This window comes from Silene latifolia, chromosome 2 (assembly GCF_048544455.1).
Source record: "Silene latifolia isolate original U9 population chromosome 2, ASM4854445v1, whole genome shotgun sequence".
NCBI classification, from domain to species: Eukaryota; Viridiplantae; Streptophyta; class Magnoliopsida; order Caryophyllales; family Caryophyllaceae; genus Silene; species Silene latifolia.
The window spans coordinates 140,273,219-140,345,307 of record NC_133527.1 but is presented as its reverse complement, the minus strand read 5'-3'; the positions used below and the strand labels follow the sequence as shown (position 1 = coordinate 140,345,307).

At 39.6% G+C, this 72,089-nt stretch overlaps 4 protein-coding genes and 1 non-coding gene across 7 annotated transcripts; 1 reads left to right on the top strand and 4 right to left on the bottom strand.

Annotated features, from left to right (window-relative positions):
• Nucleotides 1-15,951: 15,951 nt before the first annotated feature.
• On the bottom strand, nucleotides 15,952-16,057 carry LOC141645257 (small nucleolar RNA R71). Its single transcript, XR_012544840.1, has one exon. It is a non-coding gene; the product is annotated as a small nucleolar RNA R71 (small nucleolar RNA).
• A 10,774-nt stretch (nucleotides 16,058-26,831) lies between these two features.
• On the top strand, nucleotides 26,832-34,586 carry LOC141643035 (auxin transporter-like protein 2). 2 transcript variants are annotated; one of them, XM_074452057.1, is made up of 9 exons: nucleotides 26,832-27,175; nucleotides 27,465-27,676; nucleotides 28,327-28,512; nucleotides 29,506-29,618; nucleotides 29,758-29,941; nucleotides 30,504-30,601; nucleotides 32,049-32,256; nucleotides 32,627-32,884; nucleotides 34,166-34,586. In XM_074452057.1, exons 2-9 carry the CDS (start codon nucleotides 27,482-27,484, stop codon nucleotides 34,376-34,378), a joined length of 1,455 nt encoding a protein of 484 aa, XP_074308158.1. In that variant the 5' UTR covers nucleotides 26,832-27,175; nucleotides 27,465-27,481; the 3' UTR covers nucleotides 34,379-34,586. The 2 variants fall into 2 exon arrangements, with proteins under 2 accessions (XP_074308158.1, XP_074308159.1); XM_074452058.1 differs by lacking the exon at nucleotides 26,832-27,175 and adding an exon at nucleotides 27,253-27,322.
• Nucleotides 34,587-34,849: 263 nt separating this feature from the next.
• On the bottom strand, nucleotides 34,850-37,616 carry LOC141643036 (uncharacterized). Of its 2 annotated transcripts, none has more exons than XM_074452059.1 (4): nucleotides 37,464-37,616; nucleotides 37,313-37,375; nucleotides 36,129-36,314; nucleotides 34,850-35,750 (listed from the first exon to the last, which is right to left on the bottom strand). In XM_074452059.1, the coding sequence occupies exons 1-4, from the start codon at nucleotides 37,534-37,536 to the stop codon at nucleotides 35,101-35,103; spliced, it is 972 nt and encodes a 323-aa protein (XP_074308160.1). In that variant the 5' UTR covers nucleotides 37,537-37,616; the 3' UTR covers nucleotides 34,850-35,100. The 2 variants fall into 2 exon arrangements, with proteins under 2 accessions (XP_074308160.1, XP_074308161.1); XM_074452060.1 differs by having other exon boundaries at nucleotides 36,129-36,299.
• A 3,137-nt stretch (nucleotides 37,617-40,753) lies between these two features.
• On the bottom strand, nucleotides 40,754-42,763 carry LOC141641388 (uncharacterized). The gene is made up of 2 exons (XM_074450051.1): nucleotides 42,113-42,763; nucleotides 40,754-41,605 (listed from the first exon to the last, which is right to left on the bottom strand). Exons 1-2 carry the CDS (start codon nucleotides 42,761-42,763, stop codon nucleotides 40,754-40,756), a joined length of 1,503 nt encoding a protein of 500 aa, XP_074306152.1.
• A 4,185-nt stretch (nucleotides 42,764-46,948) lies between these two features.
• Nucleotides 46,949-47,892, bottom strand: LOC141641387 (uncharacterized). The gene is made up of 4 exons (XM_074450050.1): nucleotides 47,814-47,892; nucleotides 47,622-47,706; nucleotides 47,329-47,540; nucleotides 46,949-47,145 (listed from the first exon to the last, which is right to left on the bottom strand). The coding sequence occupies exons 1-4, from the start codon at nucleotides 47,890-47,892 to the stop codon at nucleotides 46,949-46,951; spliced, it is 573 nt and encodes a 190-aa protein (XP_074306151.1).
• Nucleotides 47,893-72,089: the final 24,197 nt, after the last annotated feature.

The window sequence follows — 72,089 nt, the reverse complement described above, 5'->3', positions numbered from 1 at the left end:
AAACCAAAATTCCGAGATGGTAGAAAGTTTACCCATCATTCAAGGATCCCAAATATCAAATTTCATCACAAATGGGCAATCCTAAGGCTATTTTCGAAGCAATTTACGGTTTAGCTGTAAAACCGTCTCAAATTTCACTCGAAGGCTCAAAACTCAACAAAAATTCGAGACAAAACATGGTTATGTTCCTAATACTACCTACTATCCATTTCTAATGTCAATTTGACAAGGCAAATGCGTTTGGGGGAAAAGCCCCAAAATTTCGATCAAATGGGTCATAAACCCTAATTTTTTCGGCTCAAAATTGGACAAATATAGACGATTAATGCAAGAATGAGACACATACCTCGATTAGTCATGATTAATGCAAGCTTTTGGATCAAACCTTGGCGGAAATGGTGAAGATTTGAGAGAGAAATTGTGTGAATTATGTTTCGAACAAATGAACATAAACCTCTGATTTATCGCGTTTTTACGCAGAAAGAACACTTTGGGGAAAAGACGCAGCAGGCGCTGCGCCTCTTCCAAGAGACGCAGCTCTTGCTGCGCCTCTTCCCTGTGTTCCCTCCATACGGATTTTCAAAAATTCGTTATGAGTTCGTTATTTGTGGGCCCATCTTTGGTGCGCCTCTTCCCCGATGCTATTTTATTCTTTTGGTCCGTTTGACGATTTTCTTTCGTTCCGGCCCGCATTTTCCAAGCCAGAAGCAGACTGTCGCACGTTATTTATCCCTTCTAAGACCTTTTGCTTGTCACAACGAGCATTTATTCCTTCACAGAATTCGATACACCTTTACTATGTCTCCAGCGAGAGTAAGCGGATACACTTTCCCTCTCATGACAAGAAGAATAATGCCCAATCATGTCTCCAGCGAGAGTAAGCGGACGTACTGTCCCTCTCAAGACGTGAGGATTAACATCTACCTAAGCATATTTCCCCTCAGCAGTTCCCGCCTGTGTCCTGCTACTCACAATATTTCGTGTTTCCTCGCGGAGTTCGACAAAGGAGTCGTTCTCCAGAAGTTCCCAAACCAATAGAGTTCCTATACCCCTTTTCAGTTAAGTCTCCTTTCAGCCTTCCCTTTAAGGAGAATTATCCTTTCAGCCTTCCCTTTAGAGAGAACTATCCCTTCAGTCCTTCGCTTTAGAGAGAGATATCCTTCAGAGTTAGCCTTCATAAGTATTAAGAAGTTTCTTCATAATCCCTGTGACCCCTAATGCCTTCAGACACCAAGTTATCTTCAGACCAAAGAGTTTTGCCGAAGCGTCTTCAGTTCCGTTTCACCCAGGGGTATCTCAGGTATGATCTCTTCTTATGGCTGGCGAGCCTCCTTACGTAGTCTAATGGACTTTAAACGACCCTCCCTGGAAGTCGACAGACTCTAAAATGTTCCCGACGATAGGTCCTTGGTTCAGACCCCTTGAGCCGCCTGGCGTCGCCATAGTCGTCAGGTTGTAATCTTCGATTGACCTGATGGCTATACTTTGACTTTCGCCTTGTCCAAGCCTCAGTCAAAGTGGGGGCTCTGTAGATACCTCATTTCTGCACCTCTCGCAAACCACCCGGTGATGATTGGGCCGCATGTTTGGTACGCGGAACGATTTGTGATAGTTCGAAAGATTATCGTCAAGTGATTGCTCAAATATTAATATCTACCTCTTAGTTGTCATCTACGTCCCGATACGGTCGTTTTGACAGTAATTAGAGTACATTTGAGTCGGGCCTAAAACCGTCTCCATTTTTCGATAACCGTTAAATCCCGAGTCGAATGTTTGGAATGTTAGGATATTTCTATTCCATATTTCATAAATTTTATCTTTTGGCAAACAATTTCCCGTAATATTCACATAAGATATTAAGGAAAACCGAATTATTTCCGTCCTTCCATAACTCAAACACGGAAATCTTTCTTGGCAGAGGAAACCCCTTGGGAACAGAGACGCAGCAGAGTCTTTGCGCCTCTTCCAAGAGACGCAGTGGCTGCTGCGCCTCTTCCCAGGCCCTTTTCTGCGTATTTCTCGTATCTTTTTCATATCTTTCCGAGATTCACTTCCAAAGAGTCTCCGAAACCCTAATTCCTCACGCGAGTGTCCGCCCTTCTCTTCTCCCTTTGCATTCTAGACTTTGTTCTTACTTTTTGGCGTCTACGTGCTTGAACTTTCGACCACGTAAGCTCGGATCCTTCTGAGTACCAGCCTCCCCGTTTGCATGACCGACCAATTTGACCAACTCCACATCAATCAACTTAATTAACTTAATCGTTTTCCTCTTACGAGGGCACTTTCTTTGCACTCGCGTCGAGCATCACTAATCGATATCTTAGTCCTTCTCGTTTCGTCAACATGTAAGTCTGAGGGTGTAATCTCCTTTTATTTATTGTATTTTATTTATTGTATCACTAATGTAAGGTTTATGTCGAAAATACCATTAAAACCGATTTCTAAAACCATGCCTTAAAACCTCTTTTTACGGATTTCCAGTAGATAACCGTCGAGAAAGGACGCAGCAACAGCTGCGCCTCTTCGAAGGAGCGCAGTTCCTGCTGCGCCTCTTCGTGAGGCTGCCGCAGTTCCTGCTTCCTTTCTTCTTCGTTCGTCCTCTGTTATTCGTCGAGTTCTTTTATTTGTTTTCGTTTGTTTGTTAATTCTTCATCATGATAGCATATAATTCACATGTATATTTATTATTCATCTTTAACATGTTTTAATCATCACAAATCCGACTTAAATCCCTAATAATCCAATATTTGCGGGTTTTCATCATTAAATTCAATTCCGGGTTATAGAGATTCGATTCATCAATATTAGGTTTCTGGAATTCGTCTTTGATATAGTTGTCATCTGTCTTTTGTCATAGCCATCGTATATTCGTCATTAATCCATCGTATCTAAATTAATTGATTTAATTTGTTTAGCTTTTTAATATTTTTCACTCCTGTAATTAATCCATCTTATATTAATTCGTTTAATTCCGTCTCATCCATGTTTATTGCTTTTATGACCCATTCATATGTTAAATAACATGCTAATCACTTCCATCCGAGTAAATATCATCAATTGATCATTAAATCACCAATTAACATTAACGACTTGCAATTACGGCTTCACAGCCAGAACTGAGCCAAGGAACAGACGCAGTGTCTGCTGCGCCTCTTCCAAGGGACGCAGCTCTGCTGCGCCTGTTCCTGGCTGAGTTCTGTCCCTGAAATCCGTTTATGCCTTGACCTAGTTTAATTAGTTTACATATTAACTAACTATTAACCGTAATATCACGCTAATTCCTGTTCGTTAATTTATTTGACTCTTTCTTTTATTTCTTTTTCTCAAATTATCCGTTTTAAAGGTATTTTTGACATAAATCGCCTAATCCGTTGTAATTATTGTAATATTCATTATTGTAATTTATAATTATTGTATTTCTTTTATTGCTTGTATGTTTTCACATGTAATTGAGCATTAAATCCTACTTCGACCTTAATTGTTTGCTAATTACGTGTTTCACCGACTTAGCCTAATTTTCGCATGTTAGGATTAAAACTTGGATGTTGCATTGCATGCATATAGCCGACGATATATCGAGTATGAATAACTTCCCTAATCATTAGTAGAGGCCGCTATCGAGGCGGGCGGGATTAGGTGTTCGATCAAAAGAGCTTCCTAATACGTACCCTCACCCCTTACTCCAGATATCTGTGAACACCCGTGTTCATTGTCATCCACGAGAGTCATTCTAGATATAGAATGCTAAGGGTAACGATTGCTTAGTGTTCATGTCTTTACTTTGTGTCTTGACATGACACGAGGTATTCGAACGGTTCCAATTTCCCATAAAAATTGGTGGCGACTCCATACAAAAATGCAAACGCTTGTTTCTCTTTTCCTCCCAAGCGCCCCCGTGGGCCCCCGCTGTCCACACATTGGTGGTGTTACTTGGTTATTGAGGAGACGTAAGATGGTTGGAAGACCGTCTTATGCTTGAGTCGCCTCTTGGAGCTTCCCACACAAAGAGGCATGTGCACATTAATGGCTTGAGTTACGGAGGGACTCGTGTGATTGAGACACGACGTCTGGCAAGGAATCCGCGTTGCTTCCGGATCCGGTACGTCTGGGCGTGTCCCAGTACCTATTTGTGATTGTTGATATGTCCGGGCGTGTCCCGGTACCAGGGTAGTTATTGGTATATCTGGCCGTGTCCCGGTACCGTGGTGGTTGTGGGTACGTCTGGGCGTGTCCTGGTACTAGAGTGATTGTTGTTTGATAGCGTCTGTAACACCCCCATACTCCAAGTGCCTTACTAGGATCACCTAAAGCATGAGAATGCTACCATCTCGATTACCCGAGGCAATGAATATCAAATAGACCATAAAAGAACGTACTTTAATAAAATAGTTTAAGTGAATACATCAAAACCCAAAAACGGTTAAGTATGATACAACCGTTCCAAAACCAAAACTAACTAATATAAATACAATATTCGTCATAACAGTGGAAGACTTCTAATAGACTCGTGGTGACACATTCCCAGCTATCCCTTGCGCATTCAAATCATACCTGCTCAATAACTGCTCACCACCCCCGAATGGATCACCACAGTTTTCAAAACATTTAAACGGGGCCAGTTACGGATTAGACAAAACAATACAATAGAAACAGTACACAATCATCCAATTCTCCAACATAACTCCACACACTTGACTACACACTAAAGTGTGTAGTCCTGCTAGAATACCCATCGCAACAAGTATTCAACACCGCCAGTGGGGGACCCCAGCCGTTCCCACCTAAGACCCGCTCATCTCATCCGAGAGATAACCCGTGTTCCTAAATGTGCACATCTCCTCTGTGGCGGATTCCACAGAGAGCGAATCAAGGGCCTGAAGCCACTCCCGCAAGTGACTCCATTCAGCCGAGGATGCACCTCGCAAACCACAGACTAGCAATCACAACCAACCACAATATACAACAATAATTACTAATTACCGAATCCAATATGATATAAATCAACAACAAAGATCAACCATCAACAATACCATGTAAACAATAACCGAGTAGGGAAACCCTACCTGGAAAAGCAATCACCAAGATCGTCACAATCAGCTAATCATAATCGTTATTCAACGAAAACACCTCCTGTAATCACACAATCATACGATCACAATCTAACATCAACAATACTCCCCAAAACCCCCAACTTACCCAATTAGGGTTTCAACTAAAACCAATGAAACGATATAAAAATCATACTAGAAGCTTACCCACAATGTGACGGTCTCAACGGCGTAAAGAACTCAACGATCCATGACTCTAGCCCTTAGGATTTGATAGCAATGCGAAAGAGGAGAATAACGTAACTTGTTTTTGTTTTTTATGAAACTTAGAATAGGGTAAAATGACAAGAAACTGACGAAAGATGCTTTTATATCCTTCTCGTGTTACTATCAAAACCCGGCAAAATAACCCGTAATACTCACTTACTCAATCGAGTACCCAACAGGCAGACTACTCCCCCAACTATGCCTACCTCCACAACATGACTCACGATATCATATCCACCACATTATAGTCTGTCGACACTAACTTCATACACTTCCAAATACCATCCACCAACGTCGCTAGCTTCGTCTCACTACATATTATCCACTAGAAAATCCAATATCAAGACACTTATACACATCGAACGGAATGTTACATTCTACCACCCTTAAAAGGAACTTCGTCCTCGAAGTTTACTCCCACTCATAACATCAGCATCCAACTGTCAACACTATCGAACTCAAAAACATCCTCACCCAACTGTCAACACTATCGAAGTATTCTCCCAATCCTAAACATCGCAGTACTTACAAGCACGGCCATGTTTTTTAACAATATCAACCACAATACAAATCCATTTTTTATTCGTCATCAACACTCAAACTTCCAAATCTACTAAAACATGTACAACCATTAAACTCTCTTTGTCGCGTCCTACTCCTCTTAAGATAAAGGTTACGTCCTCGTAACCCATTAATACTAAATCCTTAGTTGTATCTTCTCATCACCACCACATGTGAATGATAACCGCCTATAAACTCAACACTTACAACCATTCCTATATCTAAGGCTCTCTTACTTTAATAGTTTCCACACCTCAATTCATTCGGTACACCACTTAACCTATACCGCAAAATCCGTAGCATAACCAATACTCCAACTCTTCCACATTACCGCAAAATGACTTACCTCTCTATATAAAGCACCTATCCCAAAAGCATACTCACGATCCAAACTTGTTACACACACTCACACTAAGTTCTTTTCTTTTATTATCATAAAACTTATCCATAACTTAACATGATACTAATTCCCAACACTCTATACTCACTGTCTCAATAAAAGATTATGAACCATCTGCATCTTCCAGATCAGTACAACACATGTTCCACAAATCACTTTCCATTACTATGTCCACCAATGCCTCATCCAAAACAAGGACAAAAGTACTGTAATAACCTCTCACAACTGTGTCCCATCAACAAGATATCACTATACCATGACAACAACGGAAACATATACAGCTCTGTTTCATATCATACTCTACCCTCACTCCCAAGCTGAAACTAGCAAGAAACATCAATAAACAAAATAACAATCTATATGTCCAAACAAAACTCACAAGAAACAGCAGTAAACAAAACGACAATTTATATAACTGGTATACTCTTTCGAAAACGTAATCATCCCATCTACTACACCACAACCGATGACGGCATCGCAACACCGTCACCAACAGCCGCACCACAGCGCGAAATTACCCGCATCACAACATGAAGTACTGTACCCGGATCACCACCCGAGGCACAACAACCTCATCGATAGACATCACAACTTATACAATTCCCATAAACACTAACTCAGGATAACTTCTCGGACAAGAAAACTTACTTAAAACCGCTTTACTAGATCACAACGCAACATATTACACGGAATAAACAGATAAGAACCTCATGAACATCATCCATACAATTTCACGGAATAAACATGTATCATGAATGCACATACAATTATAACTAGCCATGCTAGATCACCCAAACTATCACTTTTAAATATCATTCCAATAGGTTACCGTACCCAACATATATTACAGAATATTCAAATTACAACTTTATAACTATCACATCATACCACTTATCGTGAGGTCAGAACCACACACAAACATTTATACATATCATAGACCCGTAATCACATCCAACTAGTCAATCCTGATCACGTAAGTTACCACCTGATAAATGTTACCTATCGCCCGAGCTTAACTCGTATGCCCCTCATAAGATATTCTCCCATTCGCATAACCATCACCCCCTGCCAAATATAACCATACAGCTAATACACAACTACTATCAACCGCCTCCTAAGACCACGTCTTATATATCCTCACAACCTTACATATCAATCCGGCCTCTACAAAATCAACCTGTTTAGAATTGCTATCTTTCTTATCTATCATCACCCTTAACCACTAGTGACAACACCACAATACCACCACTGCTCGTATAACAAATCTCTTACACTCACCTCTAAATATAACATTTCATTTCCTATTTTCGGTTAGCATTCCAAATAACGAACATCAAATCCACCAACAAAATTTACCTCGACATTTTTCCCAATACTATTCTTAATTGTATCGTCATCTAACTCTCCACCAAAATCTCATATCGTGCATATACTCTACCAACTCCTTACTCCCTTAATTCCTCGAAACTCGTGACTAATCATGTTGTCCTGAAACTCCTTTAATTAACTCACATCCTCATGATAGTATCATACATCTCGACGATTCCTTACTTCTATATCACATAACTCCGGTCAACATTTTTCTCAGCTTACTTTTATCCTTCTTTTCTCTTTACACTCAACAATACCAATTAATAGTTCATCTCCTTACTCCTTGTACCTAACTCTCTAGTAATCCAGTTACCTTTTCATTGCTCCAAAACTCAAATTCCATTATTTCATATCAGTACCATCTCAATTTTTCTTACCATGGATCTTCTCTCATTATGTTATCACTCACTAACCAAAACTCTTTTCATACCGTTAATTTCCCAAGAAAAGCACACCTAGTTTTACCTCTTAATAAATCGAATCTCCTAAACTCACTCACTATCTACAAATCTACATCGTGACATGTCTCCATCTAAGTTCACTATATACCAATCGTTTCCATACCTCTATAACGACCTTTCATCAATTATAACCTTAACCAACACAATCCTAACCATCTCCCTCCACAAATCCTCACACATCCCAATTTGCCACTATTTTCATCCCTTATTTCAATCTTTTCATTCTCATGTTCCATAAACTTACATCACTCCTTGCTCATATACACTTACCTTTACATTACTCAAATTCGCAATTATATCACTCACCATGTCTCACAAAACTTGCACCATGCCTCAATAAGCCTTACCAATCTCCCTTTTCTTTTTCCATTATCTATCACAACCACATATAACTCATGTCCTCCCCACCGAACTCATACTCACCATAAGGTGCCACTCACTACATCGTAAGATTGGGTAACTTACGCATCAAGACTAACACATATGTAAAACAATGCATAAAGAAGCAAAATGACACCTTTGAATTACACATAATATGCAACGAAGTCAGAAAATAAGCATATGACCCAAAACATGGGTCACTAGATCGAGTGCAGCCTACTCGATCGAGTAGGTGAAGGTCAGAAGCACGTATAAGAAATTACCAGGGCTACTCGATCGAGTAAGGGTTACTCGATCGAGTAACAAGAAGTGCACTCAATCGAGTAAGGGCCACTCGATTGAGTACCCTACGCAGTTCTCAGCACTGTCCAATTTTCATAAAACGGTCATATCTCACTCGTTTCTTGGTCATTTTAGGCGTGTGACCTATCATTAGAATCGTAAAAGAACAAGCTATCACCTCCAATTAGAATCACATCAAAACCATATATACATCTCAAGTTATAACAGTTTAAAGACCACTTCGCTGTAAACGGACAACATAACTATTTGATTTTTACTTCCAAACACCTTTTAAACAACAACAAAGTAAACAAAAACAACTCAATACTCATAAAACCAGTATCCCTAACCACATATTATTATCTACAAAAGCGAAGCAACAACATCCATCATGCACTACCCACATGCTTTTATTCTATAACCTTTCGTAAAACCAAAATATACTTGTACATTACAATTCCTATTCCCATGTGACTAATACAACAATATTACAAACCACTTCGTCACCTAAACATATTCTTAATCCGAAATTCATATTCTCATGCAATTGCCACTCCATCTTTTCCAATTAATTCATCCATTTCAACCACATACTTCATCTAATAAGTGCATACAATACACCAGTAGACAAGCATATAAACTTATTATATAACTTTACGCAAACAAAATATACGTATACGACACAACATTTCTATTCACATGTTACTATTATGCCACATTATAAATCATCCATCGTACAACTGCATTATTCATCACATATTATCATATATGAACTACTTCCTTTTTCCACCACATCATTCATCCTTCACATATACTTTTCCAATAATTCCAAACAACATATCATCCATCATATACATTAGAACATTAGTAAACACATAACGATCCCATGACACCCCATAGTGACCGGTTTAAAGTTGTAGGGCGAGTTCGCGACTTTAGGACGTCTCCCAAGTCTTTGCATTAGCTCCTAACAACTCCTATCCAGGTTCATTTTAATTTGACTCTCTATATTCATTGGGCTCACTAGTTACAGGTTCTAAAATCGTCGCTCTGATACCACTTTGTAACACCCCCATACTCCAAGTGCCTTACCAGGACCACCTAAAGTATAAGAATGCTGCCATCTCGGTTACCCGAGGCAATGAATATCAAATAGACCATAAAAGAATGTACTTTAATAAAACAGTTTAAGTGAATACATCAAAACCCGAAAACTGTAAAGTATGATACAACCGTTCCAAAACCAAAACTAACTAATGTAAATACAATATTCGTCATAACAGCGGAAGACTTCTAATAGACTCGTAGTGACACATGCCCAACTATCCCTTGTGCATCCAAATCATACCTACTCAATAACTACTCACCACCCCCGAATGGATCACCACAATTTTCAAAACATTTAAACGGGGTCAGTTACTGATTACACAAAACAATACAACAGAAACAGTACACAATCATCCAATTCTCCAACATAACTCCACACACCTAACTACACACTAAAGTGTGTAGTCCTGCCAGAATACCCGTCGAAACAAGTATTCCACACCGCCAGTGGGGGACCGCAGCCGTTCCCACCTAAGCCCCGCTCATCTCATCCGAGCGATAACCCATGTTCCTAAATGTGCACATCTCCTCTGTGGCGGGTTCCATAGAGGGCGAATCAAGGACGTGAAGTCACTCCCGCAAGTGACTCCATTCAGCCGAGGACGCACCTCGCAAACCACAGATTAGCAATCACAACCAACCACAATATACAACAATAATTACCAATTACCGAATCCAATATGATATAAATCAACAAAAAAGATCAACCTCCAACAATACCATGTAAACAATAACCGAGTAGGGAAATCCTACATGGAAAAGCAATCACCAAGATCGTCACAATCATCTAATCATAATCGTTCTTCAACGAAATTACCTCCTATAATCACACAATCATACAATCACAATCTAACATCAACAATATGTTGGGAAATGTGTCCTCAACAATAGTGCGATCACATGATTTAAATATCATTATTAAATCTCATTTTAAGAATACATGTGGGATGTAATATTTTACAGTCAACTGGTCCACACATATCGGTAATGATTGGCTGACTAGAGTTTGACATTCTTTGTCGTGCGGACGGTGGTGATCAGTTGATCCCCTTAGGTCATACCTATAGGGAAATACTCTTAATTGATTATTTAATTGATCGTATACCGATACGAGTTAATTAAATTGCTTAAAATTGACGGATGATTTTGTGAGTATAATTTACGTATCTTATTGTAAATATGATTAAATAAGACACGGTCTAAGTAATCGAATTATTTTATTACTTGGATGAAATTATTGTTTACAGAAACAATTGAAACAGAATGAATAAATTATTATAAATACAGAATGTTGTAGTTTATAATTTGGAAACATTTTTGGTACAAGTAATTACGAATTACTAGTCGATTTTGTAAATGACATATTTTACGAGTATGTTGATTTTTAATATGTTAAAAAAAATACATTACATTGTGACATGTCATGTAACATGTTACATGTGACAAATTTGACAAATGACAAAAATAAAATGGATTCTCCATTTTATGCCCAAAACCGAAAATAAGGGGGTGTGTACATAGTTTATATTGTGTTGTTTATTTTTAAATGAAAACACAATCATAACACTAGGTAGTAGGCTTGCATGCCTAGTCTCTTGTGAAGAGCACAAATGAAAAGTGTTGGGCATCCTACCCAAGCACATTTTCGGCCACTCCAAAGAAAAGAGAGAAGAGCTTTTCTCATACATTATCATTATTCATTCCTCCTATCTAATTTTCTAGTGTAAGAAAATTGATATGCTCTCTACATCTTATGAGATTTCTAGAGAAATAAAACACACAAAACACTACCTCTTGACCGAAATTTTCAAGAGTAAAATACAATTTATTTTGTGTCAATTTTATAGTAAAACTAATATTATTACTAGATCTAAATAATATTGGTTATTATGAGTTTTCCTTGGGTATATGCTTTTGGGAGGGATTCTATACTTGAATCCTTGTTCTTCCATTTGGAGAGCTCAAGAACAAGTGAGTAGGTGAACTCACTTGTGCCCATAAATCCGAAAATCACAATGTAAGATGATGGTTTCTTCTTTATATTGTTTTAATGTTTGCATGCATAAGTTCCACCATTTAATTTTATGACAAATTAAATTAAAACATATATGAGTATGTTAGTATATAGATCTACATTTCCTTCACAATACTCCCCAAAACTCCCAACTTACCCAATTAGGGTTTCAACTAAAATCAATGAAATGATATAAAAATCATACTAGAAACTTACCCACAATGCGACGGTCTCAACGGCGTAAAGAACTCAATAATCCGACGACTATAGCCCTTAGGAATTGATAGCAAAGCGAAAGAGGAGAGTAACGTAACTTGTTTTTATTTCTTATGAAACTTAGAATAGGGTAAAATGACAAGAAAATGACGAAAGATGCTTTTATATCCTTCTCGCGTTACTATCAAAACCCGGCAAAATAACCCGTAAGACTCACTTACTCGATCGAGTAAGTGACTTACTCGATTGAGTGTCACACGTACTCGATCAAGTACCCAACATGCAGACTGCTGTTTTGCGTACAAACATACTTACTCGACAGAGTAAGCCCCACTCGATAGAGTACCCACAGACATAGAAAACCGTAGTATTACAGCATCTCATTCATGTTTTTGATATGTTTCATACTCACACACTTTGAGTTGAGTCACACTGTCTTCGTTTATTGAAACTGGCGTTTGTGTGTCTGTGTAATTGTCACCTATTTTCGGGGTGGCCTGTGTCGATCAATATGATGTTTCCAATCATATGGGGAGCAGGTTGAGTACAGGTGTCCTTGTTGACGTGATCGGGATTAAGGTCGCGCCTTGGACTTGGAGTCGAGTAGCATAACATAGATGACATAGATGGTAGTCAACTTATAATTTGTATAGTTTACATTTATTTATTTGTTTATGGGTTGTAATCACTAAACTTGTTATTTATAATATATGTTTCTTAATTGTAACTTCGATTCACCGCCTCGGAAAACCGAGATGGTAACAGCTCCCAATTACTTTCGCCGGGTAAGAAGGGGGTGTTACATTTCATCGTCGGTCGTCTGGTGGGTCGTCTTGAGAGCGAATGTTATGTGGTGATTATGGTTAGTGGTCTCCCTCTCTCTTTCTTTAGTTTTGTTTGTGGATAGAAATGCAAGGGGTAAACTCGGAATAATTGGTAAAAATGCGCGGGATTTAGCACATCCCTCTTTTTTCTTTTTTTTTTTGGTGAAGAGGGAACCTATAGCCGCTACCTTTGATGCGCACTGGGTAAACCCTTGGGTATATGTGATAGCCTGCAAACCACGTATATCAGGTAAGCCACTCGATGGTGACAGACTCGAAGTCTATAAGGCATTGACTCAGGCCAAGAATGCTGCACAAGATTTTGCTTTCGGGGAGGCTTGAACCTGGGTCTCCTGGGGATTTCACCCAAGTTTTAACCACTAGATTCCACCCTCGCGGGCTCATCTCTTTTTTATTACGTCATCCTTTTTTGTTCATTAGGCAAAGCAACGTATTTGATGATATGAGTGAAAATGATTAAGATGAAAAAGATTAACTGATATCAAATTATTTGATCCATTTTATTTTTATGATAAAATCAACGGACCTACCTATAAACCCCAGAAAACCCCAAAAATCCCCACCGCGTTCCACCCTCGTCGGCGGCCTCACCGCACCTTTCTTGGTCGCCGGCGAGGATCTACTTTTTCGGCATCCTCTTTTATCGGAGTTTCTTCCACTCCTTTTGAATTTGTATGTTTTTTTCAGAGGGGTCAGGCTCCTTTTCTTTTCTTATAATCTGGTGGATGAGCTGTGACGGTTCTCTACATCTTAGTATAAGTTGCAGGAAAATGACGTTGTAATACAAGGAACACTCTTTCTCTGTAATAACTTTTATTTCAATTTGATGCGTGCATTTTATATAGTCTTTTTAGCCTATTTTAGCACGTATTTATATGCACTTTCACACTGTTTATACTGCATTTTGCCCCCGAATTGGCTACTTTGGTTCGTTTTGTCCGTTTTGTAGAAATGAACGCGAAAGTAGTGGAATCGTACCATTTTTCGTCCTTTTTGCATGCATTTTGAGGAGACGGGATTCTTCGGAGTGAGCCTGCATTAGGAAGCGTGAAGTCATGATTTACGAGGCAGTCGGGTACGAGATTGGGCTGATTTGAAGGAAGAATACTCGTCGAGTGGTTTTATTACTCGGTCGAGTGGTTTTTATAGCCTTGGTTGATCGATCGAGTGGATTATTACTCGATCAAGAAGTGCTGGAAAGTGGAGTTACTCGATCGAGTAACATTTATGTTCGATCGAGTAACTTATCTGGAGTTTTACTCGATCGAGTAGCTTCAAACTACTCGATCAAGTGATTTTTGGTTTCGTGGGTTTTAATTAGCCCCGAGAACTTATTTTAGCTTTTGGACTTAGTTTATTTTCTATTTAAGCTTACGTCAACTAGGTCATTAGCTATCTATTCATTATTATCGACACTTTACTTTTCAGTTTTTCATCTATCATTTTCATACTTCACTGTAACTTTATTTTTGGGGGTATTTCGCTCGGATTTTGTCGTTCTTTGCGCCGGATTCTCACGATTGTAATCTCTTTCTCCTTTATTAATAATAATCTCTCTTTCATTTACTTTAATTACTTGTTTTGCTTCATTTAATTTCTGCCCTGATTACCTTTTTAAGAAATTTACTTATCGTTTTAATATGTTGAATGCTGGTTATTTATCTGCTGTTAGTTTTGATAGTATTAATAGCGATATGAGTAGCTAAATTTGTTTCATGTTGGGATTAGGGGATCTACGGTAGAATTGTGACGATGTAGTGAATAAGTTAGATGAATTAATTGTGAGATTCTGTCACCATAGCAATATAACTGTATTTACCGACTTAGTTGAGTGCACGCTTCTGAGTCACCTTTTTAATCTGGTTAAATTTAATCCTGGATCGGAAGATTGAACTAAATAGACCTGCTATGAACAGTAGACTACCCTGACGAGGACGGAAGTTAAGTTAGTGGAAATTTAGGATAGAAAGTGGACCAGAAGGACTTTTCCATATCCGTCTCGCAGTAATTTATCTAAGTTGTTTACAGTTGAGTCACTGGACTACCATAGTGAACCGAAATCCTGACATGTCCCCTCTCTATTGATAGTTTATCATCTTTTTCTGCCTTTATTGCTCTTTTCTCTGCTTCTCTTCCTTTAAACCTTTTAGTTTAGAAACCCAATTTAAACACCCCCCCATTTTGTGACCAAATAGACGGACTCTTACAGATATCTTGCCTCCCTGAGGAGATCGACCTGCCTTCCCTAGCTATATAGTTAGTTTAGTTAGTTATGTTTGATAGGTATACGACAACCCTGTCAAATTTTGGCGCCGTTGCCGGGGAGGCAATTGCCCTATCTGTCTTTGTTTCGTTTATTTTATCCGTCTCATGGAATTTTCATTCCTTGAGGCAGTTCTTATTTATTTTCTTTCAGTGTTGTGTATGCCCAGGTCAGACAGGTTTGAGTTAGTTGCAGTTGATTCAGAGCCAGAGAGACTATTTAGGCATAGACTCCGTCTGCAAAGAGAATCACGAAAGGAAGTCTTGAGTACTTTCGAACCAGAGCTTCAGCATTTCCTTTTTACAAAAAATCCATCTTTTGAAGAAGATACTTCTAGTTCTGTAAGCCAACCAGTAAAGATGCCGAACATTGCTAGTCACTCGGAGCCTAAAGCAGCATCAATTCCAAAGGGTTTCAATCTCCAGATCGAGGATGGGAATACATTTGACATCCGTCCTTCCTATATCAATCTGGTGGAGAGAAATCTCTATAGAGGTGTGGCAGGTGAAGACCCGAGGAAGCACATGGAGGTCTTTACGGACTACGTTCTACTATCCCCGCCACAAAAGGGGGTAACTCAAGACAAGATTAAGGAGGTTCTGTTCCCTTTTTCTTTGACTGACTCAGCCAGGGAGTGGCTGACTGATTTGGACCACGCGGCCGCAGGGGTTACTAACTGGGAGACCCTTGCTCTTGCTTTTTACAAGAGATATTTCCCTCCACAGCGCACCAATCAGCTGAGGGCAAAGATCACAAGTTTCAAGCAAGTACCTGATGAAACTTTATATGAAGCGTGGTCTCGTTTCAAGAAGTTGGTGAGGTCTATTCCTCACCATGGTTTTGATCCGTAGTTTCTGTCTAACCAGTTCTACAATAGGCTATATGATGATCACAGAGCCATACTTGATGCGTCATCTAACAGAAGATTCCAAGAGAACACTGACGATGATAAGGGATGGGCCCTTATTGAAGAGATGGTGAATCACTGTGCTGAGTATGGAAACCCGAGGGATAGTATTAGAATAGTTCATGCAGTCGATAAGCAGGTTGTGGCTCAGCTGGAAGCCATGAATGCTAGGTTTAATAAGTTGAAGCTGCATTCTGCTGGGGAGCCTAAGACGGTTCATCTGCTTACTAGAGAGGAGACTGTTACATGTGAGAGATGTGGGAGCAATGACGGTCACACTGTTGTTGGCTGTCTCACGGAGAAGGAACATGTCCTTGCTTTCCAATAATACAGGCAAGGAGGGGGTTCCTATTATAATAACCAAGGGGCAGTCCATCCCAACTTGAGGTGGACTAGTCAAAATGTGCTCAATCCTACCCATCCTCCGCAGCAACAGCAGCCGTATGTCCCTCCACATAAGACTCAACAAGGCTTTCAGAAGCCTCCTTCCTTTCCTACACCTAATCAGGGTGCATCGTCTTCTGGTGGGGTAAGTGAGATAGGTGAGTTGAAGACGATGTTGCAGTCTTTGACAAAGCAGTGGAAGTTAAGCGATCAATAAAGAGATGCATCTATAAAGGCACTTGAAACTCAAGTTGCCCAGTTAGCCGCGAACCAGTCCACAAGGAAACCGGGTCATTTACCGTCACAAGCTGACAAAAATCCACATGAGACGGTAAATTTAATTAATTTGAGAAGCGGTCGTTCATATGAGGGACCGGAAGTGTTGAAATCATACCCGAGGAAGGAAAATATTGCTGATGAACAGTGTTCTGTCGAAGAAAAGGAGCTGACGGCAAAGAAAGTGCTCGATCGACTAGTTTCTGGAGGTCGATCGAGTAAAAATGCTGAAGAAAGTACTCGATCGAGTGGAATTTCTACTCGATCGAGTGAACAGAAAAAAGGAACTGCTCGATCGAGTGAAATTTCTGCTCGATCGAGTGACTCTGTTGAAGAAACTACTCGATCGAATGGGATTTTTGGTCGATCGAGTAGTATCGATAAGGAACAGCTTGATCGAGAGCCTGCTAGTGCTTGATCGAGTGAGAAATCACCTGAAAGACCTCGTTCAAGAGGAAAGAAGCGTCCGAAGGATTTGGAGCTTGGTCCGGCTGACACGCTGGAAGAGAGGAACAAGGGACTCGAGATACCCATCACAGTGCCCTTCCCGAGGCGTTTGAAAAGTACTAAAGCTAATCAACAATTCGACAAATTTGCCGAAATCCTGAGAAGCTTGCAGGTCACTGTGTCATTCGCCGAACTGCTGACACAGGTACCCTCTTACCTTAAATTTATGAAAGAAATTTTATCGCGTAAGAGGCACATTAATGATCATAAGACGGTAGCTTTGACCGAGGTAGGGACGGCCCTAGTTCAGAATAAGTTACCTCCCAAACAGTCAGACCCGGGTAGTTTTTCGATTCCGTGTCATATTGGTACCCACTTGATTGATAACGCGTTATGCGATCTTAGCGCTAGCGTGAGTGTCTTACCGTTGTCTCTGGCTAAGAGACTTGGTTTGACAAAGTTTAATTGCACAAACATGACTGTTCAGATGGCCGACCATAGCATATCACGGCCACTAGGTGTAATAGAAGACATACCTGTTAAGATCGGGAGGTTCTTTATTCCCGTTGACTTTGTTGTACTTGACATCCCCGAAGATGCCCATACCCCTATTATTTTAGGGAGACCATTTTTGTTTGCTGCTCGTGCAGTAATAGACGTCGGGGGCAAGACATTGACTTTTCAGGTTGGGGACGAGGAGCTGATATTCCATCAGTATAAGTTCAGAAGGGCTCCCATGCAAGCTCAGCCTTGCAATGCCCTCTCTTCTGTTAACCCTATTATTGACACTTCAAATGAAAATTTGGAGCATTGTGCTGCTATTGTGACCCGTCCGCCTCAGGTTGAGAGCAAAAAGGAGGAAAGTTCGTCTGTTTTCCTTGCTACAGGTACAGATGAAAATAATGTAGGAGCTGTCAAGGGGTGTTGTGCAATTAATGTCAGTCAAGGTGGGAGTGACAATGTTAAAGCCGGTGAGAAAGGAGCAAGGATGAGAAAAGTTCGCGCATATGTGGATGTCAACTATTCTCCTCCTAATGATTCATGTTCAAGCTCATGGAAACTGAAGAGGACAATCAATGTTGCTGAGATGACGTCCTCCAGTCAGGAGCCCTCCAAGGGGCTACTGAATTGCCTTGGGAAGTGAGCGGGGAAATGCCTCGTGTACCAACTTGTAAAAACAATTTTTAATTTTCCGTTGAACTTTATTTATTGCTTTTAATTAGGACAATTAGAATTTAGACAATCTTTAGCATAGATTAGAGACTATAGACTGTTAATTTGCGTATTTGGTATTTTGGGATACTTTTGCGAGTGTTTCTATGCAGGTTTGGGGAATTTTACGCAAATTCAAAGGAAGAATGACGAATTCAAGAGCTTACACGAGGAAAAGAGCTCGATCGAGTACTTTTTGTACTCGATCGAGTGAAATATGTTCGATCGAGTGATTCCATTTTAGTCGATCGAGTAAAGCTGAAAAGGGGAGTTCTCGATCGAGTAAATTTTTACTCGATCGAGTAGATGGATCCATAAAGTCCTCGATCGAGCAGTTCTAAACCACTCGATCGAGTGAAATGGGAAAAGACACGCAGGGAGTCTCCTTTAACTCCTTTCTTTTTCATTGTTATTTCATTTAACCCAATTTTTTCGACAACCCTTCCCTTTTGCGATCAAAAATACCCCAAATACCTCATATTTCTTGCCCATTTGCCAAATCCGTCACCTACATTTTGTTACCTGCTAATTAATCGTCAAAAGCCCTCTACTTTCTTTCTGGTTTTCGCTATTTTACTTGGTCTATTGAGGATTTTAGGGTTTGCGGTTTTTCGATCAAAAAATCGCCATTTCTGCTTGTTGTTTGTCGATTAATTGCAATTTGTAGGTTCATTCTCATCAAGTAAGTGTCTCCTACACCTCTTTGCATTTTAATTTCACTAATTTTGCATTTTTATTAGGTGAATTAGGATTAGGGTTCGAAATCCCTTATTTAGTCGAGTTTTTCGACTTTGACTGTACTTGTTTGCCCTATTTAGCTTACTTGATGCTTAATCCCGTATCCTCATTGATATTTACTTGCCTAGTTCGGATTTTGCGCGAAATTTGCGATAACGGTGATTTTCAGTCGAAATTTTCGACTGTCAACTGGGTTTTCATGCTGTCATATGCTTAATTTACTTCATTTGTTGCTCAATTGCTGCTATTGATGCCTGCTACCCCGCCCCTATCGCTGTTTATCCATTGTAATTCGAGTTTTTGAGGAAAGTTGGGAATTTTTGTTCTGTAAGTCGAAAATTTCGACTGTTTAGGGGAGTTTTCTGTTGTTTTCAGGCTGATTACCATGCTGCTTTCATGCTTTTTCTTATCAAATTACCCTGCCCTTTTTATTCAGGATGGATTCTAGCTCTTTGCCCTCGACTAGCTCGACTTCTAGTCCATCCTTGCCTGGGACGGTGGCCCCTGCTGTTGCCACCGCCTCCACTTCTGTTAGTACCGCAACCCCTGTGTTCTTAGTCTCTCGCTTTCTTTGGTACAGTTTTTACACTGCTAGCACACTGCTGCTAGCCCTGTTCCGGCTGCCACTTGATCCACGACCACCACCATTGCTAGCACCGCTTTGCTAGTCTTTCTTCCTCGGTGGTGGTTACAGCAGACCACAACCTCTACTTGACCACGGTGAGCACACTGTGGCGGACTCACCAGCGATTGCAGTTTGCTTTTGGCGGCTCTAGTTCCTCGTACCGTCACTGGATGGGCTTCTACTTCGGGTTCTAGAGGCCGGGGCCGAGGTTGTGGACGTGCCCGTTCTACGCCAGCTCCTAGTACTTCTACTTCTGCAGCTCCTTCCGGCACGGTCACTGTCCGAGGGGACAACTCCCTCGACTCTCACCCCGAGTACCCGCAGGTAATTTTCGTTAACGGTGTACATCGTAAGAGGTTTTATCACTTAGTTGGCTGTGAGTTTTTCCCTACCCGGTTCTTAGACCGACCAGCACTTGAGAGACTCGGCTTCTACGAGTCAGTTTGTGAGCTTTTACGGGGCACGGGGATGGCCGGACTCATCAATATGAGTGGCCACACCTTTCTGGAGCTGAGTCTTGAGTTCCTCAGCTCCTTCACCTTCTCCTCCGGGGCACACGACGCTGCCCCCACTAGTCCTTCCGTGTCATTCCGGTTGTTCAACCGGACCTTTTCGATGACTTTGGAGGAGTTTGGTACCAGACTCGACCTTTCCTTTACGGGCGACACTACTGCCCCGAGGAAGGTCATTCATCAGCTTTGGCGGACCTTGGCCCAGACCACCTTTCCCGAGCAAAAGCTCGCACAGGTCCATCTCCCCCCTGCCCGTTACTTTCTTTTACTGATGGGGAGCACCATTTTTGGCCGTAGGGAGCCAAACAACATCAACAACAACGAGCTCTCCATCTTAGGCGGTTACCTGAACATTGACTGTGAGGGTCCTTGTACCCTCAATATTGCCTATCTGACCGCCCAGTAATTCCAGGCCTAGGGGGAGAAGGTCACGGGATCAATTGTCTGCGGTGGCATAGCCACCATTCTTGCCCGTTCCCTTTTCCCTGTCTGGCCTCGTGACTTACCGTACCTCCCGGGAGAGAGGTATCTGAGCCTAGATGCCATGCATTCTCAGCATTGGCTGACTACAGACTTCCGGACTTGGAAGATAGACGGTTCCTTGTCCGTGGACTTACCTTGCACCACTCTACCCCGTCTAGCCCCTTTGCCTACTGTCGCACGGGGCACCCGACTTCCACCACTGTCTGACTACCACCTCCACGTCCGCCCACCTACCACTTTACCCGCCGTTAAGAAGCGGCGTAGACTTGAGACCGGAGAGGGGTCCACATCTTCTGGGAGCGGCCAGCCTTCCACGGTCACTTCTACACCTACCCCGATCCCTACCTCCACTCCTACTTCCGCACCCGCCGACCAGACATAGACACAACCGGTTCTACCGGCTAACTTTGTACCTCCACCACCCTTTGAGGCGTCCTCGGTCATGGACCAAGGGCGTCGTGACGGTTTGTTAGTTGAGATTGCAGAGAGACATACTCGTATGGAGATGGACTTAGCTTTGACTTTGTTCCCTCTATACGAGTACCACTTGAGTCGACACCGTCCGATCCCAGAGGGTTGGCCACACCCTTTCTTTTACCGGTACCCAGCTGAGGGGTACCCGAAGTCTTTTGAGGAGGAGGAGGAGAAGGAGGTAGAGGACCCGGCGGCGGCGGCGGAGAGAGCTCGAGCTGAGCAGAGGAGGAGGAGAGCGCAAGAGGTAGACCCGAACTTCAGGGTGACGGTGGAGGACGTGCGTGACAGCGACGAGGAGGCTGACGAGTAGCTACTGGTCTACTCACTTCCCCAGTTTTCTGGCTGGTTTGGGGAAGTTCGTGTTTTGTATATACATCTTACTCTTTTATTTTTGTCTCCTTTTTATTTTATTTTTATTCCTTATTGGTTGTATATTCCCGTTCCCCTGTATATATCTGCTGGTGTATGATGGAGGACAACAAGGGCGTTGTCCGTTTTGGTTTGGGGAGGGTATTGCATCCTTTTGAGTATGCATTTGAATTTATTTTGCATTCACGTTTATTTATTTCAGCTTGCATCGTTTATTTATTTCATTAAAAATCAAAAAAACCAAAAAAAAACTAGAAAAATTTCAAAAAATTAGAAAAAATTTCACGTTTATTTTTGCATATAGGTTGAGTCGGAACGGTATATTTCCATGATGAAACTGCACTATAACTTGTCATTTTTTACTTGAGCCTTGCACTTCTGTTGATAGTTATTAGCTTTGTCATACGCATAGTCTACGAGTTTCTGTTCAAATATAGCTGACTGTTTAGACTTGACCTGACAAATTGGCAACCTACTTTACAATTTCTGAGGTTTAGAGCCCATAACTGGTGTCATTCATGACCTGTTCATTAGGAATTGAGAGTAGTACTCCTTGCATAGTATGTTCATCATTTTTGCACTTTTATGACATTCGATTTCTTGTCAAATGCACGCATTCGGGTTTGTGGTCGGTGTCACATGCAGGGAGGTGCTTGCAAATTTTCCCTTTTCCTTATATTTTTCACCCATTTAGCTCCACTTAAGCCAAAACTTGCCTTTTTGACCCATTAGCTACATCCCAAACTGAGCTTGCCTAGTCAAGCTAGTTTAGTATGTCTTTTGTGGTATGATTTTCCGTCTGCAGTTTGGCCCGTGTTTATATGATTGGAGTTGGTGGAAATTAGAGAAAGGAGAAAAAGAAAAGAAAAAAAGAATTGAAAAAAAAGAAGAAAAACGTGAAACAGAAAAGAAAAAGAAAAAAAAAAAAGAAAAAAAAAGAGTTGTGTTTCACGTGAAAGAAAGAAAAAAAAAGAAGTTTGAAAATAATTGATTTGTTTTAGTCAATTCTTTTAGACGGTGTTAATTTGTGACCGTCTAACTCCTTCATTCTTATTCCATATTTTTGAGGAGATTGTGTATGAGATTAGTGAGATGTGTGCCAAATGAAGGGCACTTGTACTTTATTTTTCAGTCATTTGAGATTCGGATGGTTTTATATGGTTCTGTTAGGAACTAGCTTGACGCTTTTACCTCCACATTACCATAACTTGTTTTGCCTTTTCTCACCTGAACCTCACTTTTCCCATATTATTTGTAAGCCCTCGGTTGTGACGGACATTATTGGTTGGAGTTTGTGCATTAGTACTTGAATTGTCTTTCATTTTTGTTGCATGCATGCTATGTTGGTCGCAGTTAGGTGAGTGACTGTTCTTCCTTCTCTCTTTTACATATAACATTCACCCTTTGCTTCATGAGAGAAGAGTGACCACGAGAGAGTCCGATTTTGTTGGTCTTGCAAGGTCGATAGGTTGGCTATATTTCTAAACAACTTATAACTCGTTTGCGTATTGACTACTTAGTTATGACTGTTAATTTTTGTTGCATTAAATTGGTTCAAGTAGACAAGTTAAGCTAGCTCTGAGTTTTCATTTCCGTTCCATTAGTTGCATTTTAGTTTACTCGAGGACGAGTAAAGGTTCGGTTTTGGGAGATTTGATACGTGCATTTTATATAGTCTTTTTAGCCTATTTTAGCACGTATTTATATGCACTTTCACACTGTTTATACTGCATTTTGCCCCCGAATTGGCTACTTTGGTCCGTTTTGTAGAAATGAACGCGAAAGTAGTGGAATCGTACCATTTTTCGTCCTTTTTGCATGCATTTTGAGGAGACGGGATTTTTCGGAGTGAGTTCCTGCATTGGGAAGCGTGAAGGCACGGTTTACGAGGCAGTCCGGTACGAGATTGGGCTGATTTAAAGGAAGAATACTCGATCGAGTGGTTTTATTTCTCGATCGAGTGGTTTTATAGCCTTGGTTGATCGATCGAGTGGATTATTACTCGATCAAGAAGTGCTGGAAAGTGGAGTTACTCGATCGAGTAACATTTATGTTCGATCGAGTAACTTATCTGGAGTTTTACTCGATCGAGTGGTTTCAAACTACTCGATCGAGTGATTTTTGGTTTCGTGGGCTTTAATTAGCCCGAGAACTTATTTTAGCTTTTGGACTTAGTTTATTTTCTATTTAAGCATACGTCAACTAGGTCATTAGCTATCTATTCATTATTATCGACACTTTACTTTTCAGTTTTTCATCTATCATTTTCATATTTCACTGTAACTTTTTTTTCGGGGTTATTTCGCTCGGATTTTGTCGTTCTTTACGCCGGATTCTCACTATTGTAATCTTTTTCTCCTTTATTAATAATAATCTCTCTTTCATTTACTTTAATTACTTGTTTTGCTTCATTTAATTTCTGCCCTAATTACCTTTTTATGCAATTTAATTATCGTTTTAATATGTTGAATGCTGGTTATTTATCTGCTGTTAGTTTTGATAGTATTAATAGCGATATGAGTAGCTAAACTTGTTTCATGTTGGGATTAGGGGATCTACGGTAGAATTGTGACGATGTAGTGGATAAGTTAGATGAATTAATTGTGAGATTCTGTCACCATAGCAATATAACTGTATTTACCGACTTAGTTGAGTGCACGCTTCTGAGTCACCTTTTTAATCTGGTTAAATTTAATCCTGGATCGGAAGATTGGACTAAATAGACCTGCTATGAACAATAGACTACCCTGACGAGGACGGAAGTTAAGTTAGTGGAAATTTAGGATAGAAAGTGGACCGGAAGGACCTTTCCATATCCGTCTCGCAGTAATTTATTTAAGTTGTTTACAGTTGTGTCACTGGACTACCGTAGTGAACCGAAATCCTGACATGTCCCCTCTCTATTGATAGTTTATCATCTTTTTCTGCCTTTATTGCTCTTTTCTCTGCTTCTCTTCCTTTAAACCTTTTAGTTTAGAAACCCAATTTAAACACCCCCCATTTTGTGACCAAATAGACGGACTCTTACAGATATCTTGCCTCCCTGAGGAGATCGACCTGACTTCCCTAGCTATATAGTTAGTTATTTTTGATAGGTATACGACAGCCCTGTCACAATTAAGGTTCCGGTTTTTAGTATCTTGTTCTGTTTTTCTAGTTGCTTCCAGTTCTAGCTTCATTCATGTTCGGTAAAGTTCTCTTACAATGGATTATATGTCGCTACTTAATCTTGGTGAATTTTTCGTTTTTGATGATAATAGTGTGGATGATGAGGATTTGGTTAAGTGGATTATGAGTACTGGGGGGAGAGGGGAGGGGGGGGGGGGGGGGGAGCGATTTTGTTTACACTATACATATGATAATAGATCTCAAAAATTCTCTTTTCAAAGACGGTAATTTATCCCTTGCTGGAAGTCTCTACAAATTGTCTCTCGATTTTATTTATTTTCTTGCTATCCCGCCCTCACAAGATCAGCTTGTGGCTACTTCACTTGTCCTATCCCTTGTTTTTAATTTAGCTGCTTGTGAGCTGAAACTCTTTCACTATAATGAGGCTCGATGTTTTTGCAACTTGGTCTTAAACTTTGATCCCTGTAATGTGAAAGCCTTGTATCGTAGTGACTTCGTCTTGAAAAATTTGAATCTCTTTGCAGAGGCCATTGATGATATACAGTTTGCCTTGAAACTTGACCCAAAAAATAAGGAAGTTGCTCGTGAACTAAGCTCTGTAACTGAATGCCTTCTTCTAAATCCCTATGGAAAATAGGCTGCGTGTCCTTTTGATCCTTTAGGCAAGGTTCGAAAAGGTAAGAAATCTTTATTTGATGTCACTTTGGAGAACAAGATTGTGCCTATTGATGCTGTGAGTGATGCTTCTTGTAGTAAAATGGAGTTGTCTGATAATAATAATGAGATAAGCTGTGTGCATAATCATGGTTCCGGGAGTTCAGTCATGTCTATGGACTCCACCACCACTACTGAGCCTTACCCTCCCACACCAGTTGGTTGTGATAGTAACCCCTTAGTTTCCTTTGCCCCGAGATCTACCAAATACAGTTTCACCAACAAAAAACAAAACCACAAAAAGTTGTATAATTTAGCCAACGATTAAGAGACATTGAAACTTGGGAAGAATCTACAATTTTTCCATCCCAAATCGGGGGCTTTCATGAGTGTTCGCCCCCTCATCACTAAAATTTCTACCTCGATGGGAACTCCCCATGAAGACCCTTCATGGGAAGCAGCAATTCCCTCTTTTTCTCCTATGCCCATGGTTCATTTTACAACTACCGACATTGGTCCTGTAAGCAATCTGAGTATATATGATGACGAAGTGGCTGATTGTCACAAGTTAGGAGACCTCGTTTGTCAGCTCGAAGCAGTTTAGATCATATTAGTGACTGCAAGTGCCATTTTAGACCCGCCTGAGATCGTCGACTCTAACCCCTTGCATTGTCAGAGTATGTTCATTTTCACAGCCACGAAGACGCTCTCAAGAGAGGTTGTAACCGATTTGAGGCAAAAAGAGAGACTATTAGCCAAAAGGTAAAGGGTAAGTCTATGTTATCTGTTTTTTTGCAGGTTTGGACCGCAGGAGAAGGTTGCAAATTCTACGAGAAAAGAGAAAGACTTAATCCATTTTGATTGCCTTTTCCATCCCCTCTTACAAAAAATGTCGCCTTTGTGTTCTTGTTAATTCAGTCTGTAATAATAGTTCTATTAGTTGTGTTTTTACTAGTATAGGGGTCTCTTCTAGCCCCCGGATTATTTTGTAATTGACTTTATTTGTCCTCTCGTATTTCAAGAGGGCTATAAAACTAGTACACCTTTGTCTATAACAAGAAAAAAAATAAAAAATTGACTTACCTATACTCTATGGACTACTCCCTCCAGTGAATTGTTATCTATTGCTTTTTACACAAAGACCAATGCATGTGAAACAAACTAATAAAATAAAGGAATTATTGTCCACTTGCTTACACTAGCCACTTGCTCATTACTTACCCAAAAAGGAAATAGATAACAAATGAATGATACACCTCAAAATGAAAATAGATAACAATTCAGCGGGACTGAAGGAGTATGATGTTGACCTTGGTAAATTTGAATTGATTACGCACCCACCCAAAAAAAAAAAAAAAATAGGCGTGCCAGTAATAATAAGGCCTGAGCAAGCCGTTTTTCTGGTAGACCACACTACCCTTTTAAGAGACATGAATATAAAGTCTCACAGGTCACACACAATTCACAGCAGACACCCTCCTTCCCCCCTATATTTACTAGACCATACACACTACACTTTTAAACCAACAACAATATTAACAATAACAATTCCACCATCTCTCTAACTTTAATCACTCTTCTTAATTATACATACACACATTCCTCTTACTCACACAAATCCTAACATTTCTTTCATTTCAGTTTCTCCTCTTACTATTTCTGTCTTTGAAATTCCTCCATTTCTGGGCTACAATTCAAGAAACAGCATTCAAATTACAAGGAGAGATTTATTATTTACTGCCTTACTGGGTAGCTGCCTCTTAAATTCTTCTCTCTTTTTCTTTTTAAAATTTATTTAGTTACTTTCCTATAAAATCCACTTTTCTCCATATTTTCTCCTTAAAAAGACCTCTACTTTATTTTATACCATAATAACTAAAGAAGTTGCTTATAATTGTGAGTAAATATTTGTCAACTAGTGCAACTAATTCTCTTATTTTCTGGGTTTGTTTTAAACTCTTGTTCATAAAGTTGACATCTTTTTTATGTTCACTTTTAATTTTCAACAATATTTTGTGTTGTTGTTGTTTGATTGTAGGGTGGAATTGAATTGAAATGGGAGAGACGAAGCAAATAGAGGTAGCAGCAATAGTGAATCAAACAGATGATGAAGCAGTAATTGGTGGTGGAAATGGTGATGAAAGAGAGAATGTGGGTTTGGAAAGGGAGGATGAAAAGTTTAGCTTCAAGAATTTCTTATGGCATGGTGGCTCTGTTTATGATGCTTGGTTCAGTTGTGCTTCCAATCAGGTTGCCACTGCCTTTTTTTTTCTTATTTTTTTTTCTTTTTTCATTCTTGTATGTGAGGGCGACCCTCCCTTACCCCGCAATTTGCGAGAGCCCTTGGGTGGTGGTTGTTGTTGTGGTATAATTAAATAAAAAAGGGTACTCGTATTTGTCATATACTAATGTTATTTGTAAATTTAATTCCAAGTTTTTCGAATAATCTAAATATCTGAATTCATATCTTTTGAATATTAGACTCCGTATAGAGTTTAGGAGGTTAAATTGAGTTTAAAAATGGAGAGTAATGTTACTCTCTCTGTCCATTACTTGATGTTCTTTACACTTTTCAAAATTCCCAACACATATTTTGAAAATTGGAAAGAATGCGGGGAAATTAAATTATCATTGATTTGAGAAAATAGAGGGAAAAAACCCAAATAAAAACGCAATGTTGATGGATACTCCGTATTTAAAAGGGAAATGATGTCAAAGTCATGGTCGTGTACAAGACATTCTGGTTACAAAAGATGGTACTTTTAGTGTAATTAAGTCTGTTTTTTCTTTTCCTGAATTTTTAATAGAGTACTCCGTATGTTTTACTTTAATGACGGAGTAGATTATATTCGAAGAATTGACATGGCTAAAATGTGAATATGTTTGTGAGGAATATGTAGGTGGCACAAGTGTTGTTGACACTACCATATTCATTTTCACAAATGGGAATGCTATCAGGAATCATACTTCAAGTGTTTTATGGACTGATGGGAAGTTGGACGGCTTATCTTATTAGTGTGCTTTATGTTGAATATCGTAGTCGAAAAGAGAAGGAAGGTGTTAACTTCAAAAATCATGTTATTCAGGTATCTTAACTTCTCAACCTATAATCTTATCATATACATTATACAGTATAGTGCTCTTAATAATTTCCGTTTACTTTCAAATCGCAATATTTTTTCTTTACCACTTCTTTCGGCTACCCAACTACTTGTCTAAGATTGTAAATTAACTTATTAAAATCGAGAATGTATTTTTTAAGTGATTGTTACATATTATTTTTCAAGCGAGATATGTACAAAAATTGATGTCAGATTTTTGTAGACTTGTTATCATACTTAAAGGAATAAACTCAAATTGTCTGGAATTGTTGGTGAAAAGAATAAGGAGTCGTGTGGAAATTCCTTATTTCTTTAGTAGTAATTCAGTGGATGAATTCATTTCATTCTGTATTCCCATCAGAGGAAACTGTGGGCCCAACTACATCACCAATCAAAGTTTAAACTTTGTTGGTTTCTTCCATCTATACGGAGTACTTAATTAAATGAGTCTAATCTTAGCAGTATTCTTAATGATTGTTTGATTCAATATTTTAAACCATGCTTTATCATTAGTCATAATTTCTTACTTCTCTCCTTAGTCCTCACCAACACATTCAATTAAAATTAAGCTTTAAGCTTCGATTTATATTATCGCTACTCTGGTTAACTTAATTCCATATGTCGATGAGCTTCTAAAGATTTTTTCGACATACTTTGTAAGAAAAGTTCGTCTATGTGTTAACCACCTTGTTAACCCAAAGAATAAGTCTATGTACATTCAACTCTTTGATTTGATTTTTGTGAAGCACCAGGACAATGTCGTCGTTATAAGAAAAGTGATGATAGACGAATTTTCTGTGTATTTTTGCTTGAAGTGTCCCTAATTGATATTCACGGCGATAAACTGAAATGTGATGTGTATTTCTAACTAAAGTGTGCTTAATCGATATTTATGGCGATGATGCGTTTTCATCAAATATTCCTATATGGCTCTCTTCATTAGTTTTGTGTGTAGTCATATGTTTTGTGAAATTTCAGTGGTTTGAAGTATTAGATGGTCTGTTGGGGCCCACCTGGAAGGCCTTAGGATTGGCTTTCAATTGTACCTTCTTGCTGTTTGGATCAGTGATACAACTCATAGCTTGTGCAAGGTTGGTAAAATGTTCTTCCCCCTCTTTTAATCTGTAATACTACTTGGTACTGAATTATACACCGATGCGTACTACTCCGTATAACTAAACCATGCCGAACAGACTAACACACTGTTTTTTGTACTTGGGTTATTTGCAGTAACATATACTACATAAATGATCATTTAGACAAGAGGACATGGACGTACATTTTCGGAGCTTGTTGCGCCACAACTGTGTTTGTACCGTCCTTCCATAACTACAGACTTTGGTCTTTCCTTGGGCTCGGAATGACCACTTATACTGCTTGGTACTTGACCATTGCTGCTCTTGTTCATGGCCAGGTATTACCTTTTTTCAATACCTTTGTGTGAAAGTTAACTTTAGTTTGGTTAAGTCGAGAATCAACAATTTTTTTTTGGTTGCCAAAATTCAGGCATTGCAAGTAGAACTTCTACTTACCCTAATGGACATAAAAGTTATGGATTATAGGGAGATTTTATTTTTACCGAACTCATTTTTCATACTCAATCTAGAATATGGGTTATAAATTTGCCGTAATGGATAACGTCCAGTATGTAACCACTTTCAAATCGTGACTAATGAGCTCATGCATTTAGGAAAAATGGGAAGATTTCGTTAGTCCCTTGAGTATTAAGTTTCCGATGCGATATATACGTCACATGCATGATTTACATCTAGATAAAAGTCTATGAGAAAAGCAAAACACAAAAAGCAAATATTTAGTGATATGCCTAAGGCCATAATACTTTAAGTGCAAGTACTAGCCACCAATTCCCGAATTTAAGGGAGTTTTTGTCTTCTTATATGATTTATTGATTTCTTAATGAAGTCTTATTAACTTATTTTATGAAACCTTCATGTGCAAAATACAATATTTTAAAGGACCCAGGTGTTATCCACTCTGGTCCAAAAAAGTTGGTACTCTACTTCACAGGAGCTACCAATATACTCTACACTTTTGGTGGGCATGCTGTGACTGTGTAAGTATAAATCCTCTGCTCTTTTTTTTTTTTTTTTTTTTTTTTTTGTTAATGAAGCTTATCTTCAAAAATCATGATCTTCCTTCTTGCAGCTTTTGTTAGCATTCTTAAGGTTGGTATGCAGACATAATCATGAAACTTGGTCAAACTTGTCTTTATTTAATTCCTTCCTGATTAGTCACTAATTGTGGAATCATGCATTCATGATTTGTTAATGAACGGAAAATAAGTTAGCGTTACCACCTTGTAATATGCTTTTTGTTTTTCTGTAGTAGATGTGAAAGAGTGATACCGCAACCTAATTATCCCGTGGCATCATATCATTTGAAGCATAGTCTTTGTTAATGGGTTTTTACCTAACAAAAGAGACTAATGGCATCACATTCTGTTTAACAAATGAAAGTGTCTCCTTTTGGATTTGGGGTGTAGTAAATACATATCACACATGCTATAGATACATAATTCAACAGCAACCTTTTGGAAAAGTTAGCTTTACTTATTTATACTTTCTCTTTTGGAGGAGAAATGTTTCTGACTTTGGAGCCCAATTTAGGTCTTTTGGGTGTGATAAGTCATGCATATATGTAGAAAAAGGTTGAGTTATGTGTCCTGACTATTGAGTATTGAACCCATCTTCTTTCACCATATGAAAACTGTTCCATTTCATGGTGAAAATGTGAAATAGCTAAGAAAATTAACTTGATGGAACAAGCTAAACAAGGACTAGTGTGAAAACTCGAGGTATCAAACTCACCGCGTCTTATTATGAGCTATGTTGCATAGACTCGTTAGAAGTATCTGACACGGGTGCGTGTCCAAGTGTCGGACTCCACCATTTTTGTGAAAAAAATGCATAATTTGGCTTAAAATGAGGTGTCAAAGTGCCACACCTTTGTCCGAGTGTCGAGTGTCGGACACGGGTACGTGGGGGAATCAAAAGAGTCGGAGTAACATAGATTATGGGACAATAGTGTGTAAAAAATTTACTTCATATTGGAAGTTGTCATTATTTATTTTGGCAATTAGCACAAAGATTTGCTAAATTAAACCTCACATGATATGAATAGTCAAAATCCAAACTTTATGAGGATTCAAAACTTGAAGTTATCCGAAGAAAAATCCTTTGTTTTCTTCTGAGCAAACAATCCTTTTCTAGTTAAAAGTAGGGGCATACAAAATATGTGGATTGAACAAGTTTAAAGGATTAGGTAAAATGGCAACTTCTATTATTTCCTTTCTTCTATTTATTGAAAAGAGTTGTAATCATAAACTTATGCTTCATGCTCTGGTCCATATATACTCCATTGCAATCATACTTGACATCTTGAATGGATTGCATGATTTTAACTGTCTGCTGTTTTGTTATGACTTGATGACTAGCATGACTGCAATTATTGATACTGTAAATAAATTGTTACTGATTGTGTGTTAAATTTGAATTTACCAGGGAAATTATGCATGCAATGTGGAAGCCACAGAAATTCAAGTACATTTACCTAATTGCAACACTTTATGTTTTCACCCTTACACTCCCATCCTCTTCTGCTATGTACTGGGCTTATGGTGATAAACTCCTTACCCATTCCAATGCCTTTTCTCTCCTTCCTAAATCCGCTTTCCGAGATGTTGCTGTCATCTTGATGCTTATTCACCAGGTTAATTTCTCATCATGTTCAGCATTTCTAATTCAGTATAAAATATTATTTGGATGCCCTTCTGGTGCACGTTAGAAAAAACCGTTATCTAAAGTTGCCCTTTTATCTTGCTGATAAAGGTTGTCCTGGTCCGAGACCGAACTTGAATTACGTGACCCGAGACTTGAATAAGACAGATGGTTAAGAATGTTTAAATTTTGGCATTCAAATGCTGACATAAAATGATACTCAACACTGTATATTGCATGCGGCATGCCTAATCATAGCTGAATAAATTATGCATGTCAATTCTAAAGTGCGTTTAAAAGTAAAAAGAAAAACCAACCTTTTTCAAAAATTAACTGTGTTTTTTTTTTTTTTTTATTGGCAGTTCATAACATTTGGATTTGCTTGCACTCCATTGTACTTTGTGTGGGAAAAAGTGGTGGGGGTACATGACACAAAGAGCTTGTGTTTAAGGGCAGTGGCCAGGCTACCTGTGGTTATACCCATCTGGTTCTTAGCAATTATATTTCCCTTCTTTGGTCCCATTAACTCTGCTGTTGGTGCCTTATTGGTCACCTTCACTGTTTATGTCATACCCACACTGGCCCACATGCTCACCTACAAATCGGCCCAGGCCCGTCAGGTACTATATCTTTACTCATCTCACTACTCGAAATTTACGTGTTTTACGAATCTTTAACTCTCGTGTAAATGCTAATTCAAACATATGGTAAATTGGTAATTGTTGATTACAGGGTTACCTAATTCGCTCGTCCCCCTCCGAATTGCGAATTAATTCGAACGAATTAATTCGCAATTCATTTTCATCTTAATTCGTCCCAATTCGCGAATTATTCGCTGAGATGAGCGAATTATATGATTATGCTAAAAACAAAAAAAAATCAGGAAAAATTGAAGTATAGACAAGATACCTGGTTATTTTGAAGTTTGAACTTTGAAGCCAAGTACAATGATTTGATTCACTATTCTAGATTTGTAGATTTAGCTTTGTCGATTTTGATTTAAAAAAGGAAGATGACTTTTTTAGCTTTGTTGATATAAAAGGATAATCCTTTTGCGAATTGGATTCGACGAATTACCGAATTTTAAAATAATGTAATTCGTCAGCGAATTGAATTCGCTAAATTGAGCGAATCGCGAATTAGAATTAAGAAAGCGAATTGAACGAATTGCGAATCCGGTAACCCTGGTTGATTATATGGTCATCAATATAAATATTAGGTCGTCAAAATAAAATAAAAAATTCAACAGTGACATGTTACTATGCCGGTCTCATTCATAAGATCGTCTTATATTACAATTTGTGTTTCCGAAGTAATTCTAAGGTGTTTTTCTTATAAAGGACCAATATGTGAGCTAGATGTAATGTGAGTAGACTTATGAGAATTGAAGTAAATTACTTAGTGGGTCATATACAAATTTTGGTGTTTAAGATAAAGTCATGGAAAATACCTAACAGAGATTGTGTTGAAGACCCTTGATAGATTCTTCTCTGATTGAGTATTTGACTCATTTTGACATGTCCTTATCAAGGAGATAATAATTGAATATACATCCTTGCTTTGTCTGATCAACAACTATTCAAGAAAAAGGCTTCCATGGGTATAATCCCTTGATTTGGCTGCTCATCCTCTAACTTAATGCCTAGATTCCTCCCTGTTCATGATAAACAGGTTATGGATGGGCAGTCAACTCGGGGTTGTGTCATATCGAGTCATGTAAGGGCAATGATCAGTATGAGTATCAAATTTTGGTTGGATTTAGCTAGAACATGTTTGGATTTGTCTGTTTTGATATAGGTTATTATTAGGTTGGGTATAGTCCTATAGGTGTGATCCGATTTGAAGTTGTTCAGAAACTTACTTAAACCCTTGTGTATTTTTGGATGTTGTACAAAATGCAGAATGCAGTTGAGAAACCACCACGATTCTTCCCAAGCTGGACTGCAATGTATGTCGTGAATGCATTCATAGTCGTATGGGTGCTTGTTGTCGGGTTTGGATTCGGAGGGTGGGCGAGTGTGACGAACTTTATCAAGCAAGTCGATACATTCGGTCTCTTTGCCAAGTGTTATCAGTGTAATCCTCCTGCAGCAGCTTCGGTACCACATCACTGAACGAACATAGGTGAATTTGGTTCAACTTGTAATGGCTCAAGAACTTCCTTTGGCCTGTATTTACGCGTGGTATTAGTGTCTCTGAAGCAAATTGTAGTTGTGGTTCTTGTTTGTTATGGTGGATTCTTAATTGTTCAAAGTGAAATTTCTGCGGTTGAAGTTATGGTCTCTTCTTCATACTAGGAAAAAAGAAAGGATTTGTGAATGATTGCTAGTGTGTTATTCTGGTATTTGGCTACTTAAATTAGTACAAATTCTTATCTAAGACGACTTTATTTTACTTAAATTAGTCATGTTGAATCCTAACTTATTAGACGAAATCCATGATCAGAACTAAACACAACAGAAGTAGTCCAAAAATGACCAGTGCCTTCGTGAGTAAGGAATCCCAACTTACGATCCACTTTCGGCTTGGCTGGTGATAATGCCAAACCGAAATGCACTATGCCACGGGTATCCAATAGTACAAACTTTTCAAAGCCGACTCTCGGAAGCTATAGGGCCTCCGCCCTACAAAAATGGCTCCCCGGGTTGTATTTTACTTGCTGTATCCACCACTTTAACAATACGAACCTGAAAATACTATTCACGATGAGGTTACGGAGTACTAGGTGCCTAATAATTCTACTCGTACATCTTAAAAACTACCCGAATTGACTACCGACAACAGTAAATACATTCATATCATCGCCTCGCTCTCTTTCATCATTCTTTTTCTCCAACTAGAACAACTTGATAGCTAGCTTAGTGAAGACATCATTGAAGTGCGGCATCTCATCTTCCATCTTTGTAACTTTACCCATTATATCCTCAACACTTGCATTCGCAGCCTCAACTTTAGCTCTCAGCTTCGCAATCTCAAACTCCAACCTGCTCTTTTCCATCCTATGTTGCTCAGCTTCATCTTTCAATCTCATTATCTCAGTCCTACGGTTTCTTCGCCTAATTATAACATCGGTCAGATCAACTAATCGTCTTCTTAGCGGTATAACATGATAACCCATCTTTTCTAGTTCCTCCATTGTCTCCCATAGTCTTTTGGCATCGGCTGAGAATCCATTTACTTGCAAACTTAGCAAATTATCGACGGTTTCTTCAAATATGTTGTCCCATGCGTTGATCAATTTTTCTTTTGCGACAGTGGAGTAGGACTTAAGGGGTAAGAAATGTGGGTTTTGGGGCATGCCCTTCAGAATTCTGGACACTATAACAATCTGTGTTGAAGCCCTTGAAGGCAATTTTGCTTCTGATTTCTCTTGGATTACTTTCGTGATTGGTTCCCCTGCCATAAACACAGGCAAAATCTGTGTTGAATCCCTTGAAGGCAATTTTGGTTCTGATTTCTCTTGCATTTCTTTCGTGATTGGTTCCCCTGCCATAAACACACGCAAATTACAAGCATGACAATAAAGATTTGAACAAAAATTGATTGTGAAGTGCATTACAAACAATTTTAGAGATGTGTATTGCTGAGTAAAAAATAGTTTATATTGATGGCTCGAATTACTATTGCGGAATAGTCAATTATAAGTGCCTAAACATAACATATAAAAGAGTCTGATCAAAGCACTTAAGAATACTTGAAGAAATAATCATTGACACTAAGAATTCGATGATTTTATAAAACGAGGGTATTGTTAGAATTTTGTTAAAAAATATAGTACAACAAAGAAAATCCTATTTTTAAGTTAATTACATGAAACCAGAAAGGAGATGACTTAGATAAGTATATACAGCAAACAAAGCTTACCTGAGGTAAAAGTAAAACAGTTTGGTGAAGAAAGTTTAGAAGAATAACTGGATCCCTCGAAATGACATGGGATCTCCCCAGTTACTGCTGATGGAGTTGTGAACTTAGTTTTAAGAGTTTCAGGTTTCTCATCTGGAGCTTTCATGGAGTTGTCATCCTCATTTGCTTTTTCTGCAACAACAGAACCTAATCAATTCGTCATCAAATATGACCATATTATGATATATGAGTAAGGAAATACTCCGTAGCTTTGCTCAAATTGAATATTTCCCTTCTATATGACTATATCAAGAAGATTATATTAGAGTTTCATGTTCCACAATAATCATTTTCAGAACCATACCAACAAACTACTTATCAAAATCGTTACTGCAGCGTCTAGGCGAGGTGGTCTGCACTGCAGCCAAACTGGTTACATTGATAAGTACACACCTCAAATATTCAAGTATGTTCAACAAAACTTTGTAATGCGAAAAAGCGACTTCTTGTACAAACTAACAGAACATATTAGGGCAAAAAGGTAGAATCCCGTATTCCCAAGGCATATTGGCATCACAGCACATAGCCTATCAAGAAACAATTCATTGAATGATAATGGAAATAAAATCATCACAAACGAGCTCATCTACGGTTGGATTTAGGGAGGTTTGGATATACGCAAGTTCCACGTAACCTTACAATGCGTCAAAAACAAAAGGTTGTTTCCAGGTGAGCCATAGGGAAAATTGAGTCTTCAATTGATCAATCACAGCTATTTCCCAATATAAGAAGTTGATAACTTGATGTTGTTTAATCAATCATTTTAGTTGATTCCATGATAAACGAAGCTAGATAATAATGAAATACTCCGTATTAGCTTCCTTGTAAGTAAAGATTGGAAAACCTTTAACTAATATGGCAAATTCTGTACTAATGAAGTTGACGACTTTCCCCTACGAATTTCCTCCATTAAAATACAAGCAAATAGAACCGGTGGCGAATCAGAATTTGAAGAACCAATAATACATTGAGTTGCTAAAGAAAAAAAACGTAACTTTTTGACAGCGTAGGGGACGATATCCCCTGCTATCCTAAAACCCTAGTTCCCCCACTGATTAGAACAAAGCAAAAGTGAAAACTGATATAATATGCAAAGCAAATAGAAAGTATGAAGAAAATAATGAAAATAGAAAAGAAGTAAATACCAGATTTTTTCTTGAAACGGCGAGGTACAATCCGATGACGGGCAACGGCATTGTTGGCGACCCCTGCGTTACAGTCATTAAGTGTAATGTGAATAATGAATTGTGATCATATTCATAAAGTAACATACTGTAGAAAATAGAGGGAAAATACCAGGTGAGAATGATGGTAACGAGGAGGAGTTCAACTCGGAAGAGGTGAAACAGAATGTGCTTGATTGCCTCATCGTCTTCTGCAACTGCACTCTCTAGTATCTACCAACCTCTTTCTTTTCAGGTGTCCCAAATGTTTAAATTCAAGCTTTTATAAGGGGGTGTTTGGTTCACACAAAAATACCAACCTCTTTCTTTTGAGGGTGTCCCAAATGTTTAAATTCAAGCTTTTATAAGGGGGTGTTTGGTTAAATCCATATCAAGGTGTTTGTTTCACAAATACAATAGTTTCATACCCATACCTCAAACACATGAGATATGGATTTTTTATATTCGAGGAAGGGGGTGTGTATGAGATTGATACCCAATCTGATACCCTAAACAAATACAATTTGATACCCTAAACCCATGGATATCAAATTAGAATGAACAAATATATGAAAACAAAATATGGCTCATTGTAAATCTAAATTTTTATGTACTTTTTCTGTGAAATCTCCTATATACTAAAAGATTAACAAAGCTAGAATTTTCCCGCCTAAGTTTTGCGCCTCAGACACAATATAATCTCCTAATTAATTCTATACCATAAATACTTTATGCTTATATTATAATTTGTACACAAACAGAATTACAATATTTATAGTCATATTATTTACCATATACAGAGTATAAGATTCTAGAAAGGTTTGCTTCCTATCTCAATTTACTTAAATAAGAAAAAAAATTCCCTCTAAACTTCATTTAATTAAATAAGGAAACAAATGAACATTAAACTATTAACTTTTCATTAAAATATAACTTTATATCAAATTAAAACAGTTTTTTAATTAGCATAAAATAAAAGTTTAAATACACATTGATAATCTTTGTTAGAAAATGATTTTACGTATATTTTCTGTCTATAAAACAAAAACAAAACTAATATTATTAGATTCCTGAAAATAAAAAATCACTAAAATAAGTTGAGAAGTTTACAAAACAAAATTTTGTGATAATAAAAATTATTAATATATACATTTCATGACATTTTAAATGTAAAAATGAGTTAATGAATAGTAAATTTATTAAATGTAAAAATAAGTTAATGACAACATTTTAATTACAACATTCTTTAACTCAACACTCTACAAATACCGTGCTGTAGCACGGGATCTATACTAGTTGTAAACAACGGGAAGAATGGTGAATGTTTTATTCTCCTTGACTCAACCCTTATACAACCCTACATATATAGTCGTCTATACAATATTACACAAAGATACAATATTGACCATCCTTAATCGACTCCTACAATTAAGGTAACAACTATATCTACCTTCCTAACATTACTCAACAATATATACACCATATCAGAATATTCCGTTAATTATTCTAGCATGTACTCGACATTATTTTGACACTCCCCTCAAGTTGGAGCACTTGGTAATCCGAGTCCCAACTTGAATTGAAGATGATCGTATGACTCTCCTCCCAATGCCTTAGTGAACAAGTCTGCCACTTGTTCCTTGCTTCGAACATGGAACATGTTTATTGCATTCGAAATCAAGTGTTGACGCACAAAATGACAGTCGATTTCAATGTGTTTTGTCCTATCATGGAATACCGGATTTCTTGCTATATGTAATGCCGCTTGGTTGTCACAATAGAGAGACATTGGCTTTGTATGAAACACTCCCAAAGACGCCAAACGCCTTAATCCATATTAATTCACTAGTTGCCGCGCCCATAGCTCTATACTCTGCTTCAGCGGTTGATTTGGCTACCGTCATCTGTTTCGTTGCCCTCCAAGATATGGGTGACCGCCCTATGGAAACAAAATACCCACTTAAAGACCTCATAGTCACCGGACAACTCGCATAAACTGAGTCACAATACCCATGGAGTTGCAAGTCTGCATTCCTCTTGAACGAAATTCCTTTGTCCGGATTTCGCTTGATGTAGCGCACTACCCGTAATGCTGCTTCCCAATGTTCTTTTCTCGGCTCGTTCACGAATTGCGACAATATATAAACCGCATAAACCAGGTCGGGCCTTGTAATAGTCAAGTATACTAACCTCCCAACGAGACGTCGATACTTCATAATATCTTTCAACACATACCCTCTTGCCAAGGCCAAGTTGTGTCTCGGCTGCATAGGAGTATAGGCTGTTTTAGCTCATTTCATCCCTGCTTCTTCTATTATGCTTATGGCATATTTTCTTTGGTTTAAAAACAGCCCATTCTTACCATGCGTCACTTCTATTCCTAAGAAATACTTGAGTTTACCCAAATCCTTTATACCAAAACTCTTATCCAAGAATTCCTTAAACTTCGAACATTCATCACGATTATTGGTTACTACTATCATGTCATCTACGTAAACAAGTACTCCAATAAATATTCCGTTTCAATTGAGAGTAAACAAGAATAATCCGCCAATGATTGCACAAACCCGTAATTTTTCATTGAAGTACTTAATTTTGCAAACCAATTCCGAGATGCTTGCTTTAAACCATAAAGCAATTTAAGTAGTTTGCATACCTTATTCTCGCCCTTTTTCTCGAAGCCTTGTGGAATTCTCATATATACCTCTTCGTCAAGATCTCCATGTAAGAACGCATTATTCACGTCCAATTGCTCGATGAACCAACCTTTGATCACAGCGACATCCAACACACATCTCACACTCGTCATCTTTGCTACTGGTGCATACGTCTCGTGGAAATCTATCCCCTCTATTTGAGTAAATCCTTGTGCTACAAGTCTCGCTTTGTGCCGCTCCACCGTTCCATCTGCCTTATACTTTATTTTGTAAACCAATTTACATCCAATCGGTTTATTACCTTTAGGTAATGTAACCAACTTCCATGTTCCATTTTTCTCTAGAGCATCAATCTCCTTAGCAATAGCTTCACGCCACTTTCTGTCCTTTGCAGCTTCATTATAATGGATTATAATGGCTGGGCTCATGCACTTCATCAATTTTTGCTAAAAATGCTTTGAAAGTCCGAGAAAAACAGTTTGTATTAACATAATTAGTTAATGGGTAACGTGTACCTGACCTTGAAGACGTGCCTTGAACGTGGTGAGCAACCTTGTACTTTGGGGTAATTACTCTAGTCGATTTGCAATAGTAATCTTTCTTCCAAAAAAGGCTCAAATTTATCTCGAGCTTCACGACCCATTCTCCCCTGTTCTGTCGTGGCAGTACCCGTTGCAGTACCCGTTTCTGCAGTACCAGGCGAATTTTCGGTATCTGTTTCAGTTTCTGCTGAAAATTCATTCTCTGCCACATTCATCTCGCCTGTCTACTCGCCTGTTTGGTATGGCTGTACTTCAGAATCCATCTCGACAGCCCCTGTATCTTCTGATTCATTATCACTCCCCCTCACAACAAGAGTGTCCTCGGTATTAATGAAAGTATCAGGGGAATTTGATGCCCCATTATTATGATTTTTATTGCTAGTAGCCTCTTGTTGTGAGCATGAATCAGTATTTGAAGGTAAGAACAGATAAACGTGTTCATAAAAAATAACATCCCGAGACACAAATACCCGTTTTTCTTTCAAATCATACACCTTCCACCCTTTTTTGCTATGAGGATATCCAATGAACATGCGCCGCTTCCCACGTTCCCCAAATTTATCACGTGGTTTCTCGTTATTATGAACATAACACAAGCAACCAAAAACCTTTAAATTGTCGAGTTTAGGTCGTTTTTGATACAATATTTCATAGGGTGTTTTTCCTTCGAGTAAAGGTGTTGGTGTCCTATTAATTAAATACGCGGCCGTGAGTATGCATTCTCCCCAAAAATGTAAGGGTAACTCTCCCTGAAACCGCAAGGCACGTGCCTTTTCAAGAATATGACGGTGTTTCCGCTCAACTCGTCCATTCCGTTGGGGTGTGCCTGCATTGCTGGTCTGAAACAAAATTCCATTTTCCTCATAATAACTTTGCATAGGCCAGGATAACAACTCCGTTCCATTATCACTTTGAATAATCTTAACACATTTATCAAACTGAGTTTTGACCATTTGACAGAAAATTTTAAGAAAAACTCCGGCCTCACTCTTATCTTTCATAAGATATACCCACACACCCCGGCTACGGTCATCTACTATGGTCAAGAAATAGTGAGCGCGGGCCAAACTGGTAACCTGATATTTCCCCCATATATCACAATGAATAAGGCCAAATAAATCATCATAACGCTTATTATTAGGCTAAAACGGAATACGAGATTGTTTTGCTCGGCAACATGAATCACAAACTTCATCTATAGTCCAATTTAAATTGCAATCGACTAAATTATTAAAACGAGAAAAAATTCTCTTAGACGGGTGTCCAAGTCTCTTATACCACAATCTACTCTCCTTTGAAACCACAACTTGATTTACTATCTCGGTCTTGCTTGGTTGATAGTAATATACCCCATGGCGATGCTCACCCCGTCCAATCATCGTCTTCGTGGTCCGGTACTCCATTTCACAATAATCCGGATGAAAAATTATTACACAATTATTTTCGTGTATTAATTGTTGAACGGAGATGAGGTCACAGGTTAATGAAGGTACAAACAAAACATCTTTTAAAATAAATGAGTCGTTCAACTTGACTTCGCCATGAACATTTGTCTCAACTTTTCTTCCATCTGACAGACTTACAATTGAGTAATTCTCAACCCACGAATTTTGCAACAAGTCTCTCTTTCCCGTCATATGGTGTGAGGCTCCGCTGTCAATCAACCATTCAATATTCACAGTTATAGTCATACCTTGCAGTTTCTCATTTCCATCTGCGCTGCTATTTAACAGAATCCGAATTCGTTCAATTTCCGAATCCGTGAAGGGTACATTCTGTTTTGAGGACTCCCCTGTTTTTGTCCCTGATGTACCTGTTATTGCATTCGCCTGATGGCCGTTCTGCCCACGGCCTCTGCCCCTGCCACGGCCGTGACTCCCACGGTTGGTGTTGCCTCCTCTACGACCTCTCCCTCTCTCTCGTGCCTTCACAGTCTCATATCCATGTTTGTCATAAAAGTTCTCCTCCGTGTGGTAATATTTACCACAGTGACTGCACGGAAGAGGTGGTTCTCTATCTTCATTCTCTGTTTTCGCGTGTGCACCCTGTCCTCTGCCACCTCCGTAGGTTCTAGCAGCCATGGCTGTCTCTTCACGTTCCTCCTTGCTTTTGGTAACGGTAACATGCCGTTCCTCCCTTAGAATTAAACCATATGCACGGTTTAATGTGGCAATCGGATCCTCCATCAGCAGATTAGTCCGTATATTGCCATACAACTTTGAGTCCAATCCCATTAAGAATTGGTGTACCTTCTCCTCTTCAAGCTCCTTTAATATTGATGCTGCCGCTCCACAAGTGCAAGATTTAATCTTTCTATATTTCGCAACTCATCCCATATCGTCTTGAGTTTTGTGTAGTACTCGACCACAGAATCTTGTCCCTGTTTACATTCATGGAGATCATTCTTCAATTGATGAATTCTCGGAGCATTCCCGGTTGAATATCTCCCACATAACTCTTCCCAGACTTCCGCTATAGGCTGCGAAAAACTGATATTCGGGTGCAGTTTTGGATCTATTACATTCCGAAGCCACGCCCGTAACATAGCATTACATTGCTGCCATGCTACTAACTCAATAATGTCTTCATCTTCATCACTTACGGGCTGTTTAACCTTCCCCTCGATAAAAGCTAACTTGTTCTTCGCATCCAATCCATTTTTGACGGCTTCCGCCCACATATCGTAATTTGTGACGTCAAAAATTATTTGCATGACGTCAGATTTGGATTATCGGAGGGATGAAGATAAAGTGGTGATGTCATAGGAATCGTCTTTGGACCATTCCTGCCCGGTTTGTCTTCTTCACCAGGCATAATGAAATTACTTGATTTTTGGATTTTCTTTGTGAAGCTTTTTGTAAAAAAAATAGGATCGTCAAATGCTCTCTGATACCATGTGAAATTGTAAACAACAGGAAGAATGGTAAATGTTTTATTCTCCTTGACTGCAACCCTCATACAACCCTACATATATACTCGTCTATACAAGATTACACAAAGATAAAATATTGACCATCCTTAATCGACTCCTACAATTAAGGTAACAACTATATCTACCTTTCTAACATTACTCAACAATATATACACCATATCACAATATTCCGTTAATTATTCTAGCATGTACTCGACATTATTTTGACATTTTCATTAAATAATTATTTTTATGATTTTATAATATAAAAAATTATAATTTCAAATATTTTATTTTATGCATTTTAGCCTTAATTGAGTTTCAAACCCATACCACCCAAAATTGAAACAAACACAAGGTATGAGGAATCAAGTTCCAAATCCATACCACCGGTTATGATTCCTGATTTCAAACCCATACCCGTGCACGAAACAAACGCCCCCTAAAAGGTTTCTTTGCTTGCCCCGGTTGGTTGAATTATAAAGGTGAGTTGATATCACAATTAAGTCTTTTAACTTCAATGCAGTAAATTAACCTCATAAGAGTAATAGCAATAGTGAACTTTATATTAAGTTCTTTTTATGCCATGCCATATTTTATTAGTTCCAATGCTTAAGAACTTTTGCCCACAATAGATGACATTTGTATAAAGTTCTTAAAAATAAATAAAAAATAAGTAACTGGTCTTCCACATTTTTCAAAGTATGCTCATTGGTTCTCAATTTCTCATGTATAAACAACCAAGTTCTTATTTTGGAACTCAATTCTTAAAATTAAGAACAACCTTTTACTTGCAATAGAAAGACTCTTTATTTTGTGTTCTTAGTGATCACTCCAAGACTAAGAACCACTATTGCTATTGCTCTAAGTTTTTCTTAATGTGTAATTAACCACATATCTTATTTTTAAGAACAAAATTTGCTAATTAAATATTTTAATATTATTGAAAATCGGAATTATTGATTAGATTTGGGAAATATAACAAATCGCCCCCATAAGTTTGATACTATGTACAATCAAGCCCCTTAACTTATAAATGTAGCAAATCAACCCCATAAGTTTCTCTTAATATGCAATTAAACACATATCTTATTTTTAAGAATAAAATTTACTAATTAAATATTTTACGGTTATTGAAAATCAAAATTACTGTAACACCCCCATTTATTTAAGAGCCTTTACTAGACTTTCCTAAATAAATGAACGTGTTACCATCTCAGTTTTCTGAGGTAGTGAAATACAAAGGTAAACGAAACTACAGTACTTTAAATAAATATAATGTTTAAATGGCTTTATTAAAAAATCCAGAATAATTAAATTAATAAATACAACTGCAGCGGAAACTAATTAATACGAATAAGAAATATTGTTTGTTCTTCTAAGGTGATCTAGACAGCTAAGTAAATGCAATATCCTCTCGCCCTTCAGCTCTCCTTCTAAGCATGCTCAATTACCTGAAAATCTGAAATCAATATGCTCCCCAATTATTGGTTCAACACAGGTGTTTAACGGATACACGGTCAACCCAACGGTTGAGTAGGAATATCTAAACAACAAGAACAATAATACAGAATAAACATGTAAATGATCAATCCCGATCACAACTCAATCTCCACACATCCGCCATACACAACCCGAGACACCCATATAAACAACCCGAGACACTCTTTATCAATAACCCGAGACACCCATATAAACAATATCAATCCCGAGACACCCTTTTATATACCGCCACCCGTGGACCGATACTTCAATTTTACCCGCCACCCTTGGACCGGGCCTTCAATACAGCAATACAATATATAACGTGAATAATGATAAATTAACAACCACAAAATTCAACAAACAAACCACATCCAATTCCAATTAACGTTCGTCAAATAAATTACACCAATACATATTCGAGTTGAGTAGATAACCTACCTCAGCGGCAAATCCAATAAAGCAGTCCAATACAATAATCAGAAATACTCCACTTCGAAACCGTCACCTAAACGAAATACTATAATTTAATTATTAATTATCCAATTTATTACATTAATTTAATTAATTATTTTCCCGTGTAAACGATTACGTAAAAATCCGACTTAATAATTAAATTTAATAGAAACAACCCATCCCCTGTGAAAACCACGCAACACAACCCAACAAACACTCCCCTGCATATCGATAAAAACCAAGTTCAACTCCCTCCTTTAACCACCTATCACGCCACCCCTAGCCACCTGTCAGCACCACCCAAACCTGCCATGCCCAAACCTGCACCACGACCAACCCCGACAACCATCTAACACCGGTTAAAACTCCCCCTGCAACCCGCACTTATACGCCCTAGACAACCCCCAAAAACCAACGCACCACAACTCAACTCAACACCTCACCGCACCAACACCACCACAGTCACCCCTACCACCTCTGGCCACCACCAATGACCCCACTGTCACGCGGCGGTCCCTGGTAGGTCACCACCACGGGCATAGCGCTCGTCTTAAGACAGTCGCACACATAAACACAAACCCGTCCCCTGTATTTTGCCTCCCAGCCACCACCGCCACCATGGCCGTGCCTTTTCCCTCCAACCACCACCACCAGAACCGACTCCAACCTCCCCAGCTAACCACCCAATACCCAGGTCCCGACAACCGCCACAAAACAGCTAAAACCCTAATTCAATCCCCACGGCTAAGCGCAACCACCCATTAAAACACCCTTCCCCGGTCGTCGAAGGTCAGGTCAAGGTTAGGCGGCGAGTACAACGGTGGTCCCAGGGAAACTAGAGCCGCAGACACGACCACTATGGTGGTCCTATGGTGGTTAACGAATTACCCACGCTAACAATGTATATAAACAATGCATATAAAGTAAGTATAAAGTATAATTGATTAATCGCAAGACAGTCTTACCTTGAGACGATAATAATTGGATGAATTCCCTTATTTTTCCTCCTTAGATCTTTCTCTCCCTTGCCTTAGATCAATTATTGTGTGTTTTATGTTTTTTTATGCTTATGGGTAGGTATAATATCTTATTTAAATAGATGTGGGTAGGAAAGAGGGAGGAAGTTTCCTTAAAGCAATTATCTTTATTTTCCATTTTCTTTTTTATTACTCCCATAATAGTATTAGTAATAACATACCGACTATATACTCAACATACAAGGTCCACATTATTTCCGTCTTAAGTATTATTTAATTATTTTATTTCCGTCTTACAATCTATTACTCAATTAATTAAATTACTAAATATCATTTGAAACACATTTTAATATAATGCTACCGTCTAAAATACGGGGTATTACAGTTTTCCCTCCTTCAAAAGAACTTCGTCCCGAAGTTCACTAAAATACCCAACAACAGAAATACTATCTCGAATTAATTCCAACTAAATTCCTTATTAAGTCCCACACAAGATACTTTTATTATTAAATTATCATAAAAACGTTATAAAATACGGGATGTTACATCCTATCCCCCTAAAAAAAAAGGTTACGTCCCCGTAACCAATTAACTCAAATAAAAAGACTAGGATACTTTTCTCGCATAGCAGCTTCAGCTTCCCATGCAGCTTCTTCCACCTTATGATTAGACCATAAAACCTTTACTAAAGCAGTCTCACCTCTACGAGTCTTCCGCACTCTTCTATCCAGGATTTCCCTAGGCTCCTCAACAAAAGACAACTGTTCATCAATCTTAACATGTTCAGGCTCTAGCACATGAGTAGGATCACTCACATACTTCCTCAATTGTGAAACATGAAAAACATTATGCACTCTATCCAAAGCTGGAGGTAGTTCTAAACGGTAAGCTACGTCTCCAACTCTGTCTAAGATCTCATATGGCCCAATATACTTCTGACTCAACTTTCCTTTCTTCCCAAACCTCATCACACCTCTCATAGGTGACACTTTAAGCAACACCTTATCTCCAACGGCAAAATCTATATCACTCCTTTTCAAATCTGCATAACTTTTCTGGCTATCCTGCGCTACACGCATCTTCTGACGAATAATGTGCACTTGCTCCACCATTTCCTGTATCATCTCAGGTCCCAACACCACTGCATCTGCCCTGTCATCCCAGCACACTGGACTCCTGCACTTCCTGCCATACAATGCCTCAAAAGGTGCCATACTAATACTAGCACGGTAACTGTTATTATATGAAAACTAAATCAAATCCAACCTCTCCTCCCATGATCCACCAAACTCCATTACACAAGCTCTCAGCATATCTTCCAATGTTTGAATAGTCCTCTCTGTCTGACCATCTGTAGTTGGATGAAATGTTGTACTCATCTTCAATTGAGTCCCCATCAAAGATTGCAATCTTGCCAGAACTTAGATATAAACCTTGAATCACGATCAGAAAGAATACCTTTTGGCACACCATGAAGCTTCACCACATTTTTAACATAAGCTTTAGCCAACTCAGCCTTACTCCAAGTATCTTTCATAGGAATGAAGTGAGCTGACTTAGTCAATCGATCAACAATAACCCAATCATATTATTCCCTCTCTGAGTCTTAGGCAACCCCATAATGAAATCCATCGAAATGCTTTCCCACTTCCACTCAGGCACATCTAAGGACTGAACTTTACTTGTGGTCTCTTGTGCTCTCCCTTTACTCATTGACAAACAAAACATCTAACAACGAACTCAACAACCTCTTTCTTCATCTTAGTCCACCAAAAAGTCTTCTTCAAATCTTTATATAACTTATCTCCTCCAGGATGAACAAAATATGGAGTAGAATGAGCTTCAGATATAATATTTCTTTTTAATTCTTCATCATCAGGCACACATCATCTTCCATCAAACCTCAAACCACCATAATTGCCTACGTGAAACCGCTTCTTCCCGCCTTCCACCACGGCTTCACCCACGACCTCTCTCCACCGCGCCACTCTCGCATCTCCTTCCTGCTTCTTCCCGATCTCTTCATACCACTCTGGCTCAATTGTCAAATCTCCTTTCTTGATCATATAAATTCCCATCTTTTCCACCTCCTCACGCAATTTCATCCTAGACATGGCAGTACACAAGGCATCGACATATTTTCTCCTAAGTGCATCTGCCACCACATTAGCCTTCCCTTCATGATAAATTATCTCCATGTCATAATCTCCAATTAACTCTATCCATCTCCCCTGTCTCATATTTAGCTCCTTCTGAGTATAAATGTACTTTAAGCTTTTGTGATCAGAAAATACCTTAAAGGTAGCTCAATAAAGATAATGGCGTCATAATTTCAAGGCAAAAACCACTGCTTCCAATTCCAAATCTTGAGTTGGATAATTTGCTTCATACTGCTTCAGCTGTCTCAAGGCATAAGCTATTACTTTCCCATTCTGCATAAGCACACATCTCAACCCATTCTTCAAAGCATCTGTATAAACTTCAAAATTCTCACTCTCTTCAGGTAAAGCTAAGACAGGAGGTGTAGTCAGGCGCTCCTTCAAGGTTAGGAATTCCGTCTCACAACTCTCATCCCACTGGAACTTATTCTCCTTCCTCATCAAAGTAGTCAAAGGCTTAGCTATTTTTGAGAAGTCTTTTACAAAGCTCCTATAATAGCCAGCCAACCCCATAAAACTTCTAATATCCCCCACATTCTTCGATCTCTCCCACCTGGAAACTGCCTCAATCTTGCTTGGATCCACTGACACTCCCTCCTTAGACACCACATGCCCCAGAAAGGCAACTTTTTCTAACCAAAATTCACACTTGTTCAACTTAGCATAAAGATTATTTTCCCTCAAGGTCTGCAACACAATCCTCAAATGCTTCTCATGCTCTTATTTATTCTTAAAATACACCAGGATATCATCGATAAAGACAACCACGAACTGATCCAAATAGGGACTAAACACATGTTTCATCAAGTCCATGAAGACTGCCGGTGCATTAGTTAATCCAAATGGCATAACAACAAATTCGTAGTGTCCGTACCTTGTCCTGAATGCAGTCTTTGGAATATCTTCATCCTTAATTCTCAACTGATGGTACCCCGACCTCAAATCAATCTTAGAAAATATTTCAGCCCCACTCAGCTGGTCAAATAAATCATCAATCCACGGCAAAGGGTAACGATTCTTCATAGTCACATTATTCAGCTCTCTATAGTCAATACACAACCTCATGCTCCAGTCTTTCTTCTTAACAAATAACACAGGTGCTCCCCAAGGTGACACACTCAGCCTCACATAGCCCTTAACTTACAATTCCTCCAACTTCTTTTTAAGCTCCTCCAACTCTTTAGGTCCCATCCTATAAGGTGTTTTAGAAATTGGTCCCGCCCCAAGTTTTAAGTCAATGCCAAAATCAATATCCCTCTGAGGTGGTAACCATGGAATCTCATCTGGAAACACATCCTGAAAGTCTTGCACAACAGGTATACATGCCGCCCCAGGCACCTCCTCCCGCGTGTCCCTCACGTGACACAAAATCAATTCACCTCCCTTTCTCAAACAATATTTTAAGGTAACTGTTGAGATAAGTTTTATTTTTGGTTTAACTACAAATCCCTTGTAACACTTTTATTCCCTTAGGTCCACTCAAGGTTACTTTCTTTTGATGACAATTTATAAAGGCTTTATATTTACTCAACCAATCCATCCCTAAATTTACCTCAAAACCATCCAAGGAAATTCAATTAAATTGGTAAAAAAGATAGCTTCCCTAATTTTAACCGACACATCTCTATACACACGGCTACAAGGTATGGAATCCCCTGAAGGTATATCAACTAGGTATTTTATTTTATCATATTCTTTCAAATTTAAATTCGTAGCATGCTCACTTGAAATAAAAGAGTGGGTAGCTCTCGAATCGAATAAAATAAAGGTAGGCTCAAAATTAACAAGAAATGTACACGTGACAACATGAGCATCGTCCTTAACAACTTCCTTTCCCATCATAAATAATTTCCCACTACTCTTAGCTCCACTCTGGCTAGCTGATGCTGACCCATTCTGTTGATTTCTATTGTTCATTATCTTCTGAAAATTATTGCTTTGATTGTTGTTGAAGCGATTTTGTTTAGCATAAATGTTATTGTTGCTCCTCTGATAATTGCCACCTCCAGATCTTTGATTATAATTTCCATAGTTCTGCATAGGGGTACGATAGTCTCCACTCTGGTTCACATTAACAAATCCCCTACCTTGACCTCCCACATGAACTCTGCAATCAGCAATCTTATGACCCACTTTCCCACATCTAAAACAAGTGATCACACCACCTCCCAAAGCTCCTCCTCTGCCGAAACCTCCACGGTTTCCATTCCCATTCTGCCCATTGTTGGAGAAAAAAGATCGGTATGGATTCACATTTTGTTTCTTATTCCCAACATTCTCACTTGCAGCCTCAGTCTTTCTCTTCTCACCCTTTTCTTTCTTTTCCTCCTTAAGCATATCTGCAATCCTCTCAACATGTCCACCTCTTTGATACACATCATCCATGTTACTTGGTTGCCCAGCTGCCAGCCTCTTCTTGATAGTTGTGGTCAACCCCTTCTCGAATCTAAGTGACAACATCTCATCACTGAAGTTTAAGTCCGCCACATACTCAGATAGCTCCATGAACCTATTGTAATAGGTCTTCACTGTCATCTCATCTGTCATTTTAAAAGAGTCAAATTCTGCTCTCATTCTGCTCTTAATGTGTTCTAGAACGAACACAACATTCATAACCTTCTTGAATCCCGACCACCTCACATAATCACTTCCATTATTTGCAGCAGCCTCTCTCACATCCTCTTTGCTTCTAGTCCACCACATACCAGCTTTCCCTCTTAGATAAGCAGCCTGATCCACTTGCATTTCCGCAGGACACTTCATTAGCTCAAATAGGTTATCAAATTCTCTGTGCCAATCTCCCAATAAAGAAGGTGCTCCCAAACCATCATACTTCATCGGATTATGCCTCGCAATAGAAGCACTCACTTTAGCTGAATCTTACACTGACCCCTTGGCTTTCAAAGCAGCAGTCAAGGTCTCATTCATAGCAATCAGATGATCAATCTCATCTTGAGACATAGAAGTGGATGTAGGTGTAGATGTAGCTTTATTTGGAGGCATGGTTATGATATTAAAGAGAAAAAAATACACACATAAGCTTTTGCTCAGGAATTTGGGCATAAGGTTTTTAAATAATACACCTACAAACAAAACAACATGTGGTTGACTGGACTGGCCTAAAGCCAGTCAACCACGTGACCCATGACCACCCAAAACCGCAACACCCCCACGGTTGTTAGCCGTTTTAATAACCATCACCCACAAAATTTATTGCTTAATCGTTAAATTACTACACTAATCATGGCTCAGGGATCACATACCGCATATCACTAGACATAATATTTCTAATTCACACAATATCCATTCATGTAAAATAATAATTCACGCAATAAATTAATTCAAACCAATTTATATAATTTCAACCAAATAATTCAATTCACTATTTGATGTATATTATTATCCAATTTCACAAACTAACTTCCAACAACTATTCCAATTCACACGTGTAACACTACGGATTTTCCTTGGTGACTACTCGACCGAGTAGAGCCTACTCGGCCGAGTAGTGCTGAGGATGTTTGTTGTTTTGGTTCTGCCGAGGAACACTCGGCCGAGTAAAGTGAACACTCGACCGAGTATGGGACACTCGGCCGAGTATACACTTACTCGACCGAGTGTCCGGTTTGGCGGAGTGTTATTTCGACGGTTTGATTAGGGAATGTTTAGGGTATTTTATATTTCCGCGTCAGTTTCTAATATCATTGGAAAGCCTTATCATTTCTACGATCTCTCCCCAATCACTCCCTAATCATCCTCTAATCTCGTTGTGTGTGCAAATCGTCGTGATCCTTGCGTGTAGTTTCTTATTCTACTGTTGGTAAGTTTCATCCCCTTGTCAATTGTATTCTTTTGGGGTTACTGTATGTATGGAATTGGGGAAAATGGGATTGTGCAAAGTGTAATTGTATTATGTGATTATTGTTGTAGGTGACAATGTGATATTCGTTATGCATTCGTATGGTTGATTGCAGCGTAAGCGGATTGCTAAGGTAGGGTTTCCCTACTCGTTCCATCAATTGATTTGAGATTGTGCTTGTTGTAATTGTTGTTATCTGCTGATCATCGGAGTATGGAGATTGTTGTGACGATGTTGGTATGAGCGGATTGAGATGGCTGTGATGTCATGTGATTGTGATTGTGGTGGAGTCACTTGCGGGAGTGGCTTCACACCCTAGTTCGCCCTCCGTGGAACCCGCCACGGGAGGGGATGTGCACATTAAGGGACAGGGATTGTTAGTCGCTCGTTGATGAGCTGGACTAGGTGGGGATGGGCTGCGGTCACCCATTGGCGGCGAGGATTACCTGTTGCGATGGGTAATGGCGTGGCTACACACTTCGGTGTGTGTGTACATCGTTCTTGTGTGAGATCGATGATCACTGGTTGTATTGTTGTTGTCTTATATTGATTGAGTAGTATCGACTCCGTGTTGTTGTTTTGTAAAACTGCGGTGATCCATTCGGGGATGGTGAGCAGATTGTGATGTAATGCGAGATGTTTAGCTATGGGACAGTCAGGGGGAGTCACCACGTCAAGTCTAGCTTCCGTTGTTATGAGTTTAGATGTCTTGGATTTCATTTGTATTGAGACCTCGTACGTTTATTTTGAGTTGGTCTGAGATAATGTATTTCGTAACTTTTTATACTTTGATAAATGTTGTTTGGAAATTGTAACTTTGATATACTAACCTCGGGAAACCGAGATGGTAACAGCCTTTCATGCTAGGGTAGTCCTTGGTAAGGTACCTTGGTATGAGGGGGTGTTATAAAGTGGTATCAGAGCCGACGATTCCGGCACCTAAAACAAATGAACCCAATGAACTTAGGGAGTCTAAATAAAATGAACCCGGGGAGAGTTGTGTGGGTTAATATCCGTATACTACCCTTTAAATTTAGGACTATAACGTAAATTTAAACATGTGATTATTGTCATAAAACATAAAATACAATAGAAACGATAAGTGTATAGAAATCAACCTCGGGTCCTTTAAATTGCGGCGTACAGAAAGAACAGTAAATCTAAGCGATTTCCTCCTAATCGTTGCACCCAAGACTTTGTCCGAGATATGCCCTTGTGCTAGAACAGTGTTCTCCGATTGCCTTGCAATATTGGGAGAACTGATGTGAGTTTGCTTGAGATGTGAGATCTCGGTTTCTCCAGAGAAGAATGCTCTTTTTCGAAACCCTAATTTCTTTCACTGATCGAAGATTAGGTTAGACAAGAGGAGAAGCTCTCCTTATGTCCTTGGATGGCTCGGCCAAACCGTGAGGAGGGAGCCTCATGGGCTTTTTAATTTCCTCTTCACTTAAGCTCGCGGTCCGGTCCAAAACTCGCTAAGTGTATATGACGCTGTCCGATTATAAATCTGTTATCGGTTATCTGAAATTAAGGCATCAGCTAATAATACGGGTTAGCTGAATTATTAATTCGTGTCCGACAAAAAAAGTATTGTATAATTATATTAATATACATTTAATTAAATATAAATCACGTATATTTAATTTTACGAATTAAATGGTTAATTCGCCTTAGCCCATGATATTTAATCCGTATTAAATATAATATCTCAACATCACATATTTGACTAATTACTAGTCAAATAACTCGGACTAATGGTTAGTCAATATTTGGCATCTACATGACAAGTATTTTCATACCGTCACATCTCTCGAACGTATCCTATAGGTGTGACTTTTAGGGACCGGTTGATCACCGCCATCTGTATGACAATAACGTCAAACTTATCTAGCAAGCCAACCGTTATTGATAAACGTGGATCAACGGATAATAATACCAAAGTATGCCCTTTGATCCTTTTAGAGGTTTATAAGTCCTTGCACTAATTGTTAAGGACACCAACCCCAACAAGCTCCCACTTGTCCGTACAAGTGTATGTGCAATGACGTTATCCGCACTAACTGGAGGACACAAGCTCCAACAAACTCCCACTTGTCCGAACAAGTGCATGTGCGATAACCGATTCTCATATTCATTTAAAATCTCTCCCACTCAATGTAAAACAATTTGCAGATCTGGATCCACAAAGGTCGTATTTTACAATCGATCTGTATCTAGAGTGGTTTCCCCGACTAGAGAGTAACTTAACTGATAAAACGAATCCGTATCCGAGCATGGCCATGCATTTCGATTCTGACTCCTCGAGTGGCCCCGAGAAATATCGAGTACACGATAAAGGCTGAATATTTCCTTCAACTCGACTCCTTCCAATCTAAGCACAACATGAAATGACCCAGAAAAAATCTACTTGGCCCCCGTTACGGGATGACCGTGAGAAAGAAACCAAAGTCACCCAAAATCTGCCGTAGTCTCAAGAGACAGTCGATAGTCTAAGAATCGACTCTTAGGATCACCATGGAAGTCCTATCCACGACCGGGCAACGAATGTTATAAAACATTTAGGACTCCACGTCGATGTCACAATTGTGTCCTACGAAATATCCGTATAAATCGCTCTCGTGATTGGTCGGTCAACCGGTTGACTTATGGCTCGTTGAACCCACCATCAACCAACGTCACAGAATAATTGCCAGAGTTATCGGCTCATGTGGGCAATTAAGGACTAACAAGATATGATGTTTGTTCAGATCACTTTGTGGTGTTCAAAATTGTCGTACAATTCCACATGAAAAACAAAATATATATATATAAAATATCAAAACGATGATGTCGTATAGAGTACAAAGGAGAATGAATCTGATCCACAAAAGAGTACTACAACTCAGGAACACGTTTGATTCCCATGGAATTTACGTGCCCTTCATGCTTATCTTGTCGTAATGCTTTAGTGAGAGGATCTGCTATGTTATCATCTCTAGCAATCTTTTCTATCACTATCGTCTTTTGCTCCACGTAATCCCGGATTAGATGAGCTTTCCGTTGTACATGTCTAGACTTGTTGCTAGACTTTGGCTCCTTAGCTTGGAAGATGGCACCACTATTGTCGCAATAGATGGTGATCGGGTCATTCGAACTAGGCACTACAGAGAGCCCATGTAAGAATTGACGCATCCATATCGCTTCCTTTGTTGCTTCGACGCGGCATCGTACTCGGACTCGGTCGTAGAATCTGTAACAACAGTTTGTTTCGAACTCTTCCGGTGATCTGCAGCGCCATTAAGAGTAAAAACGAATCCCGACCGAGATTTCGAGTCATCACGATCCGTTTGGAAGCTAGCATCTGCAGAATCGGTTGCGCATAGCGTTTGAGAGCCTCCATAAGTCAATGCCCAATCTTTAGTCCTCCGTAGGTACTTAAGAATGTTCTTGACACCAACCAATGTGGTTCACCTGGTTCTTTGTTGGAATCGACTTGTCATACTCAATGCATATGCCACGTCCGGACGTGTGCATATCATGGCATACATGATTGATCCTATAGCCGAAGCATAAGGAATCCGTGTCATGCGCTCTTTCTCTTCCGGTGTCTCTCGGTGCCCGAGACTTGCTCAAATGCACCCCCGGAGCCATAGGAAGGAACCCCTTCTTGGAGTTAGTCATCCTGAATCTCTCTAGGACTTTGTCTATGTAAGACTCTGATCGAGAGATAACATCCGTCGTGATCTATCTCGATAGATACGGATGCCAAGAATTCTTTGTGCCTCTCCCAGATCTTTCATCTGGAAATGGTTCTTCAACCATACTTTCACCGAAGTTAAGAGAGGTATGTCATTCCCAATCGGGAGTATGTCGTCAACATACAATATTAGGAAGACAATCTTGCTCCCACTCGACTTGATATATAGACATGGTTCCTCGACGGATCGAGTAAATCCATTTTCTTTTATCACTTGGTCGAAGCGATGATTCCAACTCCTTGATGCTTGCTTAAGTCCATAAATGGAACGCTTAAGCTTGCACACTTTCTTAGGATGTCCTGGATCGATGAAACCTTCGGGTTGTACCATGTACAACTCTTCCTCCAAAAAGCCGTTTAAGAAGGCGGTTTTCACATCCATTTGCCAAATTTCATAGTCATGAAAAGCGGCGATCGCTAAGATAATCCGAATGGAACGCAAAGATAACTACGGGTGCAAAAATCTCATCGTAGTGCAAACCTGGCACTTGGGTGAAACCTTTAGCAACTAGTCGTGCTTTGTAGATATCTTCTTGACCTTCCACAGAATGCTTTATCTTGTAAAGCCATTTGCATTGAAGGGGACGAACCTTAGCAGGGAAGTCAACAAGATCCCACACGTTGTTCTCATACATGGAGTCCATCTCGGATTGCATGGCCTCAAGCCATAGCTTTGAGTCGAACTGGTCATGGCACCTTTATATGTTGCGGGTTCACTACTCGTTAAGAGTAGAACGTCATCTATGTCATGTTCCTCGACCATACCGATGTATCTGTCCGGAGGAATAGAGACTCTTCCCGACCTCCTAGGTTCCTCAGAATATTCACGCAGCCGGGATTGAAGGAATTGGTTCCTCCAATGGTTGCTCGGTGTTTGGTTCTGGAATCTCCGACAGGTCGAAGGTTCTATCACTCTTTGCATTCTCGAGAAATTCCTTCTCTAAGAATGTCGCACTAGCCGCAACAAAAACGCGTTGTTCGGTTGGCGAATAGAAGTAATGACCACGTGTTCCTTTAGGATAACCTATAAAGTATGTCTTGACCGATCGCGGGCCGAGCTTATCCTCGTGTCTCCACTTGACATAAGCCTCGCAGCCCCAAACCCGTATAAAGGACAAGTTAGGGACCGTTCCCTTCCATAGTTCATATGGAGTCTTGTCAATGACTTTAGACGGACTTGGTTAAGTATTAGAGCGGCCGACATAAGAGCATAACCCCACAATGAATCAGGTAAAACCGTGTGACTCATCATGGATCGAACCATATCAAGTAGTGTTCGATTTCTCCGTTCGGACACACCATTCAACCGAGGTGTTCCGGTGGAGTTAAGCGTAGGGCAATCCCACAGTCCTTTAGGTGTTGATCAAACTCGTGAGAAAGATACTCGCCACCACGATCTGAACGCAGTGTTTTAATCTTTCTACCTAATAGGTTCTGTACCCTATTTTGGTATTCCTTGAATTTCTCAAAGGATTCACTTTTGTGCTTCATTAAGTAGACATAGCCATATCTACTCAAATCGTCCGTGAAAGTGATGAAATACCTATAGCCTTCTCGTGCGGTGATTGACATAGGACCACATACATCCGTGTGTATGAGCCCTAATAGGTCAGCAGCGCGCATTCCAACACCTTTGAAGGAAATCCGAGTCATCTTACCGATGAGACATGATTCACACGTGCCAAATGATTGAAAATCAAAGGCCGAGATAGCTCCATGTTTGATGAGCTGTTTTACGCGTTTCTCATTAATGTGTCCCATACGGCAGTGCCATAGATACGTTTGATCTTTGTCACCAACCTTTAACCTTTTATTCATTACGTGTAATATTTCGTTGGTCTGATCTAAAACATAAATTCCATTCATGGAGACTGCCTTGCCATAAATCATATTGTGTAATGAGAAAATGCAAGAATTATTCTCTATTACAAATGAAAAACCAAGTTTATCAAGCGCAGAAACAGAAATAATGTTTTTAGAAAGACTGGGTACATAATAGCAATCATATAATGATAACTCAAATCCGCTAGGAAGCTGGATCACATATGTCCCCTTGGAGATGGCAGCTACTCTTGCTCCATTCCCAACACGCAGGTCCACCTCACCCTTTACGAGGGGTTCGATGTTTCGGAGCCCCTGCACATGATTACACAGATGAGAACCACAACCAGTATCAAGTACCCAAGTTCCGTAACTTGCGTGGTTAATCTCAATCATATGAATAAAAGTAGAAGAGAGAGAAGACATACCAACAGGTTTAACACGACCTGCCTTTAAGTCCTCATGATAAACAGGACATGTGCGTCTCCAATGCCCAGTCTTGTGGCAATGATGGCATTCCATGTTTTCACTCTTGCTCTTTGTCATGCCTGATGAGTTGCTCGCCTCACCAGGACCACTCTTACCTGAACCCGACTTCTTGAACTTCGCCTTACCTACTGTTAGGTTTGCCGGAGATTTGCCCTTACCTTTCCCTTTGTTTGACACAACGAGAACATCCTGTTTCGAGCTCCCACTGCACTTCATGTCCTTCTCGGTCTGTACGAGGAGGGAGTGCAGTTCATGGGGAGTTTTCTTCAAATCATTCATATAGTAATTCGCTCTAAATTGCGAAAAACCATCGTGGAGTGAGTGAAGCATGCGGTCGATAACAATGTTCTCGCTGATGTTACAGTTAAAGGTCTCCAGCTTCTCGACATTCTCAATCATGCTGAGAATGTGTGGGCTAACCGGTTGGCCCTTCTGGAGTCTCGCATCAAAGAAGCGAGTGGTATGCTCATAGGTCACGATTCTCGGTGCTTTCAAGAATTCCTTAGTGAGCGTGGTGAAAATCTTGTTTGCACCTTGGGCTATGAAGCGTTTCTGCAAATTGGGTTCCATTGCAAAAATAAGTACGTTCTTCACCGCACCCGCTTCTAAAGCGAAATCGTTATACTTGTTGATTTCGTTAATTCCAGCCGTGGGACCTGGGTTTAACGGCATGGGCTCAAGCAGATATCTGAGCTTTCCGTCAGCAGCGGCAGCATTCCGTAATCCGCCTCCCGATCCCGCGAAGTTGGATCCGTCATTCTTGATCGAGTGGGTGATTCATCGACTCATGAAGATCCTAAGCCAGGACTCACGGTCCAATGTGGCACTTGGCATTGGGTTATCACTTGAACCAGCCATTTTGTTGTTTAGCAGTTTAAAACGTGATCTACACTGAAAAAGAAAGAAAAACAAAACGAAATAAGCAACTCATCGAGGTGATTTAAGTCTATTTTAAAATTTATTTTAAACATGTAGACTCTCGCACTTGCATAATTGATCTCCCTCAAGAATGATACAAGTGATCCCAAGACTCAATTTCAGTAAATTGATAAGCCAACTGTTTAGCTAATTCTTCCGGAAGAACTCTTGGTCGATAGATTTACGTAAATCCTATCTATAGTCCACCATGATCACAGGATCGTACGAGTGACCATAGTGTTGAGATAAAATAGGTCAATCAGTTCCAACTTACCCGACGTAGAAGGGGTCATAGTATGCCTACCGACGAAGAAGGGACTCATTGGAGTTTGACCTATAAAGACCGTTCTCAATTTTGGTTTATACGAGGAAGATCCCATCAACAAAATTATAATTCATTTTAAGTGAACGAATAACTAGCGTCTGTCGTGAATGAATTTATTTGGATGATGGCTTAAAACGTGTGACATGAGAATGTCAATGAAAACTAACTCGTGACCTCTATATGTGTCAGTTTTCATGCAATAATTAGGTGGTTTGGTTTTTAGGCGGAAAATGATGCAAATTATCGTTGCGAAAAATAAATAAAGGAATGCAAAAACGTAAATAAAATTTTCCTAGTGTGGCCTATCCTAGTATAAGAACATAATACAACTTTGGAATCCACCGTTGGACCCGAAAAGCTTGTCTTGATGTTCCATCTTGATCCAAGTAGCGGGAGTGAGCATCCGGTCTCCATCTTTGGTCTTCTCAAAAATTACAATTTAAAATTACAAAATATAAACCTATTTACATTCTAATTAAAACTGTAATTACAAGTGAAAAATCCAAAACGGAGATGCAAGATCTCAAAATACAACCAAGACCGTGTTCCATCATTACGGTAACACGTTCTACTAAGGCCACACTAAGTTACAATTGATTGTAAAAATTAAATACGTAATTAAAATGGCATTCACGGCATTCAACAAAACGATAAATAAAATTGCATCAACTAAAAACAAATTCATTCGTGACATAATTCCGTAATTAGGTTAAATTTATCCAAACCACCTTTTAATGATTAAAATTCGTGTGATAAAACCGCTTCTATCATTTAATTTTAATCTATTATAATCCGTTACTTTAAATATAATTTAAAATAACTTAATGGTACGTGTGTGAACCGTTTCACAATCATAGCGAGTGTACTATATCCGGATAAAGTACATATTGAAGCCAAAAGAAAATTTAAATCAAAAGAAACAAATTTTCAAAGCTTTTAAAGACGAAATCCCTCGATCCAGGGACATAAGTGCTCGATCGAGGAACTACAGGGCTCGATCGACTGAACTGCAAGTCGATCGAGAGGTATGCTAATCAGGAGGTGCTCGATCGACAACACTAGTGGTCGATCGAGTACCTATATCAGCAATACTGCTCGATCGAGTACGAGGACCTCTCGATCGAGCAGTGGGGTTTTAAAAGCTGGTCGATCGAGTACAGCGTGGACTCGATCGAGCAAAAAGTTTTGGGTCAGGGTCGATCGAGTACAACAGGGACTCGATCGAGCAAAATTATACAGAAAAGCCACTCGATCGATTAGAAACTTGGTCGATCGAGTGCAAAAGTCTCTGAAAACTTAAAAACCCTCGTGAAAACTGTTTTCGAGACAGAAACAATTTCAAATTTGATCAAAACGCATCAAAACAAATTTAACAATTTGATAAAACTTGACATATTGTTATAATCTCCGTATAAAACAACAATATGTATAAAACAAATTGAAAACAAGGGTCAGCCGTGTGTAAACATGACACGGTTTACAAAAAAAGAAAACAATGAAATAAAATTCCAGCCGCACGGTTTTCTAGACAAAACATGATCGTCTCAAAACGTTTTATGAAAAACACATAGAAAATTTACGTGGCCTCGCTCTGATACCACTTGTGGGTTAATATCCGTATACTACCCTTTAAATTTAGGACTATAACGTAAATTTAAACATGTGATTATTGTCATAAAACATAAAATACAATAGAAACGATAAGTGTATAGAAATCAACCTCGGGTCCTTTAAATTGCGGCGTAAAGAAAGTAAATCTAAGCAGATTTCCTCCTAATCGTTGCACCCAAGACTTTGTCCGAGATATGCCCTTGTGCTAGAACAGTGTTCTCCGATTGCCTTGCAATATTGGGAGAACTGATGTGAGTTTGCTTGAGATGTGAGATCTCGGTTTCTCCAGAGAAGAATGCTCTTTTTCGAAACCCTAATTTCTTTCACTGATCGAAGATTAGGTTAGACAAGAGGAGAAGCTCTCCTTATGTCCTTGGATGGCTCGGCCAAACCGTGAGGAGGGAGCCTCATGGGCTTTTTAATTTCCTCTTCACTTAAGCTCGCGGTCCGGTCCAAAACTCGCTAAGTGTATATGACGCTGTCCCGATTATAAATCACTGTTATCGGTTATCGGAAATTAAGGCATCAGCTAATAATACGGGTTAGCTGAATTATTAATTCGTGTCCGACAAAACAGTATTGTATAATTATTTTTAATATACATTTAATTAAATATAAATCACGTATATTTAATTTTACGAATTAACTGGTTAATTCGCCTTAGCCCATGATATTTAATCCGTATTAAATATAATATCTCAACATCACATATTTGACTAATTACTAGTCAAATAACTCGGACTAACTGGTTAGTCAATATTTGGCATCTACATGACAGTATTTTCATACCGTCACATCTCTCGAACGTATCCTATAGGTGTGACTTTTAGGGACCAGTTGATCACCGCCATCTGTATGACAATAACGTCAAACTTATCTAGCAAGCCAACCGTTATTGATAAACGTGGATCAACTGATAATAATACCAAAGTATGCCCTTTGATCCTTTTAGAGGTTTATAAGTCCTTGCACTAACTGTTAAGGACACCAACCCCAACAAGTTGTTTGGAGCTGCCGCAAAGACTTGGGAGACGTCCCGAAGTCGCATTAAGGCCCTTACGATCTCAAGCCGGTCACATGGGGGGAAACTGTTATATGTGTGAGTTATGTGTGTTTGATATTTATAGTTTGAATCTTGTGCATGGTTGGATTAAATGATGAAAGAAGTGGAATGTGATGGTTGTCGAAAGATGTATCGAGGATTTGTTGATGTTAAACTTTGAGCATGGAATATGTTGGCATGTTAAGTGTTGAAACATGGTAACAATATGAAGGGTGAATTGTGAATTGTATCTGGTTGATATTGAGCATGAAGAATGTGATCATATTATCTGTTTAATACAATGTTGAACATGAAGTATGGTAGTGGTACATGTGCATATGAACATGATGATTTTAATGCTTGATTGTTGGTAGAAGCATGTGATTAAGGTCATACGTCTATATATGTGAATGTCGTGTTTAATTTTCATGAGAGTATGATAAGAGTTCACTTGTGTACTGGTTTCTTGGAGTTTTGAGTTGTTGTTGTTGCTTGATGCATGTTCAAATTGTCTTGGTTTAGGAAATTTGATTAGTATGAAGATCGTTTACGGAAGGGTTGTCTTAAAACTGTCATAAGTCGAGTTCTAGAAAAGATATTGTTGTTATTCCAAGTTGAGGTGATAGCTTGTCCTCTTACGATTCTAACGATAGGTCACACGCCCAAAATGACCAAGTAACGAGTGAGATATGACTGTTTTACGAAAACTGGACGGTGCTGAGAACTGCGCCTATACTCGACCGAGTAGTCCCTACTCGGCCGAGTGTCTTTTATACTCGACCGAGTATTCCATATTCGGCCGAGTAATCTCTCTGTGATAATACTGTTTAGCGTCTGGAGTCGTGAACTCGGCCGAGTAGTCTCATACTCGACCGAGTAAGGTCTACTCGGCCGAGTATTCCCAATACTCGACCGAGTAATCCTTCTGCGACAATTGAGTTTGCTTCTGGAGTCGAAAACTCGACCGAGTACCTTGTACTCGACCTAGTATGTTATGTACCCGACTGAGTACCTTATTGGGCGGCCACTTGGAGTCGGTGGCTATGTTTTACTTTTGTTTTGAGCCGGTGGCTATGTTTTTTTTTTATTGTTTTGAGTCGTAGGGTATATACACATGTATGTTTTGAGTCTTAACGCATTCTTTTATACGCAACGGTCATGATACGTAAGTTACCAAATGTTATGATAGGGAGAGTGCCGAGTTATGAGAGATAAGTGTTGGGTAAGGAAAACATGTGTTAATGTGGTTGTGAGAAATAGTGGAAAAAGGAAAGGGAAGGATGATGAGTTAGTCGAGATAAATGGCATGTTTTGTGAGATATGATGAGTGATGTAGTCATGTGTTGAGTAATATAAAAGTAAGTGTATCTGGGCAAGGATGATGTCAGTGTAAAGAAGCATGAGAATGAAAGATTGAGATAAGAGGTACGAATAGTGGCATATTGGGATGTGTAAGGACTTATGGAGGGAGACGGTTAGCATTGTGTTGCGTAAGGATATATGAAATGAAAGGATGTTGTAGAGGGATAGAGAAGAGGGGTATGTAATGAACTTAAAGGAAGTTATATCACGATGTGGATTTGTAGATAGTGGCTAAGTTTGGGAAGCTGGAATATCAAGGGGTGAGTTTAGTGTGTAATTCTTTGGACAAACGGTATGAAGTGAATTTTGGTCTCTAGAGATGCGAAAGGGAGATACGACTAATTGAAGAGTAACTGTTAGTGCGTGGACTTGATGGTGACAAGGGTGAGTGTGAAGCAAGATGAACGATGATAAATGATAAGAAGAATGATAAGATATTGATATGAATTAATGGAATTAGAGTTGTGGAGCTATGGAAAATAAACAAATGACTAAAGAGTTAGGTAGAAAGAGAAAGGAGATGACTTATTATTTGGCGTTATTGAGTAAAAGGAGGGAAAGAGGGATGGAAGTAAGTTAAGATAATGTTGACCGGAGTTAAGGAGCATGAAGGTAGGAAATTATAAAATGTACGATATCCCCACTAGAGGGTGTGAGTTAATGGTTATATAGGAGGACATGACGACATGTTAGCCGTGAGTTTTGAGGTATTAAGGGAATAAGAAGCTTGTAAAGTGTTTGCACGATCTGAGAATTTGGTGGAGAGTTAGGTAACGATATGATAAAGGATAGAATTGGGAATAATGTTGGGGTAGATTTTGTTGATGGATTGGATGTTCGTTATTTGGGATGATAACCAAAGAGAGGAAGCGGATTGTCATATTAAGAAGTGATAGTAAGAGAGTAATTGCATGGGAGATGGTGGTGTCATAATGTTGTCTAGTGGTTAAGGATGAGGGTACATAGAGAAGTTAGTCGTTCTAAAAAGGTTGTTTTGTGGAGGCTTGGTTGGTATGTGTGGTTTTGAGGGACTGTAAAATATGGATATATGAGGCATTCGCTGGTAATTGGGTACTGATGATATGACTACGTTCGTCGGGTGGTGATAATTGAGTGTATGTGAGAATATGTTATGAGGGGTGTACGAGTTAAGCTCGGGTGAGAGGTAACTTTTATCAGGTGGTAACTTACGTGATCAGGATTGACTAGTTGGATGTGATTATGGGTCTGTGATGTGTATAAATGTTTGTGTGAGGTTCTGACCTCACGAGAAGCGGTATGGTGTGATAGTCATAAAGTTATTATATGAATGTTTGGGATATATGTTGGGTACGACAATCTAATGGAATGGAGTTCAAAAGGTAATAATTTGATTGATCTGGCATGGATAGTTAAAATTGTGTGTGTATTGATGATACATGTTCATTCCGTGAAATGGTAAGGATGATGTTCATGAGATTCTTGTAAGTTTATTCTGTATAATATGCGCTGTTATGATCTGGTAAAGCAGTTTTGAATAAGTTTTCTTGTCCAAGATGTTATACTGAGTCGGTGTTTATGGGGTTGTGTATGTTGTGATGTCTATCGGTGTGGTTGTGGTGCCTCGGGTGGCGATCCGGGCACGGTACTTACTGTTGTGATGCGGGTATTTTCGCACTGCGGTGCGGCTGTTGGTGGCGGTGTTGCGATGCCGTCACCGGTTGTGTGGAGTAGGTGAGACGACTATGATACGAGTTTTAGAAAGTGCATGTCAGTTAAACATATATTGTTGTTTGTTTGCTGTTGTTCCTTGTGAGTTTTGGTTGAATATGCAGACTGTTGTTTTGTTTGTTGATGTTTCTTACCAGTTTCAGTTTGGGAATGAGGGTAGAGTATGATATGAAAGAGAGTTGTATATGTTTTCGTTGTTGGCATGGTATAGTGATATTTTGTTGATAGGATACAGTTGTGAGAAGTTGTTACAGTAATTTTGATCTTGTTTCAGGATGAGACATCGGTAGTCATAGTCATGGCAAGTGATTCGTGGAATATGTGTTGTAATGATCTGAAAGCGGCAGGCGGTTCATAATCTTTTGTTGAGATAGTGAGTGCAGGATATTGGGAATTGGCGTCATGTTAAGTTATGTATGAGTTTTGCGGTAATGAAAGAAAAGAACTTGAGGATCTAGTATGAGTGTACGTAACAAGTGTGGAATGTGAGTTATGCTTTTGGTGATATGAGTTTTATATAGTTTATATAGAGAGGTGTGTCATGTTGCGGTAATGTGGAAGATATGAAGTTTTTGGTTAAGTTAAAGATTTTGAAATTGAAGGATGAGAGTTGTTTAAGTAAGAGAGCCTAAGATATATGCATGGCGACTGTTCAGATTATAAGTGGTTATCTTTGACATGTGGTGGTGATGAAGATATTGAGAGGTATAGCTAAGGATCTAGTATTAGTGAGTTACGAGGACGTAACATTTATCTTAAGAGGAGTAGGATGCGATAAAAGAGATTTTGATGGTTGTGCATATGGTAGTATAATTAGAAGTAGAGTGTTGGGTAGCATAAAGGACGGATATTTGTGTTGATTTTATTAAAGGTCTTGACCGTGCTTGTAGTAGTTCGATGTTTAGGAATGAGAGAATATTTCAATAGTGTCGACAGTTGAATGATGACGATTATGAGTCTGATAGTTTTGACAGTTGGAAGATGATGTTTATGTGTTTGAGTAAACTTCGAGGACGAAGTTCGTTTTAAGGATGGTAGAATGTAACATTCCGTTTTGATGGTTGATCTTCTTTTATGGATTGAGTGCTATTGAGTGTTATGGAAGTAATACAAAGTTGGCAACATTATATTGTGGTTATTGGGTAATGTTATGGAGTCAGTATTGGGAGCCTATGCTATAGTTGAGACGATATCGTGAGCCATGTTGTTTGTGGAGGCTTGGTGTTAAGTGTCCATGTTTTATAGGTTGGGTTGGAACTTCGCGATCGTGTTTTGTTTTGTTCGATGTTTGCTTTGAGTCGGGGTAATGATTTTTGTGGCGACTTGTATAGTTCCTTGGTGTTGTTATATGTGGTTGGTATAGTCTTGTGGCGTAGTGTTGTACTTTGTTTTATAGTAGAGTGTGAACTTCGGGACGAAGTTCTTTTTTAGGGGGGAAGATTGTAACACTACGGATTTTCCTTGGTGACTACTCGACCGAGTAGAGCCTACTCGGCCGAGTAGTGCTGAGGATGTTTGTTGTTTTGGTTCTGCCGAGGAACACTCGGCCGAGTAAAGTGAACACTCGACCGAGTATGGGACACTCGGCCGAGTATACACTTACTCGACCGAGTGTCCGGTTTGGCGGAGTGTTATTTCGACGGTTTGATTAGGGAATGTTTAGGGTATTTTATATTTCCGCGTCAGTTTCTAATATCATTGGAAAGCCTTATCATTTCTACGATCTCTCCCCAATCACTCCCTAATCATCCTCTAATCTCGTTGTGTGTGCAAATCGTCGTGATCCTTGCGTGTAGTTTCTTATTCTACTGTTGGTAAGTTTCATCCCCTTGTCAATTGTATTCTTTTGGGGTTACTGTATGTATGGAATTGGGGAAAATGGGATTGTGCAAAGTGTAATTGTATTATGTGATTATTGTTGTAGGTGACAATGTGATATTCGTTATGCATTCGTATGGTTGATTGCAGCGTAAGCGGATTGCTAAGGTAGGGTTTCCCTACTCAGTTTACTGTCAATTGATTTGAGATTGTGCTTGTTGTAATTGTTGTTATCTGCTGATCATCGGAGTATGGAGATTGTTGTGACGATGTTGGTATGAGCGGATTGAGATGGCTGTGATGTCATGTGATTGTGATTGTGGTGGAGTCACTTGCGGGAGTGGCTTCACACCCTAGTTCGCCCTCTGTGGAACCCGCCACGGGAGGGGATGTGCACATTAAGGGACAGGGATTGTTAGTCGCTCGTTGATGAGCTGGACTAGGTGGGGATGGGCTGCGGTCACCCACTGGCGGCGAGGATTTCTGTTGCGATGGGTAATGGCGGGGCTACACACTTCGGTGTGTAGTCGACATCGTGTGAGATCGATGATCAGTTTGGTTGTATTGTTGTTGTCTTATATTGATTGAGTAGTACTGACCCCGTGTTGTTGTTTTGTAAAACCTGCGGTGATCCATTCGGGGATGGTGAGCAGATTGTGATAGGTAATGCAGATGTTTAGCTATGGGACAGTCAGGGGGAGTCACCACGTCAAGTCTAGCTTCCGTTGTTATGAGTTTAGATGTCTTGGATTTCATTTGTATTGAGACCTCGTACGTTTATTCTGAGTTGGTCTGAGATAATGTATTTCGTAACTTTGTATACTTTGATAAATGTTGTTTGGAAATTGTAACTTTGATATACTAACCTCGGGAAACCGAGATGGTAACAGCCTTTCATGCTAGGGTAGTCCTTGGTAAGGTACCTTGGTATGAGGGGGTGTTACAACACGGCCCTGGGCTACAATAATACCGTCACATATTACTTACCTCAATCCGCATCCTGCAACAAGGTTAGAAATTTCTTGTAATACCCAGGATATTTAAGGACTCTATTGACCGACTCTCCAACCAAGAAGGATCTTAAAGAGGAATGGGTGAGAGACTAAGACTGGAACATGTACTATATAGGATTGGTTACTCGACCTAGCAGAGGCTACTCGGTCGAGTATCATCTATACTCGACCGAGTAGAGCCTACTCGACCGAGTACGCCAGTACTCGACCGAGTATGGCTACTGTTGACGAGTTAATATAAAAACGCAAGTTCGCGAGATTCATTTCATTTCTCATTTTCTCGACAGTTCCTCTTTCTCTAACCCTAGCCTACCATTCCCTCCTATCACCCTATCTCCATACACCCTCATGTTCATAGCCTACACCTTCACCATGGGAAGAATGGGATTTGCTTAGGAAGGATGCGTATGTGGTTGTCATCCGTGTCACCGTCGGTTCGCGTCATTAGGTATGTCACTGCCTTGTGTCTCTTTTGGTAGGTTCTTGAGGATAGTTGTATAATAGGGGATGGTTATCGTTGTAGGATGCATGTTGGAGTTTTGCTTGGCTGTATGTGGATGCTATTCATGATTGGCAATGAGGTAGGGTTTCCCTACTCAGTTACTGTTAATTGATTTAAGATTGTGTTTGCTTTGTAATTGTTGTTATCTGCTGATCATCGGAGTATGGGCGTTGTGGTGACGGTGGTGATGTGGTTGTGTTGTGACGGTAGTGGTGTTGTGACAGCTGTGATGCTGTGGTACTGTGATGTATGTGTTGATTGTGGTGGAGTCACTTGTGGGAGTGGCTTCTCACCCTAGTTCGCCCTTCGTGGAACCCGTCACGGGAGGGGATGTGTACATTAAGGGACATGGATTGTCGCTCGTTGATGAGCTGGACTTGGTGGGGATGGGCTGCGGTCCCCCAGCGGCGGAGTGGATTACTTGTTGCGATGGGTAATCCGGCAGGGCTACACACTTCGGTGTGTAGCCAGTTACTGTGGAGGATGATCAGCCGGTTACATTGTTTGTTTGACTTTTATTAATTAGACAGTACTGACCCCGTTGTTGTTGTTTGTGGTATCTGTTGTGATCTATTCGGGGATGATGAGTAGTTGGCTTAACATGTACTGTTGGTTTGTGGCTGCTGGGCTAGGAGGGATCGAGTCATCACGCTACCGGTTTAGAAGTGCAGAGTCACGAGTTATAGTAGTATCTATCATCACATGTAATTAGATTTGTACCGAGTTGTAAAAAGTACGGTAATGTATTATTAATGTTCTTTTATTGTCTATTTGATCTACTACCTCGGGTAACCGAGATGGTAACACCTTCTTATACTGGGACGGTCCTTAGTAAGGCATCCTGGTGTGCAGGGGTGTTACAAAGTGGTATCAGAGCCGACGATTTTGGAACCTGAACCAATGAACTCAATGAATATAGGGTGTCAACTCAAATGAACCTGGTGTATGTGCGTTGGGTGCCCCAGCCGATGCTAGATTTTGGGTGTGAAGGCGCCCTCATTTCAAAATCATGGCCCCATCGTACTTAAGCCAGTCACGGGGAAAAAGGGTAGCTAGGAAGAGTCGTTGCTTAACGATGGTTGTTGTGTGCATCTGTGGATAGAATAATGTGTATCAATGTGCGTTGAAAAGTCTAGAATTGGTGAATGAGTTTGCCGAAATGTGTGACAAGGTTAAGTCAAATGATTTGTTTGATAATGGCTGCGTTATATGATGATTGTTGTCTTGCAAATGCTTTGTCTAAGGTGAGAATAACATGAACAGTGGAATGTGTAATGATGTGGTTATAGATTAAACTTTGCGGGTGAAGTAGTTAATTGTTATATATGCTTACGAGTTGCGTGTAAGTTGTTCAAATATCAAAGTAAGGAATGTAGGTAGAAATGTTCATTGAAGTGGTAATGAATATGCATAATTCGTGTTGATGCATGTTTATGTGGTAGAAGTAAGCTCTAACAGTGACGAGCCGAGTGCACGGAACTCCGAACTATGCTATTTGTTTTGCAGGAGCATTAAAATTCGAGATTTCATCTCAGCTTTTGGACACTCGACCGAGTAGAAACGCGTACTCGACCGAGTAGACCACACTCGGCCGAGTATGATTGTGCTCGACCGAGTGCTCATTTTGTGAGAATTAAAATCGCTACTGTTCTTGAAAACTCGACCGAGTATACAGAATACTCGACCGAGTAGTCGACACTCGGCCGAGTAAACCCAATACTCGACCGAGTACTGCTTTATCGGGATGTATCCGGGTTATACAAAAACCCTATTTTGGCTTATTCCTTTCTTATTTCCGCCTCCCATCTCTTCTTCTTCTTCCCTCTAAACTTCCATACTCCATATCTCTCAATCTCTTGGGTAATTTCTTGGTGTGTAATTGTTCTTAATTGCCAAAAATTTCTTCAAGGTAAGGTTTTAACTCAATTTCCTCTTTTATTATCAAAGTTATGGTATGATTTTGTCTATATTTCGAATTCCCATCATGAGTAACTGAAATCAAGCCTTTTCTTGTGATTCTTTGGGTTTAAGTGCAAATAAACATTGTTTATATCGTTACTAGAGTAATTTCATGGTTTAGTTTGGATTTTTCAGTTTTAGGGTTTGCTAAAAGATCGAGAAACTTCATCCCTTGTTTGATTATCGTACTGTTGGTAATGAAGTTTTGAGTAAAGTACTTGGTATTTTGATGATAAAAATTTGTCTTAAAAGTTCGTCTCAAAAATTTTATACAAGCGAAAACAGTCCATCTTTTGCAAAATTGTTGGTGTGTCAAGTATCCTTGTTAAAACTTGTCTTTTTGCAGTATGGTGAAAACCAGAGGTTTCACAAACAAGAGGACCCATCCTAATGTTCAACTTGAGACGGGTCAGTCTAGCAATGAGCTCGTGGTTCCACCGGTGGAGGCACATCTATCGGTAATTTTCTCTGACTTCAAGCAACACAAAGCTTTCTTGGCTCTTATGAGTCGCCCTTTTCGACCCACCCGTTGTATCAACCCCGATATTCTAGAGACCTTGGGAATTAAGGGGGACATATCTCATATCTTTGAGATTTTGGGAATGGAGGGGTTATACCATTTGAGGAAGAAGTCTTACCCCCACCTGACCTTGGAGTTCTTGAGCTCTTATGAGTACGATGCGAAGGGGAAGACTGTCTCTTTCTGCCTCATGAATGAGGATCACGAGCTGACTTTGGATGAGTTTGCGAGCCATTTGGGTTTAGAGGCTGAGGGTACGGGATACCTTAGTGACGTAGCTAAGAACAGTGGTGCACCCCTCTACCTTCCTTACTTGACTGGCCGACCTGCCCCTAGTGCCAGTGCCATGTTGATCAATGATATACAACACGTGACTCTTCGCATGTTCTTGAGGATGATTACATGTTTGTTGTAGGCTAGGGATGCCGTGAGCAAGCTTAATTCTCATGAGGTCATGTTACTTATGTCTTACCTTAATCTGCAACGTAGGGAACCGTTCTATTATAGTGCTCCGGGGGTAGTGTGCTCCAGTCTTGAGCGTATGGCCCTGTCCCGGAACCGACACGTGGCTTGCGGGGCTATAGTGACCCGTTTAGCTCAGCGTCTGACCGATTTTGATGCCCCACCTCCATCGGGGGATGAGTATGTTGAGACCGTTCCTACCATGAACGCTCAGTATTGGTGTCAGAATAGATGGTTGAGGAAGATGAATGACGGTTCTTATGCCTGGAGGGTGAGAGGATCCATGTGGATGGTACTTCCCGATCCGGCCCGTCTCCTTGTGGTGGACCACTTAGCTGAGTGGGAGCCTTACGCTATACCTAGACCTGAGCCCCAGACTTATCTGATTGATCCTACCATCCTCTTGGACTTACCTGAGCCTACCACAG

Excerpts from the sequence above, each read along its gene's own strand:
- LOC141641388 (XM_074450051.1), bottom strand. The coding sequence starts at position 42,763 with ATGGGATTGGACTCAAAGTTGTATGGCAATATACGGACTAATCTGCTG. Across the intron at positions 41,606-42,112 it reads GGGTTGAGAATTACTCAATT|GTTACCAGTTTGGCCCGCGC; the intron begins GTAAGTCTGTCA and ends GGGAAATATCAG.
- LOC141641387 (XM_074450050.1), bottom strand. The coding sequence starts at position 47,892 with ATGAAAGATACTTGGAGTAAGGCTGAGTTGGCTAAAGCTTATGTTAAA. Across the intron at positions 47,541-47,621 it reads GGTGGATCATGGGAGGAGAG|GAAGTGCAGGAGTCCAGTGT; the intron begins GTTGGATTTGAT and ends ATTGTATGGCAG. Across the intron at positions 47,146-47,328 it reads TAAAGTGTCACCTATGAGAG|AGCCTGAACATGTTAAGATT; the intron begins GTGTGATGAGGT and ends CTCATGTGCTAG.
- LOC141643035 (XM_074452057.1), top strand. The coding sequence starts at position 27,482 with ATGGGAGAGACGAAGCAAATAGAGGTAGCAGCAATAGTGAATCAAACA. Across the intron at positions 27,677-28,326 it reads TCAGTTGTGCTTCCAATCAG|GTGGCACAAGTGTTGTTGAC; the intron begins GTTGCCACTGCC and ends AGGAATATGTAG. Across the intron at positions 29,942-30,503 it reads CTGCTCTTGTTCATGGCCAG|GACCCAGGTGTTATCCACTC; the intron begins GTATTACCTTTT and ends AATATTTTAAAG.
- LOC141643036 (XM_074452059.1), bottom strand. The coding sequence starts at position 37,536 with ATGAGGCAATCAAGCACATTCTGTTTCACCTCTTCCGAGTTGAACTCC. Across the intron at positions 37,376-37,463 it reads GTTACCATCATTCTCACCTG|GGGTCGCCAACAATGCCGTT; the intron begins GTATTTTCCCTC and ends ACTGTAACGCAG. Across the intron at positions 36,315-37,312 it reads CCGTTTCAAGAAAAAATCTG|GTTCTGTTGTTGCAGAAAAA; the intron begins GTATTTACTTCT and ends CGAATTGATTAG.